At 40.2% G+C, this 72,089-nt stretch overlaps 1 protein-coding gene across 8 annotated transcripts; it reads left to right on the forward strand.

The window, feature by feature from the left end:
• The first annotated feature begins 50,081 nt into the window (after nucleotides 1–50,081).
• Nucleotides 50,082–53,987, forward strand: LOC131255461 (uncharacterized). 8 transcript variants are annotated; one of them, XR_009176055.1, is made up of 4 exons: nucleotides 50,082–50,198; nucleotides 52,394–52,432; nucleotides 52,558–52,884; nucleotides 53,211–53,987. XR_009176055.1 is itself a non-coding variant. In XM_058256190.1 (3 exons), exons 1-3 carry the CDS (start codon nucleotides 52,255–52,257, stop codon nucleotides 53,381–53,383), a joined length of 390 nt encoding a protein of 129 aa, XP_058112173.1. In that variant the 5' UTR covers nucleotides 51,725–52,254; the 3' UTR covers nucleotides 53,384–53,987. The 8 variants fall into 8 exon arrangements, 1 of the variants encoding a protein (XP_058112173.1); XR_009176060.1 differs by having other exon boundaries at nucleotides 52,781–52,884; XR_009176056.1 differs by lacking the exon at nucleotides 50,082–50,198 and having other exon boundaries at nucleotides 51,725–52,432; nucleotides 52,558–52,593; nucleotides 52,781–52,884.
• Nucleotides 53,988–72,089: the final 18,102 nt, after the last annotated feature.

Consider the following 72,089-nt stretch of genomic DNA (forward strand, 5'->3'; position numbering starts at 1 on the left):
TACATGTAAATAAATAAATTAAAAAAAACATATGATGAAATGAAAATAAAATTTTTAAAAAATTTGTACCTTATACTGTTTGTGTATGCATGGTTTATACTTGTTGTACCCATAGATGTAGGAATTAGAACATTTACTTAGCTGGATGTCATAATCAATTTTCTTATTATTCACCAAGAGTCCCAATCCCTCAATGGTAGTGCGGAATAGAATCCTTCCCTTATGATTTGGGAAGAGCTTAAAAGAATTTCTGACTCATGACTGCCTTCCTTGCATTGTTAAATTTTTGTGTGATCTTCCATGTACCTTTAAAAATAAATAAAAAATAAAAAAAAACCAATATTCCCCACAGCGTCCTTTCAGGTTTTTGTTACGTTCGGCTTGCCCGACATTTTTACTCGTGGCTCTCTTTCAGGTTTTCACCACGCCTTGGGTATTTGATCTTGCCTACCCCTTGACGGCTTTACTGTTTTTATCCTTAGTACCCTTTCGGGTTTTTACCAAGTCCATTGCGTGCCTGCTGTTTTTACTCGAAGTGCCCTTTTGGATTTTCACTTCGCCCAATTTTCGGCTTTACTGTACCTGCTGTTTTTATACTTTCTTCTTTCTTCTTTTTCTTTGATTTCTACAGCGATGGAGGGATCATAATTCTATCATTACCGATCAACCGGTAGCTCTTTCTTCCTTGTCTTGAGTCACGATGACCAAACCGTTGACTCAAGTTGAGATCATCCTGAGGGGATGTGAGTGGGGATGGGCTTCTTTGGTCAATTTTTTTTTCTTTTTCCATTTTCCATTTTTCTCTTTCTTGGACTACACTCTCTTATTTTATCTCCATTTTTTTTTGCTATCTTGAACTATGTGCTCATATTCTGGCCCTATTACTTCTTTTTCTCTTATCTCTTTTTTCCTTTTATTTTATTCTTTGACACTTCTTAATGAAGCACCTATTTAGGGACGAGAGGGAGTGATTCTCAGGATGACCAACTTTGGTTAGTTGACTTCAGCTTTGCTGTTGTAAATCTTAACATGCATGGTTAGATAAGCTTACCTGCTATCAGCGTTGATAGGCTCCGGATGGTTCTCACCCTAGGTTGGTTGTCGGAGGGCATCTTCCTGAAGAACTCTTTTGATCATTGGGCCATCTCATGTGATCTTTGAACTTGCCGCTTGAGTCTGATAGATGTCGCAATACTTATTGTAAACCGAATATGACTTTTCTTTCCTCGGCTTCAATCTTCATGAGATTTCAACTTGAACTTATAGGATTGCTTCTGTTTCCTAAGTTGGCTTATAAAGAGTTTCACCTATAGTTTTTGTATGAATGTCTAACTGGCCCAAAGTGAATATGAAAGCTGTTTACAACCCCAAGTGTTGGGTCCCGATATAGTAATAATCTTAGTGAGACTGAGGTTGAATCCACAGGGACTAATCTTGTACGTTTCTGAAAGTAACTAGAACTAGAACTAGAGAAAGATATAAACTATCTGAAATAAGGAAGAAATTGTGAATATTGTGATTAAACTATTAATTTAAAAGTGGGAACTAGGATGCCAAGGATCCACTTGTAGCAATTGAGATGCTACCTTGCTTGATTTAAGAGATTTAACTAGAATCAGAGTCCTATCTTATCCAGTTGGAGAAAGAGATGATCAAATATCTGAACTTCTCATTGATTTATTTTCAAAGGAGGAGAATTGTACGGATTTGGAAGGGATTTCGTCACCCAACCATGCCCCAGAGACAATGGCAAACAATAGGATTTACCAATCCCACAATCTCTATTAAGAAAAGAAGAATCTAAAGCTATTGTAGATCTATTATAATTTGAGTCATAACAAACCATTGAACACTAAAAATATTCCTTAAAATCAACAGAAATCAATGGAGATCAACATAAACATGAATCAAAGAAAAGTAAACATCTCAATCACGTTATAAGCTTCACCTCTTAGCCTTAGCTAAGAGGTTTAGCTAATCATAGACATGATTGAGCTAAGAAGTCTTAAACAAAAAGACTAACTAGAACCCGTAAGGAAATCAAAGTAGAAGAACGTTGTCGGCGCTCCGCCTTGGTTTTCTCTCCTTTTCCAAACCCTAAAAGATGCTTTGGAGCATTCCATAAACTCCTATTTATAGTTGGAGAACTCAAACTTTACATCGAGTTGGAAGAATCCGAAAACTGACTCAAATTTACGCAGTCTGCGCAGAATTTGTGTAACCTTAGGCTAGCCTAAGTAGAGCTTCGGTTAGCCGACCGACACTCAGGCTAGCTGAACCGACACTCGAGCTAGCCGAACTTCTGCAAGTTACAGAAGATCATGTCACTAGATTTTCAGCCGAACTTTCTCAGGCTGGCCAAATTCTTGGGCTAGCCGAACCAAAACTTAGGCTAGCCAATCGACACTTTAAATATTGGATTCTCGTCATTCCTCACTTGGTTTCCTTGGATCTTTGGCATGTGAATTCTTCAATCTTGGTCTCCTAAGATCCCTCCTTTGCCTTGGTATTCTTGAGCACTAAATCCATGCTTTTAGCATTCTTTTCAATCCAAACTCTCAGATACACCTTGCAACACAAACATGCATGAAGTATACCATTAAGTAGTATCATGTTCATAAAATCAAGATATAAATGTGGGAAAATATGCAATATTTGAGTCTCAACAAAAGCGACCCTACATCTTCTAATTTTCTCAAGGAACTTGTCCATCTTTAGATTCACGAAGGGCGTCCTATAGTCGATGATGATGACATGTAGGATATTGTAATGGCTGATGATGTTGTTCTTCACGAGTGTTATCATGTGCAATGCGGGATGCTACCTCCATTCACTTTTTTCAAAGTAATTTTCAAATTAATTAATCATCACGATTATGCACTCATGACCGTTAAATGCTGTCGGACTGACTTTTCTACTAATGTCGACATCCTGCATAGAGGATGTCTAGGACCTTGCAAGGTTGTTGTAACGCCCTGAAATTCGGGGGTCGAGCATAACTCAGCTCCCGAGTTCCAAAACATCACTTATGCAACATATTTAATGATGAATGTATGTTGACTGTATTAGTGCATAAAACATGGAATAGATTAAGCCAAAACACAGATATGCTTCAGGGACAAGTGAATAAAGCAAGCGGAAGACTTATAGTAAAATGTGTACAAGTGTAAGTCCCTGAAGTACATATACAAGCCAGGTCGAATGAAAGTGTTATTTAACAAAATTATAAGTATCAAATTACATCATTTCTATTCCCAAAAATAATCCCAAATATCCCACACATCAGACCGAGGCTCACTAGAACCCATCTGAAAACTGCATATAGGAGAAGGCAGCCTCGTCGTCATCCAGCTCCCGCTCTGCCTCAGACGTCGCATCCACATCTGCAACATCAGGGCCTAAGACAGAGTCTGGTGGGTGTGTAACACCGCCCTAGAAACGTGGGAGTGAGTGATCAACTCAGTGGAACAATAAGGCACTGGTTAACATGTTATCAGTTCAATCAAACAGTAATGATAAAGCAGGACAAGTAAATAAATCCTAAGTACTCTTGTTAATGCAAGTATGAATGCGGTATGATGCGTGCCCTCACGCGTACACCCTCAGCGTCTTCATCTTACGTTACGCATGACATCGCCTCAAAGTGCGCCACATCTACAAAGCACATGCAAATGCGGTGCATGGATATGATTACCAAGTTGTTATTAGTCCATTTCACACAACAGGATTGGGAAGCTAAGATACCTTCCTCATATCACCATCCAAACAATGATCCATACTAGGGTCGTCAATTCTAGATATTTCATACGATCATATAGTTGAGGTCGTAGCAAAGGGCTCGTCACCAATCAATGCACGCCTTTCATGCCCTTACTACCACAGATTGGCTCGTCACCTCCTTGCGGTATCCAGGTATGCTCGAGGTCACTACAAAGGGCTCGTCACCAATCAATGTAGGCCGACAACACGAATATAGTGTCCCATACCACCATAATCGGCTCACGAGTTTAGTTGCTCACTGGTCACTACGGGGAGGCTCGTCACCCCAGCGTAGGCCGACAGCTCGACCACGGTGTCCCATACCACCATGTCCGGCTCATGAGTCTTAGCGGATCAGGTACCATGGTTATTAGGATTTCACTGGTAAGTTCGGTACCCTAGATTCAAGCAGTAGCGTCCATACATGGTTAACATACATCAGACAATCGGGTTATTTGACGAACTCGACTAGCACGAGCGCACGTTGAATTGAACGACATAGAGTGCGTAAACACTCCGCGTGGCCAAACCACTGCCGCCAACTCTAATACGGCTCGGGTTCGTCTAATACGTCCTACGTGGCGAAAGCAATCTCAACCACGATTCATAGGGTCAATTACCGATTTCCTGGACTAAGGCATAGTCCCAAACATCCTACATTACGACAGATATTCATATGGAATGTAAAGCGGTAATAGATCAACAGCTCAAATCATGGTACATACACATCTGAAGAATATCAACTTAACATAAATGTAAGCATAGGAGATGCTTGAATTTAAATAACTTGAAAGGTAACTGCATAAAGGAAAACATGCGCATCAATAGGAGTATTGAGAATCACTTCTCAACGCCCACAATTAGTGTAATCAGTTACACTTAGATCATTCATGCATTTCTACAAACACTTAGCATACAAGGAACAACATACATAGCGTATGTTGGAATACATGCACTTAGACAATTCCTTTTTCCAAGGAGTTGTCATACATGCATCTAGCATACATACATGACAAATAATCATGGCAAACACAAGTGCGTATTTTATACGTATACGGTACTTTATAAATACACTTAGAATACACAAATCTCAATATAGCACATGCATATCAGGAAAGCGATGTAAACATAACATTTGACATGTGAAATCTCATCCATAACAAGAATAAATCACTAACTGGGATTGAAAGCCTTGAAAACCATAACCTATACACTTAAAGTCCGCACCTTAAGTGAAGAAAGAACCGTCGAGCTGATTTAGACGAGTTGTCTTCGTCAACGGCGCTAGAATACCCTAAAATAAGGATAGAAATGAGATACAACAACACCAAGTCTAATCTAAGCTCTAACACAGGTTAGGGTTAGGTTAACTTACCCCAAAAGAACTCAGAATCGTCAGAGGAACGATTCAAAGTAAAGGATCAAAGGTGAAGAAGAACAAGGAAGAATCAAGATGAATCACCAACCAATCTCTCTCACTAACTCTCTCTCTTCCACTCTCTTTCCAAGCTAGGGTTAGAGAAAATTCGTATGGAAATGAGAGCTAGGGTTTAAGGACTATATATAGGCCTTAAAATGATGGAAATAACCCCAGGGTCAAGGTATACTTAGGTTATAACCAAAGCACGCCTTTCTCGATCCAACGAAGCACTTCTGGTGGGCCTATAACCACGAAAGGTCGGACTTAAGCTCATTGACCATGGATCTAGGTCAGGCTGAGTTTTCGTACCGACCGGCTCTTCAGATCAGCCGTGGCGGACCACACTCAATTCAACGGTCACGGAAACTCGATCAGGTCCACAAGCACTAGGATATGCCTGGGCCAACTATCCTGATCAGAGGGTGAAATTGGGTCAGAATCCAACGGTCAGATTTCAATAAAGCTTAATAAATTCCAACCGTTCTCACACTCTTCACTCCGAGCTCAATCAAATCGACCCAGAACATCAGATCGACTTGATTTTCGAGGTGAAGATCAAGCCCAACTCGGTGACCGCAACAGCCTAAGATCATCGCTATCGGACTTTCGACGCGCGGTCCAGATCGGATCCAGATCTTCCAAAAATTCCTCAGAACAACTGGATTTAGCGATGGATCCCAGATTTCAGAGTAACGTAGCGCTCACTAATCTACACGATTAGAGCCATGCAGATACAATTTAAAGTGATTGATGCGAAATTCACAAGCAATCGAGTAAAGCGCTAATTACCCCAAAACAACTACTTAAGGAAAGATAAGCACAAAAATTCCAAGGTCGTTACAGTTGTAGAGTTTGGAAGCATACACATGAATCTAATACGCGCACTCCTGACACTTGAAGTACTTTCTAACATGGAATTTGAGCATGGTCTTCGTAGCTTCTACTTGATAGGCTTCATTTTAAGCTTTGTTGACAAGTTTTTGATAGAATCTGGACAAGTCTTCATAGGATGCAAGATTGGGCAGTCATGACTTCGAGAATCTGATCATTCTCTACTCATTTTCTGGGGACAAGGATTCACAATGCGCACTTCCTTAAGAGTTTCGGGAGATGCTAGGTTTACGATTTTGAAATTTTGGGGATGACATTATTAACTTTTGATTTTAAACTTTCTAAGGAGACCCTCTAGTTTAAGAGTCGATTCATCATCTTCCACGTTATCAACTTTGTACTAACCATTGAGTTTAATGTTCAACTCTACATGGAAATCATATAAGTTGGCTTCATTCTCAAGTTCTTTAGTAGAAAGACTTGTGCAAGTGTTTGTATTTGAAGCACACATGCAATTGTCAAATTTCATAGACAAAATGCTAGTTAGATCTCCATTGCCCTTTAGTCCTTTATGGCACTTTAGGAAGAATGGGTCAACATCATGAGACTAGAAGACTCGGTATGGTTACAAGTGAAATATATGAAAGATCATTGTGTCTGCCAACCATCAGATAAAATGACCCTAGAAAGGACCTTAGGTTAGAAGTTTTTAAACATGGCCTTATATTCTTAAATGTATAAAATTTACTATGTAAATTCTTTGATGTTCGGCCTGAAAGTACCATAGTTTGTCAACTTGCATGAGTGTTGAGATAACAAGACAAGTGAGCCTCATAGGAAGGTTGTTCAAGCGTCTGCCTCAATCAAATGTGGCTTCAGATCTCTATAAAGGTAAACTTAGCCTCACATCCCATGTCCCAAAACACCAGGTATATAAAACCCTTAAAAATGGTTAGAACAACATATGGTTTAAGGTGTGAAAAGTGTTTTGTAAAATCAGGTAATTCTCTGAGTTTTCAGCCTTTGTCGATTCATCGACAGTTCTTCGATGAAATCGGACTCTGTTATTGATGTCCTTGAAACGCTCTCGATGTTATCGAAATGAGGACTTCAGATGTCCAGCAACCAAAATGAATCTTAGGCTGAATTCTTGATGAATCGATGACAGGATCGATATCATCGACTTTCGAATCTCGAGTTCATCGAACCGGCTCGATAAAATCGACATCTGGTCAGTTTGTGTCCAGTAAGCAGTTAAGGAAAATCATGTTATTTTCGATGCCTCAAAGAGAGCCTCGATATCTTCAAATTTTAAATCTCGATGATATCGATGGACCTTCAATGATATCAAATTAAGACACAAATCTGTCCAGCAAGCTTTCAGGTAAATTCTTTTAAATGTTCTAGGTATCGAGAATCATTCGATGATATCGATATTCAAAGATTGATCATATCGAGACCAAGTTGATGTCATCGAATTGGGACACAAAACTGTCTAGCGAGTTTATAGAAAAATTCCTTGAAAAGATTGATGAATCGAAACTGGTATCGATATCATCGATATTCAAAACCAGATGATATCGAGGAATGCTCGATCATATCGATGCCCGTTCAGTTCTAAAGGCAAGTCTGCTCTTATGTTTTTAAATGTCGAGGAATCAAACCATGGGTCGATGAAATCAAAGTTTGAAATCTGATGACATCGAAGCATGTTCGATATCAGCGATCAGTTGGCAAAAATGTTCAAAAGCGTTTGACAGATTGAGTTTGTGTCAACGAGTGACCATTCGACATTTTTGAGAGTATATGCTCGATGATATCGAAGCCTGCTCGGTGATATCGAATTCTGTCAAAACTTATGACTGTTTTATTTCCGTTGGAACTTTTTGCCTATTTAATGAGAGCTTGCCTTAGGTTGTTCTGAGAGAAAATAGATAGAGCTTTTGAGTGCTTAATTCAGATCACCTACCCTAAGCCCTTTTCTCTCAAGGGAGTTCATTCCTCAATCCACCCTCATCATTGATATTCAATAGAGTGGATTGGTAAATGAACTTCTGCATTCAAGGATCCTTCAGCTACCACCTTAATGGAAAATCATTAAGTTGAGATTCTTTGAATGCATAGATCATGGTATTACTCTATCCCTCCAATGATTAATCATTTAATAGAGTAATTACCAACATAACCTTGACCCAACCCATCGCCTTACATTGGAGCATCATAAGTGTTGCGGATCAAGGGAGCTGAAGATTCTTCATCAAAAAAGGAGGAGATCTTCATTAACGTGCTTAATGGGGTTCATTTACTCATCTGTAAGTCATTAGAGTCCAGAGACCCCGCTAATCATTCTTTTGTGTAGGATTGAGTTACTGGTGATTCTCACCCCTTTCAAGTCCTCATAGGAGGCCTCCGACAGGAGAATATGTGTGGGTGTTGTGTGTTGACCCTTGCTCCTGGGGAGCATAAACTTAGGTCCTTAGTGTAGGTCCTTGGCCTGTGTGGCCTAAAACCTAGGCGTTGTGTGTTGACCTTTGCTCTTGTGTAGGGCATAAACTCTTAGGTTCCTTGTGTGGATCATTTGCTCTTGTGTAGGGCATAAAACTTGGGTGTTGTGTGTTGACTCGTGCTCCTGTGTGGGGCATAAACTTGTGTCTCGTGGAAACATGTTAGGTACCTTGTGTAGGTCCTAGAGTCAGCCTTGTGTAAGTTGTACTAGTTTAAGGTAAACCTGATTTGAAACCTCCATTAGTGAAATCCGGTACACTCAAGGGTTGAGTGCGTCCGCCGGGAGTGGAGTAGGCAAGTAGCCGAACCACTATAAATGACTGTGTTTGGGATTGCTATTTGTGTTTTACTTTTCTGTGTTTACTTTGAATGTTCACATGATGCATGCTGACATGATTATTTAGAACTGATAAGTATCACATTCCATACACAGTCACTCATTCAATCCATCTTAGACTAAGGTTATATAGATTGTTCAGATTCTGCTTAGTCTGGTGATTGGATCCTCTATTTGGCTTGGAAGCCATTAGAGTTAAGTTAAAGGTATCTTGATAAATTGTTATATTATATGAAGATAATGATGATAGGATTTTAAACTGTCATAAATTTTTATAAAGTCTTATTTACCCCCCTCTAGGACACTTTGACCTATTCCTACTTCTACTAGAGCGATCCTTACCGCAATTTCAATTGATATCAGAGAGGGTCTCTCTTAAGGGCTTCACCGCCTAAAGAGTAATCTTGACTAAAGTTGGAATCATGGCTAAAGGAGAGGGCTCATCTGTAACTAGACCTCCTATATTTGATGGATCAAATTATGCTTATTGGAAGGCTAGGATGCATTACTTTCTGAGGTATTTAGATCATGACGTTTGGGACATTGTTGAAAATGGATATGTGCCCCCAACTGATTAGGTAGTACGTGATGATGGCACAACTATATCTAAACCAAAATCTAAAGAGTTGTGGTCTACTTATGACAAAGAAAAACAGACTGCTAAGGCAAAAGCAATGAATGCTATTTACTGTGTTGTGTCCCAAGAAGTCTTTAATCAGATTATTATGTGTAGAACAGCTAAAGAAGCATGGGACTTGCTGGAAACAACTCATGAGGGAACAAGCACAGTAAAAAGATCCAAACTGCAAATCCTAACTTCACAGTTTGAAAGTCTTATAATGGAGGAGCATGAGACCTTTATGGAGTTCTTCACGAAACTGAATATCATCTGCAACTCCATGGGTGGATTAGGAGAGAAAGTTCCAGTTGCAAAACTCTATAGGAAAATTCTAAGATCCCTACCGGAACGGTTTAACTCAAATGTAACAACCATTGAAGAATGTAGGAACATGGACGAAATGAAAGTAGAAGAACTAGTAGGTTCCCTATAAACATTTGAACTACACTTCAAACAAACTCCCAAATCAAAAAATAATGCCCTTAAAACCTCAAAACATAATTCCACCAATGAGGAAGAGGAAAGTGAAAGGGAAAATGAAGATGAGGAAGTGGCCCTTTTGGCTCAATAGTTCAGAAAATTCTTCCATAAAAACCGTGGCCGACCATTTAAAGGAAAACAGTTGGACAACGAACATTATACAGGTAAACTTGGTAAAAAGTCCAAAGAGCCATAGTTTTACACTTGCCAAAAGTTTGGGCACCTATCCACTGAATGCCCCAGTAGCCAAGAGAAAGGACATGGCAGCCACATGGGATGATACTGAAGAGTCAAATTCAGAATGTAGTGACTCAGAGAGTGATGGAAACCAAAAATCCCTAAAAAATTTTATGGCCTCTACAGCCTCTAACATTCCCATAGAGACTGAGAAAATCAAAGAGCCTCAAGCCACATGATCATTTCCATCTGATGATGAGGAGACAGAGAAAGAAGAAGAAAAAGATAAATTACAAGATGCCTACAATCAACTTTATATCTATAGCATCAATATCCTTAAAAGACTTGAGATTAGTAAAAATAAAAATAAATTGGTGAAATGGATCTAGATAAAACTTCAGGAACTAATACACACTTGATCAATGATCTACAGCAATACCACTCTGAAAATGATAAGCTGGAAAGAATCAATCTGTCCCTCAAATCTGAATCATCAAAACTAACTAAACAGATTGAACTATTGAAAGATGAAAATGTGCATCTAAAGAATGAGAATCACACACTTAGGTTTGATGCAGAACAGTCTAGGAAGTCTGCTGAATTGAATTACAAATTCTCCCAGAGTAGTGAAAAATTAGAAAAACTCTTAGGGATGGGAAGACCTGGAAAAGATAAGAGTGGATTAGGATATGAAAAATTCAAACCAAGTTTCAAAAATGCAGCACCAACATTTGAGAAATTAACTGCATCAGGAAGTAAAACAAAAGCTACTTCTGTTTGTCATTCATGTGGAGACTCAGGCCATTTTAAATTTGAATGTATTACCTCTAGGTGGACTCAATCCAATTCCGGTCCAAATTAGATTGGTAAATACAGACCAACTGGAAAAGCAGTACAAAATGCCAAGAGTACACCAAACAAAATGGCAAGAGGTAAAACACATCCATCTCCACCCAGAATGTAAGGCCCGTGTCCTACACCGTACCATTCCATAGGCTTCCGCAGTCCTCTTGGTCGAATTTCGGCGACCCGCGATCTGTTGCTGGCATTTTACGCGTGATCCTGAGTCGTGTCCCGTATATCAGAATCGGCACGACCCGAGACTTGGACCAGTGCGACCGCGCCGTCGCCGGGGTTCTGATGTAGCGTCTTGCACGCCGATGCAGTACCCTGGCCAGGAGATGTGGGCCCGCGTTCAGTTTGAGGAAAACGCCGCTCGTTGCAAATCTCGAGAGAACCCATCACATCAATCCCATCAATCCCATCAATCAAAGTACACATCACACTCCATCACTCACCCATCCCCAAGTACAACCACCCCTCCCCTAAAGTCAACCTTCTCTTACACAAGTACACATCACTCACTCACACCCATCACACCCATCTCTCTCTTACACTTCTCTCTCATCTCTCTTTCTCATTCTCCAAGCAAGCATCCCACGTCCAAGCAAGCTTCCATGGGAGAGCTTTTGTGGCCCACTTTCCTACCTCCCATCTCCACCATCTAAAGATCATCCTGACCGTTGAAGTTGTGCCTATTGGAGCTCTATCATACATAGGCGGAAGAAGGAAGGAGGGATCTAAGGTGAGTGATTTTATTTACTTGATTTGTGATTTGAGGGCCCACATATGTGGGACCCATCTTGATGTATGCATGAGTATGGAGGAGCTCATAGTGGCGGAGCTCCTCCCATCTCCACCGTTTTTTTTTCTCTCTCTCCCTCTCTCTCCTTCCATCTCTTTGTGATGATGTGTGTGGCCCACCTGTGTTATGGTATGTGGATCTGACCATCCAGCAGGTGGGGTAGCCTTGCTGTCCACCCTGCTGGACTGTGGGTCCAGTTGGGCCATTTGGATGGTTGAAAAACACCAATATCGGCTTGATCTTTAATCGTGTAGACCCTGCTTAGATCCCACTGTGATGTATGCATTTGATCCGCGTTGTCCATCCTCCGGATCATGAGCCAGTGGGCCAGATGGACTGTGATCTGCTGCACCCGTTGCTGTCCAACAGTAGGCGTTGCTGCCAAATAAAAATACAAATAGCAGCTTGATCCTAATCGTTGTGGCCCATCCACATGGCACACGATGTATGAGTTTTATCCCACGCTGCCCGTCCGCCATGTGGGACCCACTCCACACGTATTGCACGTGTGGAGGTGGGGCCACCAGATGTATGCATTGCATGTCGTCCATCCAAACGTCCAGCGTCGTCTGGACGCTGGACTGGATTTAATGTATCTGTATATAATATATATAAAATATATTATATTATATATACGTGGTGGGTCCCATGTGGGACCCACGTTGATGTATTTATTATATAATATGTTTCATATAACATTATATATTAACACGTGATTTAATATATATATGGATATATTGTATATGTGTGGTGGGCCCCATGTGGGACCCACGTTGATGTACCTGCATCTGCACCGTCCCTCTGGACGGTGCTTGTGAACCCACCTTGATGTGTTATTCTATATCCACAGCCGTCCATCTGTTGGGTCCACCTGGGACCCACCTTGGTGTGAGTGTCTTATCTCCACACCGTCTATTTGTTTGGGTAGCAGCTACAGGTCTAATCACGAGGTACTATGATAATCCAGGCCGTCCGTCCATTTATTTTGGGTGGATCACACGTGTGGGCCCCACACCAGTAATAACAGTTGCTGTTGCGTCAGCAAGTTCTTTGGGTCCCACACGGTGTATGTGTCTCATCTATACCGTCCAAGCATTTGATCTGGACCACCATGACATGTGTTTTATATCCAGGCCGTGCCTCCTGGGGCCTGGACAGTAGCCTGATCATGAGGCGTGTGTAAAATCCACACCGTTCACCCGATTGGCAAGCCCGTCTTAAGGGCTGAGACTAAAACGAGGCGGATCTATTTGGTGGACCACACTGCAGAAAACAGTGGAGAGGTGAACATATGCCATTAAAATCCTTTTTCAACTACAGCAGTTTTAGATCAAAATAATATTTGTTTTCCTCTCAACAGGTCTTGATGACCTCATGAACAGACTTGATGGAAAATAAACGTGGTGGTGGGCCTTAGAATTCTCTTAAACGGTGAAAATCATTATTTCCACTATTATTTGCAGTATGGTCCAGATGATCATCAGTTATGATTCATTTGGGTCATACTCTAAAATTGATATCTAAAATAGATGAATGGTGCAGATGATGCGGCCCATTAATGCGGCCCACTCGTTGTATATGAGGCCCATTGGTGCGGCCATTGATGTGGCCCGCTTGATGTATATCGAGGCCTATAGGTTACGACCCATTATGATGTACATTGAAGCCCATGCGTCATAGCCCATTGTGATGTATTTGGGGCCCATGGGTCGTGGCCCATGATGATGTATATTAGGCCCTTATGAGCAGCCCATTGTGATATATTTTCGAGCCATGCTTGAGGACCATTGTGATGTATTTTCGGCCCATTTGATGTATATGAGGCCCATTGGTGCGACCCATTAATGCGGCCCACTTGACGTATATGAGGCCCATTGGTGTGGCCCATTGATGCAGTCCACTTGATGTATATTGAAGCCCATGGGTTGTAGCCCATTATGATGTATTTGAGGACCATGGGTTGTGGCCTATGGTGATGTATATTAGACCCTTGTATGAGGCCGTGGGCCCACTGTATGCTCGGCCCTATGTGGGCCACTCCTTGGGAGCAATGTTGGTTGAATGTCCACATTGATGGGCAATGATGGTTGGACGTCCACATTGTAACCTTCCCTTATGCCTTGTTAGGCCACTCTCATTAATGCCGATTATCGATTTCGATTGTCGTGACCGATTTGTCGATTTTGATTATCGATCGACCCGATTGTCGTAACCGATTTGCCGACTCTGATTATCGATCGATCTCGATTGTCGTGACCGATTTGTTGATTTTGATTATCGATCGATCTCGATTGTCGTGACCGATTTGTTGATTTTGATTATCGATCGATCTCGATTGTCGTGACCGATTTGTTGATTTTGATTATCGATCGACCCGATTGTCGTGACCGATTTACCGATTCTGATTATTGATCGATCCAATTGTCGTGACCGATTTGCCGACTCTGATTATCGATTGATCTCGATTGTCGTGACCGATTTGCGGACTCTGATTATCGATCAATCCCGATTTTCATGACCGATTTGCCGACTTTGATTATCAATTGATCCCAATTGTCGTGATCGATTTGTCGATTTTGATTATCGATCGACCCCATTGTCGTGACCGATTTGCCGATTTTGATTATCGATCGACCCGATTGACTTGACCGATTTGCCGACTTTGATTATCGATCGATCCTGATTGTCGTGATCTATTTGCCGATTCTGATTATCGATCGACCCGATTGTCGTGACCGATTTGCCGATTCTGATTATCGATCGATCCGACTGTCGTGACCGATTTACCGATTCTAATTATTGATCGACCCCGATTGTCATGACCGATTTGCCGATTCTGATTATCGATCGATCTGATTGTCGTGACCGATTTGTCGATTCTGATTATCGATCGATCCGATTATCGTGACCGATTTGCCGACTTTGATTATCGATCGATCCTGATTGTCATGATTTATTTGCCGATTCTGATTATCGATCGACCCGATTGTCGTGACCGATTTGCCGATTCTGATTATCGATCGATCCGACTGTCGTGACCGATTTACCGATTCTGATTATCGATCGACCCCGATTGTCGTGACCGATTTGCTGATTCTGATTATCGATCGATCTGATTGTCGTGACCGATTTGTCGATTCTGATTATCGATTGATCCGATTGTCGTGACCGATTTACTGATTCTGATTATCGATCGACCCCGATTGACGTGGCCGATTTGCCGATTCCAATTACCAAGGCCGATTATCGACCGATTATGATTTGTCGTGGCCGATTATGATTTATCGTGGCCGATTATCGATCGAGGTCAATTATCGATTCTGATTTATCGGGGCTGATTGCCGATTATCGACCGATTCCAATTATTGTGGCCGATTACCGATTATTGATCGAGGCCGATTACCGATTATGATGTGTCGTGACCGATTGCCGACTCCGATTGTCGGGGCCCAAAGTGATGTATATGCGACCCAACGCGATGTATATTCAGCCCATGTCTAGGGCCCAATGTGATGTAAATGAGGTCTATATGATGAGCCCATTGCGATGCATTTGAGGGTCAGGCAATGGAGCCCATTACGATATATGTTAGGCCCATGAGTAAGGCCCGCCTGTTGTGTATATGTGGCCCTTGAGTAAGGCCCACTGTGTTGTATATCAGGCCTTTGTGTGAGGCCGTGGGCCCATTATATGTTTGGCTCTATGTGGGCCATTCCTTGGGAGCAATGATGGTTAAATGTCCACATTGTCGAGCTCGATTGTCGATGCCGGTTGTTGATACCGATTATGAGTATGTGACAATTTAACATCATGATACATGACCATAAGCATCATCTGCATGTTTGTTATGAGATGTGGTTGATCATTGCATATGTCATTGAGCATGTTATTATGAGACTCCCTGATAGGCGGAGGTTATCTCACATGCGCATACGGTATGCGCAGGATTGATGCATGACTGGATTGTATGACTCATGCATCTCGCATTATGATTACCGTACGCCCTAGTGACATCAGGGTCGTAGCCTCCACAGGCATATCATGGATGGCTAGATGGGACACCGGAAATCTGTTCTACATGGGGTGCTATAGATATCCCTGGGTGAAAGTCCCTAAACCCTCTTGGTTCCAGAGGTTGCTCCAACGTCTAGACCGAGTGGATGCATGAGCGCATGAGGGCCGTATACCATTAGGCCGCGTCTCCCACTGTGTCGTGGTCGGTTGGAAAGGGGTACGGCCTTACCTGCCCAAGAGGAGGGGGCAATGCTAGGCTGAGTCTGACCAGCTCGAGGAATGGGTCCGCTATCGACGAGCCGGGCCCGATATTGGCAGGCGGATAGTGAGGTCTCTTCCACTCACCTTGTTGTGCGCGATGGGGCGGCAATCTGGTTTGGAGTGTAATAGACCCCGGTGATTTTCCAGAGAATAACCGTACTGATATGTGGACTTATTGAGCAAGAATTGCATATTCATTCATTCACTATCCACTCGGGTGGTGGTGCGTAACTATTTGTTACCTGTACCTTCGCATGGCGAGGATTTCGGTTGGGCGCGCGACTAACCTGAGATCAGGAGTTTACCACATTGAGTCTGACTATCCAAATTTAGGTATGGGACTGGTTTGGATAGAAGTCCCTGGTGGTGGACCCCATAGCCTGCGATACTACGTACTATCATCCCGACTTCACACTCCAGCATGGTCATTTCATTCGCACCGCATACCACATTACATCTGCAATACTTAGCATTTTAGATTGCTATGTTTTTGTATTATACGGCCTAGATACGACTGATGGTATTCGTGGACTCATCAGGATTTGTATATTGCATTGCATCAGCGGCATCTGATATTTGGCTTGTTGTCTCCACATTGCATAGTTGATCTACATTGCTTCATCAGTATATGATATTGTTTTTATTATATTTCTGCGTCGCATAGCCTGGATAAAACTGATGGTATTTATGGGCCTATCAGTATGTTTTCGAATTACTCTGATTTCGTATGATTTATGATCTTGCTAGTGTTTCTGATATTGTATGATTATGCATTTATCAGTATTTCCGCTTACTCTAATTACTCTGATATTGCTTACTTGGCACTTACCTTATGCACACATTTCATCACCCACTAAGCTTTCTATAAGCTTATGCACGATAGATGCGTGCAGGTGATGTTAGGTTGCAGCAGCATTGAGCCTGGAGCGTGCAGCGGTCTTCTGGAGCTTTGATTTATTTTATATATGTATTTCCCTTTCTGTATTGTACTCAAACGATTATATTAGTGGATATGTGATGATGATGTTGCCTTTATGATTTGGGTATACTTGTGGTTATGCTTATTACGAGATAAATCTAAAAAAAAAATCCTCCTTGTAGGATCCCAGGATCGGAATCTGGCGTATGGACGCTAGGAGCCGAGAATGGGGTACTACGGAGGCTGTCGGCACTAGATCGGCGATCGGGATTCCTGTGAATTCGATCTCCGGGTTTGGGGCGTGACACAGAATGACCAAGAGAATGGAGGAACTATTGAATCAAGTGGCTGAACTAAATCAGAAAACAAATGAATTTATAAAACAAGGAAATATGATTCAGTTGCCAACATGCTTACAAAAATTCTTAATGAAGCAAAAACTACCATAATAAGGAATCTTGTCACAAAATGGGTAGTGAAAGAACAGAAAAATTACCTTGTTACTCACTCGAATCATATAACAGGCAATAATGCTAAGTGGTACTTGGATAGAGGATGCTCTAGACATGTCACGGGTGACAAATCGCTTCTCTCAAATTATTCAAATCCTAATGATGGGATAGTCACTTATGGGGATGGAAGCATCGGTAACAATTGAGTATAGAAAACAAGTCTAGGTCATAACATCTAAACCTCGATGGATAGTTGAAGTGATGCATTTTTGATGATTTTATGATATATCTGAGGTCTCTACACCTCAAAAATTCTTTTTGCATATAAGCATGGTTGATGTTTATAAGTTTGATGTTACAACTTTTTGTAAAGATTTTGATTACATACTGAAGCTGATATGAAAATATTTGAAGATATACATATATGGAAGATTATAAAAAACTGGAGATAACATGTCCTATCCTTCTTCTTGATAAGTGAATCGTTGAATCGAACGAGTCGTCGATATCATCGAAACCGCATCCCATTGACGACCTCTCAAGAATTTGAAATGTCGGGTCGACTGGTTTTCCCTCGAACTCATCATCGATAACATCGATTAGGGTATATCGATATCATCGAAACCAAGTTTGATGATATCGAAGGTTATCGTCCAATAAAAGGCGAACGAGCGGGAAAATTCATTTCTTTACTCGATGCTTGTCCTTCTCTCTGTCGCTCGTCTTCCTCGGCCGTTTTACATGTCTTTTCATCTGTGAGCCTTCCAAGATCACCCAAATATGGTAATTCCTTGTCTATTCTCATGATTTCTCAAGATTATATCTTGTAACTTTGGGTATTTCTAGATTAGGGTGAGAAGTAGTCTAGAGAATCATCAATTCATGTCAAAATCCTTCAATCTTCTATCAGATTCTATTCTCCGTCACCCTATTCTGAGTTGTAAACGTTCAATGGGGAAGGACAAAGGAAAAACTCTTGTTATTGGGGAATTCTCAAGATCTTCTAGATAGAAAATCCTTACACCTAAAGAAAGGGCAAAGGCTTCTGATCAAGGGACCCCAACACGCCAGCGAAGCTCCAAACAAACATCGCGTGGTGGGTCTCAAAGTGCCGCACCTGTTCCTCCTACTGTAGTAAACCTATTCTGGAAAAATATATTAGAAGACAGTTAGTACATGAACGCAAAGTTGACAGGGATTGCCTAAAACCCTACAACTTGGAACCTTTGTTGGCTGTAATAGATTGGCTGCCTATGCTCAATTTTGGTGGCCCATGTCATTATGAAAGAACCTATAGATTCTTTGCTTCTAGCCATTCTCCTGTCGTAGAACCTCCTTCCATAACTATCTCTATTGCAAATATTTTTGGTCTCACTTAGTCTCCAGTCGGTCTCTTTGATCTGGATCTTAAAAATCTAATGACTCGATCTAAGATTACGTCGTTTCTATGCCAGGGTAGGGATATTCCTTGGTACCAGGGTAATGCATTAAAGGCAAAATATATGGATCCCAAATACCGAATTCTACATGGAATATTCGCCACAAACGTGTAACCTAGAGGAACAAACCGATCTAACCTTACAGGATTTATGGTCATGATCGTGTATTGTGTGGCAACTGGGATCAAGCTATGTCTTCCCACACTGATAATTCACCAGCTGGTGTATGCCATTCACACTTCAGTCATCCCAACTCTGGGTTCGACCGGCCAAACTTGGCTTAGGACAGCCTGGAGGTGTCTTGTGTCAAGTTTCCAACAATGAAAATTTTTAGATTTTAAGGGATTTGACCAGCCGACCCCTATATTTGGCTAATCAAATTTTTGATAAATCTTATCCCACGAACTCCAATAGCAATTGGAACAATATCGTTGCAATCCAGCTAGCCAAAGTTGTTCTTAGGTTGACCGAAGTTCCAAATCCTTTGGCTATAAATAGGGACCTTCTCTCATTGTTTCAATACGAAAAAGTGTGAAAATCATCCCTAAGAAAAGAGAGAAACTATGAGACCCGTATCCTAGCCCGTACCGTTCCGTAGGTTTCCGCGATCCTCCCAGTTGAATTTTGGTGACTCGCAACGCGTAGATTGCATTTGCGCGTAACCCTGAGTCATGTCCCATATTCTAGAGTCGGCTCGAACCGAGACTTCTACCATTGCAACCACACTGTCGCCGCGTATTACACACCATGGCGGTACCCAGGCTAGGAGATGTGGGCCTGCTTTCAGTTCGAGGAAACGCCATGCGTTTGCAATCCCAAGAGAATCTCTACAACATGTCCCATCAATTAATCCCATCAATCACCACTTCATGTCAAGTACAACACCATCCCCAAAGTCAACTCTCTCTCTTACACCCCCTTACATGTCAAGTACACATCACTCACTCCATCACCCATCCCCCTCTCTCTCTCTCTTCACATCACATCCTCTCTCTCTCTTCCCCATTTTCAAGGAGGCAACCCAATGAGAGGAGTAAACGTCCAAGCTCCATGAGAAAGCTAGGTGTGGCCCACCTTCCTACCACCCAATCCCACCATCCGAAACCAATCTCGACCGTTGAATCTCATCCATTGGAGCTCTATCATGCATTAGCAAAAGAAGGAAGAGGAGATCTAACGGTGGGTGTTTCTATAGGACTAGATTTCATTTTTTTATGGGCCAAGTGAGGCCTACTAATTGATGTTATGAATCTCACTTTAGACCTTAGATGTGGCCGATGGCCCACCTTGATTCTCATGATCATTCCATAATGGGGCCATTCTCCATGAACCCCATCATGATGTTTACTTTCTAGTTTGAAAGAGGTCATCTAGACCTTTCATTTTGATGGAGAAGGAATCTCTACCATTGATTTGATTTGGTGGGCCCACATGTATTGGGACCCACTTGATGTACGATTGAATACGTAAAAGGGAGGCCCATAGTGTAAGACTTGTGTCCTAGTCCGTACCGTTCCGTTGGCTTCCGCGGTCCTTCCGGTCGAATTTCGGCAACCTTCACACCGTGTCCAATGATTGCACGAAATCCTAAGCCAAGTCCTGCATACCGAAGACGGCTCGACCTGAAACTTGTATCTTAGCGATCGCACCGTCGTCGCGGTTCCAACGCTGCAACTCGCGCACCGAACCAATATCCAGGTCAGAAGATGTGGGCCTGCGTTTAATTTAAAGAAAATGCCATGCGTTGTGAATATCGAGGGAATCTCTACGATATGTCTCATCAATCAATGTCAAGTACAAGCCTTACCCAAAGTACAACAACCCATCCCCACCTTTTCAAAAGTCCACTCTCTCTCTCTCTCTCCACCTCACCATTCCCTTTTACAATTTTCAAACTCACTCATACCTCTTTTACAAATATTTCAAACTAAACCATACCCTCCCATCCCCTTCCTTACATCATCCCATCTATATCACTCCCATCATCTCATTCTCTCTCTCATTTCTCAAATCTCTCAAGCAACCCCAAAAATTTCATATGTCCAAACACTCTCTCCCAAGCCAAGTGTGGCCCACCCTTTCATCCCTCATCCTCACCATCAAAATTTCATCAACTTCCATCAAAGATGAAGGCAAGGAGCGTAGGAGCCTAAGAGAGCAAGAAGAAGGAAGAAAGGTGGGTGATCCATTGTTGATTTTAATTTTTGGGCCCACTTCTTGGTGGGACCCATTTTGATGAATGTAACATATCCATGGAGGGCCCATAGTGGCGGGGTCCCTCCCCTCCATCACCGTCTCTCTTGTCTCTCTCTCTCTCTCTCTCTCTCTCTCTCTCTCTTTCCATTGTGATGGTGTGGATCCCACCAAAATGCATTATATCTACCCCATCCATCAGCATCAGACGGTGTGGCCCACCCTATTGTAGGTGATGATCCACACCATCCACTGTTGAAATGGATCCAATGCCCTTCTCGTTATATATTATATTTTATATAATATATATGATATATTTTATATATATATATATATATATATAATATAAGATATATATTATATATGTATATAAGTGTAGGTGGGCCACGTACATGTGGGACCCACCATGATGCTGTGTCTATCCCAGCCGTCCAGCGTCTCTGGACACTGGACGTGAGGCAGGGGTAGCTAACATGGAGTGCATGTACTGACAGGGTGTGTACTTACAGGCGAACAAAAAAAAGAAGAGAAGAAAAGGTGCTTTTGGGGTGGGCCACTTATGCAAGCCCCACCTTGATGCATGTACTTAATCCAAGCCGTCCATCCTCTTCCTCAGATCATTTTAGGCGTTGAGCCGAACAATGAGACTGATTTGGTTTCCTGGTGGGCCATAGTATAGAAAACAGTGTTCCTACCATTGAAACACTCCTTGGTGTTTTTGTACATCAAAAATCATCCAATATTGGACTTGATAGGTTTGTATTGAGCCGCAGGGACTAATGGTCGGAGTAAATTTTGTTGATGTGGGCCCCACCTAAAAAAATATGTAGAAAAATGGATTTTTTTTTTTTAAAAAGAAAGCAGCAGCCGCTGCTACTGCAGAGCGCATGTAAGCGCTACCTGCACCTGGCGGACGGACGGGCTGGCCCTCACGGCCCAGCTGTGGGCCCCACCGTGATGCGTTTCGAACATCAACACCATTCATTTTAGGTGTCCCCTTTAAATTATGGGATATTCCAAAAATCAGCCGTATACGGAACTCAGGTGGGCCATGCCGTCTAAAATCATGTGAAGACATGCCTTAAACATATAAAATCACTTGGTGGGGCCTACCTGAAATTTGGATGCGGCTGAAACTTGGTCTGAACCCTCAGCCAAGTGGGATTACAGTGGGCCCCAGGCCCACCCCCAAGTCCACGTGACCTCATAAACAGGTTGAATGACAAGTAAATATTACGGTGGGCCCCCCCTAACCATGTGACCTTATAAACAGTTTGGGTGGCAAATGAACATTCCAGTGGGCCCCAGTTTCCCATGGTCCACATGACCTTATGAATAGATTGGATGATAAATAAATATTACAGTGGGCCCTACCCTGGTCCACGTGACCTTATGAACAGTTGGATTGCAAATAAACATTATGTTGGGCCCTAAGTTTGGTGGAAAATAAACATTATGTTAGGCCCTAGGTTGGGTGGAAAATAAACATTTTGTTGGGCCCTAGGTTGGGTGGAAAATAAACATTATGGTGGGTCCTACTTAGAACCCACTTATGTATGTATTGTGTCCACACCTTTCATCAGTGTGGACCTCCACCATGGAGTATGTGATTTATCTATGCCTTCCATCCCTATGGGACCTACCATGATGCATGAGTTTCATCCCAACTGTTCAACCATTTTGGAGATTATTTTAAGGCCATTGTTGAGGCCCATCTTAATGTGTTTGTGGCCTGCCCACTAAGGCCCACTTTGATATATATGAGACCATGGTTTGAGGCCCATTTGACGTATTGGAGGCCCATGGGTCGAGGCCCAATGGGATATACATAAGACCCATTATAATGTGTTTTCACCATGGTTCTTGTGATGATCTCGATGGAGAAAGCAATGTTGGTTTGACGTCCACATTGTAGGATGATGTTGGTTAAATATCCGCATTATCACTTGCCCTAAGGCCCATTGATAGGCCCATATGTGTAGTGAGTAGGCTGTCTAGGCCCATATCCGTTATGCACAAGCCCATCACCCTATGACATGTTTAGTATAGATTCATGATTCATGATCATACGCATCATATGTATGTTTGATATGACGAGTGACTGATCATAGCATATGCCTTCGGGCAGATTGTTTATGGGCTCCCTGATAGGCGGAGTTGCCTTACATGAGTGCGCGGCGCGCGCAAGATTGTTGCATGTTTGGTAGGGTGATTCATGCACTTGCATTTGTGTGATCATGATTATTGTATGCCCTAGCGACATCAGGGCCAAAGCCTCCACAGACACATCGTGGGTGGCTGGATTGGATACCGAAAATATTTGGTTCTAGCATATGGGCGCCATAGATGTCCCTGGGTGAAAATCCCTAAACTCGATGGTACCAGAGGATGACTCCAACGTCGAGACCGAGTGGATATATAAGCGCACGATGGCCGAATACCAGGAGGCCGTGTCTCCCACTTTGTCGTGATCAGTTGGAAAGGGGTGTGGCTTTACTCGCCCGAGGGTAGGGGCAATACTAGGCTGAGTTTGACCAGCTCATGAATGGGTCCGCTATTGACATGCCGGATAGGTATTGACAGACTATTGGCCAGGTGGATAGTGAGGTTTCTTACGCTCACTTGGATTGTGCGGCTAGGAGAGCGGTAGTGCCACTTGGAGTGTAACAAATCCCGGTGATTATCCAGAATGAGAACTGTACTGATATATGATGAGGATTGACATGCTTGAGTTGTATCTCGCATCGCATGACCTTGTTATGGCCGATAACATTCATATCTTGCACTATATAGCCTTGGTAAGGCTGATTGCATTCATGTATTTATCACTATGATTTCACATTACTCTAACCTTGCATTCTGAGCACGCTCATATTGCACACACACTTACACCACCCTCTAAGCTTTCTATAAGCTTATGCACCATTGATGCGTGCAGGTGACTCCAGGACGCAGTCATAGCATAGTAGCAGTGGGAGTGTACAGTCAAGCTTTTGGAGTTTCGGTTATTTACATTATTTTGTATTTCCTTTTAGACACATTGTACTTAAAAGTTTTTGATCATAGTGGATTTTGTGATAGTGTTTTTGTGGTTATTGTTCATGGGTTATGCTTATGGTTATGCTCATTCCAATTAAACTGATGATTTGAAATCCTTCTTGTAGCATCCCAGGATCAGAACCTGGTGTATAGGTGCCGAGAGCCGAGAATGGAGTTCTACGGAGGCTGTCGGCGTCGGATTCGGCGATCAAAAATTTTGTGAGCCCGGTTTCCGAGTTCGGGGCGTGACACATAGTGTCGGGGTCCCTCCATCACATGTGTCTCTCTCTCTCTCTCCCTCTCTCTTTCATATTTTTTTGGTGTGATGATGTGGCCGTGTGGCCCACCTGAATGTACCCCACCTTAATGTATGTCTTATCCACACCATCCTGCCATTTGGTGGCCCACCTGGTAACACGTCTATAGGTGGGCCCACCTTAAATAAGTGTTGCATTCAAACCTTCAGTGAAGTGTGAACTTACGCCGTGGTGTACTGACCACCAAACAACAAAAATATTAGCTTGCTTCAAAGCCTTAGGGTGGGCTGCTCATGCAAGCCCCACCTTGATGTATGAATATGATCCACGCTGTCCATCCTATTTATCAGCCCATTTTAGGTGTTGATCCGAAAAATGAAGCCCATCCGATAATCAAGCGGGCCATACCATAGAAAACTGTGATTTCTACTGTCCAAATCTATTAGGACTCACCTTGAGCCAAAACATGCTGAATATTGGGCTCATTTAGACTGTCTTAAGCCATGAAATCCAATGGATGGAGTGGATTCATCTGATGCGGGCCCCACCTAGGAAAAACCTAAAAAATTCATCTTTTTTTTAAAAAAATAATAACTAGTAGCAGACGTTGCTGTTGGACATCCAGCAGAGGACGCGCAGCAGGGTCCTGCTGCGCTGCGGATGAATGGGCAGGGACGTGGGTCCCAGTTGTAGTCCTCACCGTGATGTGTGAGAACATCAACACCATGCATTTGGTGGGCCCCCTTTTAGGTAGTAGGGTGCCCAAAAAAATCAGCCGTATGTGGGAGTCAGGTGGACCACACTACAAGGAAACAGTGAGTATTGAACGTCTGCCATTGAAGCCCTTAGGGTTTCACAGACGTTTTGGGATCGTTATGAAATTTGTTTTTCCTCTTTTTCAGGTCCGTGCGACCTTATCAACAGATTGGATGGAATGTTATGGTTGGCCCCACGTGGGACCCACTGATGTATGTATTGTATCCCACACCTCCCCACATATGGGGGGGGGGGGGGACGACTGGTGTACCTCACTCCAGCTACATAGCTGCTGTGGTGGCGTCACCAAGTTCCGTGGACCCCACCTGTTTCATCCACGCCATCCATTTATGGGACCTACCATGATGCATGTGTTGCATCCAAACCGTCCAACCATTTTGAAAGATAATTTTAAGGCTTGAGAACAAAAATGAGACAGATCTAGGATAAGGTGGACCACATTACCAAAAACAGTGGGTTTGAACATCCACCATCAAAACCCTTGGGTTACCAAGTTTGGACCAATATGATATTTGCTTTTCCTCTCAATCTAGGTCTTTGTGACCTTATGAATAGGCTGGATGGGAAATAAACCCTATGATGGGGCCCATTGGAATTTAACCTCGGAAATCATTATCAACACGGTTAAATATGGTATGGTCAAGTTGATCTTTTGATATGATTCATTTTTATATAAATATTGATATCTAAAAATACATGAATTGTGTTTAGCCCATTTGAATTGGCCCATTCAACTCGGCCCATTCGACTCGGTCCATTCGACTTGGCCCATTTGATTCGGCCCATTGATTCAGCCCATTTGATTAGGCCCGATGTGATACATGAGGCCTGTTGTTGAGGCTCACCTTGATGTGATGTATAAGGCCCATTGTGGAGGCCTACCTTGATATATATGAGGTCCATGTGATGCGACCTAATATGATATATTTTTGACTTATGGGCGAGGCCTAATATGATGTATATGTGGCCCATTTAGTGAGGCCCATGTGATGTATTTGAGGCCCATGTGCAGGGTCCACCTATCGTGTATTTAAGGCCCATGAGTTGAGGCCATAGTGAGGTATATGCAGCACAGATATGAGGCCCATTATGATGTATTTGTGGCCCATTTGGTGAGGCCCACATTGATGTATATATGGCCCACATGAGAAGGCCCACTGTGATGTGTTCGTGACCTTTGGCGAGGCTCGACGTGATGTATATGAGAGACTCATGTGATATATTTAAGGCCCAGGTGCAGGGCCCACCTGTTGTGTATTCTAGGCCCGATGTGATGTGTGATTTTGTCGTGATGTATGTAATGATGTTTATGTGGGCCACTCCTTGGGAGCAATATTGGTTAAATGGCCACATTGTTGGGCAATGATGGTTTAATGTCCACATGGTGACCTTCTCTTAGGCCTTGTTCGGCCAATTCTAATTGTTAAGGGTGATTATTGAGGCCAATTGTCGATTCTGATTGTCGTGGCCGATTGTCGATTAGCGATCGAGGCTGATTATCGTGACCGATTACCGATTTCGATTGTCATGGCCGATTGCCAATTTCGATTATCGAGGCCGATTATAAATCGATTCTGATTGTTGTGGCCGATTGCCGATTCTGATCATCGAGGCCGATTATCGATCGATTCTGATTGTCGTGGCCGATTACCGATTAGCGATCGAGGCTGATTATCGTGACCAATTGCCGATTTCGATTGTCATGGCCGATTGCTGATTCCGATTATCATGGCTGATTGCCGATGTCGATTGTTCTAGCCGATTGCCGATACCGATTATCGATCGATTTCGATTATTGTGGCCAATTGTTGATTTCGATCATCGAGGCCGATTATTGATCGATTCTGATTGTTGTGGCCAATTGCCAATTCTGATTATCGTAGCCGATTGTCGAAGTCCAATGTAATGTATATACGGCCCGTATTTAAGGCCCGTTGTGATATATATTCAGCTCGTGTTTAAGGCCCAATGCAATGTATATGAGGCCTATGTGATGAGGCCCATTGTGATGCATTGAGGGCTAGGCGATGGAGCCCATTGTAATGTATTTTAGGTCCATGTGAAGGCCCATCATGATGTGTATTAAGCTCTTGAGTGAAGCCCATGATGTTGTATATTTGGCCCTTGTGTGAGGCCATGGGCCCACTATATGTTAGGCTTTATGTGGGCCATTCTTTGGGGACAATGTTGGTTAAATGTCCACATTGTCGAGGACAATTTTCGATACTAGTTATTGATACCAGTTATGAGTATGTGATAGCATAGCAGCATGATACATACCCATACGTATTATCTGCATGTTTGTTATGAGATGCGGTTGACCACTGCATATGTCATTGGGCAGGTTGTTATGAGACTCCCTGACAGGCGGAGATTGTCTCACACGAGCACATGGTATACGCAGGATTGATGCATGACTGGATTGTATGACTCATGCATCTTACATTATGTGCCCTAGCAACATTAGGGCCATTGCCTCCACAGGCATATCGTGGATGGCCAGATGGGACATAGAAAATATGTTTTAGCATACGAGCACCATAGATGTCCCCAGGTGAAAATTCCTAAACATCCGTGGCCAGGAGACCCCCAACATCGAGACCAAGTGGATATATATGAGCGCATGAGGGCCGAATACCAGGAGGTCGCGTCTCTCACCTTGTCGTGGTCGGTTGGGAGGGGGTGTAGCCTTACCGGCCCGAGGGTAGGGGGCATAGCTAGGCTGAGTTTGAACAGCTCATGAATGGGTCTGCAATCGACGTGCCGGGTAGATATTGGCTGACTACTATCCAGGCGGATGGTGAGGTCTCTTCCACTTGCATGCTCGCACGTCAGTAGGTGGCGATTTGCATGTAGAGTGTACTAGACCCCGGTGATGATCTCAGAGAGAAACCGTACCGAAATGTGGACTTATTGAGTAGGACTTGCATATTCATTCATTCACTATCCACTTGCATTGGTGGTGCATAACTAATTACTGTGTACCTTCATAATGGCAATGATTTTGGTTGGGTGCGCGATTAACCTGAGCTCAGGAGTCTACTACCTTGTGATGGACCCCATAGCCTACGATACTACGTACTATCATCCCGACTTCACTCCAGCTTGGTCATTTCCTTTGTACCGTATATTGCATTGCATCATCAGCATCTGATATTTGGCTTACTGTCCCCGCATTGCATAGCTGATCTACATTGCTTCATCAGTATATGATATTGTATTTATTATATTTCTTTGCATTACATAGCTTGGATATGGATGATGGTATTTATGGGCCTATCAGCATGTTTTCGCATTACTTTGATATCGTATGATTTATGATCTTGCCAGTGTTTCTGATATCGTATGATTTATGGGCTTATCAGTATTTCTGTTTACTCTGATTACTCTGATATTGCTTAATCGGCACTTACCTTGTGCACACACTTTCATCACCCACTAAGCTTTCTATAAGCTTATGCACAATATATGCGTGTATGTGGTGTTAGGTTATAGCAGTGTTGAGCTTGGAGTGTACAGCTGTCTTCTGGAGCTTTAATTTTATTTTGACATATGTATTTCCCTTCCAATATTGTATTCAAAGTTTATATTAGTGGATATGAGATGATGATGTTGCTTTTGTGATTTGGGTAAACTTGTGGTTATGCTTCTTACGAGATAAATGTACGTTGAAAAATTTTTCTTGTAGGATCCCAGGATCGGAACCTGGCATATGGGCACTGGGAGCTGAGAATGGGGTACTACGGAGGCTATCGGCGCTGAATTTGGTGATCGGGATTCTTGTGAATCCGATTTTCAGGTTTGGAGCGTGACAGAAACTCAGCTCCTTCCAAAGTTAAGTGTGTTGTAAATCTAATTTTATTTTAGCTTATTCAATTCCCTTTCTCAAATTAGTTTTAAATGCAATTAAAGAGTAGTCTATACTCTACTCGAGATTAGAGAATTGAATTCGTAGTTGTTAGGGTTTTTTTTCTTTGAGAAACATTAGATCCCCATATCCTTTCTAGTTGAGCATACACTGCTTCATCGTCATCCAAGAAAGAAGATTGCTGCATTGATTGAAGCTCAACTTTATCAAGTATCTTCACATCGACATTTCATCATTTGAAGATAAGTATTATTACAGTTTTATTATTTTATTTGGGTTTGTTAAGATATCCCAGAAATCTCATTGGGTTGATTAGTGGTTAGCCCATGAAAATCACTAAGGAGGTTTTATTGTGGTGAGCCCGTGAAAATCGTAAGAACTGTAAGAGGTTGTTAAGGTGACCTGTGAAAACCTTAAAATAGTGAAAAGCCAAAATTACATGGGTAGTAATTTTGGGAGTGGAGTAGGTGTGTGTTAAACACTGAATCACTATAAGTCTTTGTGTATTTGTGGTTGTTGATGCAGTTTTCTGGTTCACCCTTGTCGGACCACTTGACGGTCGAATAACTGCACACAAAGAAGACAGAGGAGGCCCTGAATGTAGCAGGGGGACTTTCCGATGCCTAAGTTAGAACTAGGAAAGCTGAGTCTAGTTGATCTAGTTTAGGGTGCATTAGTTGTGTGTACCTTTCACCATCGGAGTGGCTCATATTTATAGCCTTCCAGAGTTAGTTACATAGAGAGAGGCATTTTTCAATCATGAGCGCAATAGTCGCGTATGTTTCTCAGTTGTTATGAGGGATTTCAGGCGGGGATGAAGTAATCGCGATTCTAAGTTATCTTAACATAAGGTCGTGGCCGAAGTCGATGAGCCGAGGTTGACAGGTCGAGCTAATCCTTACAACTAACTTGGAAAGAGCAGCCCTAGTTGGCCAAGTAGTTGTCTTAAAATAGGTCGACCCGTATCCGGGCACTAAGCATAGCATTGGGGCCTTTCTTGGTATGGAATTCATTTCCTCTTAACTTGTCATGCATGGTCGACCCCAAGCTAAGCAGTTTGGCGTACGATTCCTTGTCGATTCCTGGGGAGTTGTTACTAGGCTTGAAAGCTCCTTAGAAGAAACTAACATGAACCTTCTCTTTCGTTCTCTCATCCGCGCTTTCGGGCGTCCGAGCCAACCTCATATCTTAACGAGTCGACCTCATATCTAAACAGTTCATTTTCACCCCTAACAGTAGCCCCCCCACTTCCTAGTCAACGATGCGGGCTGAGGAAGTAAGGCGATGAAACGAGGTTGGGAGGTCGATCCGGTTGGTCTTAATGACCAGGGAGATAGTGGAGCAAAGATCAAGGGGTCTACGCAATGTTGGTTTGGTATGTTTGAGGCGCCGTACGCTGGCACGACAACCTTTTCGGCTTCTGTCCAGTAAAGCATGGGTGCGTGGTGTCGCTTGGGGACTCGAGTCGAGGCGTCGAGTGGAGAACCTCCATGTGGAAAGTAGTAGGCATCAGCACGACTCTTCGATTGTGACATTAAATGTGAGCTATCATTACCACGGCCGAGGAGGCTTATAAAAGGGGAAGTAGCTCCGGGCAGCTCGACTATTTGCATTTTCTCCTCTCATTGTTGCATTGGACTTCCCAGAGTAGGCAATTTTTGGAGAGTCCTTTTCCTCTCTACAGTCATCCTTCCCCTCCCTCCTGCCTCTTTCTCTTAATTTTTTCCTTTTCACTGCTCGACGTGTCCGATATGTCGGATGAAGGGTGTAAAGTCTACGCATTCGAGGGTGATTCGGATCGGGGAAGCTTTAATTCTAGATCCAGGGTTCCGTCTGAACCATCTTCTCCGGTGCCCTTGGGCCGCAGCCATGGGACAACTTTGGGCCCTTCCAAGAGAGCAGTTGCTGAGACCTCGGCTGAGCGGCCTGTTGATGTAGGTCCTGGGGGGTCGTTGTTGAGGGAGGCTGATATGGCCAAAATAAGATCTAAGTTTTGGATTTCGGACTTAGTAGGGCTTCGAGCCCCCGTGCCCAGCAAGGTCCCTGGGGATCTAGATGAAGGGAAAGTGACCATCTTCCTCATCGCCCTCCAATGCGGGCTTTGACAGTCATTCCGCCGATTTGTGTGAGCTGTGACCTCCAGTTTGGGGTTAGCCCCAGGTTAGCTCATTCTTGATGCATGGAGGGAGCTTCTGGTGACATACATCCTCTGATTATAGCTTAGTAACAATGAGCTGATGACCGAGGAGTTCATATACTTGTACCAGGCCAAGTGACACCCAAAACACCTAAGATGGTGCTATTTCTCGGCGTTGGCGAACAGAGGTCGTGCCCTCATCACTGGGCTTCCGTCCACTAACAAGGACTAGAAGAATAAATGATTTTGGGCATTAGCAGAGTGGGAAGCACCTGTTGTAGAGCTGACCTAGCTGCGTACACAGGTCCCAAACAAGTTCGCCACATCAGGTCAGATAATGCTGAGGAATCTAACTTAGATTCTCTCATATTTTATCTTATAATTCTTTACTTATGCTAGCCATTCTGCTTTTGTAGGCTTCCCGAAGAGTCGTCCTGACCCGTCTGATTCACTACATAGGCAAGTGGACAAGGCAAAGGTGAAGAGCAAAGAAGTCCGCTTCTAGGGGCGCTGATCACCTTGGAACTTCTTTTATGATCCGGGCTCGATCAACCCATTTCTTTTGCTGCCCCTTCCCTTCCTGCCCCTTCTAGTAAGTTGTGTACCGTAGGTTTGCTTGGGTTTGAGGGACTTTCGTTGATAGTGTGGGCAAGAGTTCAAAAGGTCCTTAAATCTCTCCCACCTTTGGAAGAAGGCCTCTTCCTCTTTTTGGGAGAAATTCATTATTGCTCTCCTCAGGTTGTTGGTCTTGTGAACCGGGAAGAACTTTTTAAGGAACCCCCGGGTCATCTCAACTCATGTCCCTATTGATATTTCTCGTAGTCATGACTTGGCCTTTTCCTTCAAAGAGAAATGAAATATTTATCATCAGTCACATTTAGAAAGTGCAAGGTTGTTATGATCTCATCAAATTCCTTGAGATCTAGATATGGACTTTCATGATCAAGTCCATGAAACTTCAGAAGTAGTTAGATCACTTCTGGTTTGAAGTCCACATTTCCTACATTATGTGGGAACATGATGTAGGAAGGTGTACTTGCCATCACTAGTTGAAGATAATCTCTCAGCATTCTTGGTTGAGGGACATTATGCACCTCATTCTCGTCTTAATGTTCCTCAACAAGATGATGTGGTTGATTTACAGCCATGATTTCTGTTGACTCAGGAGATCTCAAATGATGTCTAATCTGGTCATGGATATGCAATCCTTCAACCAATCCTCCTTCACTTAAGAGACAGAGTGTTGCTCTTAAGTTCTAAAACAAAAACTAAGAAGAAAGAGAAACAATAGAAATAAGAAATCTGGAAAGAGAGAAGGTTGGAAAGAAGTTACAAGATTGGAGTTGCTATGTCAGTTGCTACAAAATAAGAAAACTAGTTCCTAAAAATAAATTTAGAAACTCTAATCTAAGAAACATAGCAGGAAGTAATCCTAATCCTAAACTAATTCCAATATAAATCAATTTCAGAAAAACACAATCGAAGTCCCCGGCAACGGCGCCAAAAACTTGTTCACAGCCCTAAGTGCATGGCTACACTATAGTAATAATCTCGGTGAGACCGAGGTCGAATCCATAGGGATTTACTATACGTGTGCATTCTGTAAGTGCTATAATATTTAAAGCACATTTTACACCTTGTTTGTTAAATTTCATCTTGTTAAAACATCTTAACAAATGATCTTCAAGTTAGCTCAAGATCAAAGTTCTAGTCAAGCTCATGTTAAAATTCAAGTTAAGCTCAAGATAAGCTCAAGTTGAAAATCAAGCTCAAGCTTTACTTGAAGACTAAGCTCAATCTACTAAAGTTCTAATAGAAGATCAAGCTCCTTTGAGAAGTACAAGTTAGATCTTCGACTAGCTAAGTGGATTCCTCAACCAGTCGAAGGACCCTCTTTGACCAGTCGAGCGTTCCTCAACTTGAAGTCCAACAACTAAAACCGTTCAGATTTTGACATCCTTGACTAGTTGAATATCACCTTCAATTAGTCAAGCAGGGCCTTCGATCAGTCGAGTATGGCCTTCGACGAGTCGAAGATCTATTAGATCTTATCTTGCTCAAAATTAAAAATTTGTTGGAACTAAATCCGGTGCTTAGACGAATTGAAGCAACAATTTCTTTGCCTATAAATTGAGATTATTTCTCAATCTAAAAATACAATTCAAGTCTACCAAAATACTTTTACAAGAAATAGAGTGGCTTCAGTTATTGTCAAGCTATCAAGCGGTATTTATGAATTATTTTATAGCTTCTTTTGTTTAATTCTTTAATCTCTAATTCTATCATTTTGATTCTAAAAAGAGAGAGAATACTCTTCTTTTTGAGATTTAAAGGAATTAATACAAGTAGCTATTATTTTAAATCTAATTAAAATCAATAAAACCCTGGACCTTTTCTATCGGACTGAACATTGAACATTCGTCATTCAAGAAAAGTGATTCTACGGCTACAACTTCTTCTATAGGAAAGATAAGTAAACATTTACAATTTTGTATTTGGTTTTTCTAAGATAGCCAGAAAATCTCAGTGTTGATTTTTTTACGATAGCTAGAAAATCTCAGTGAGGGGTTTCTTTGTTTCTGATAGCCCGATAAAATCACAACTGTATTAGGTTTCCAGGTGACCCTGTGAAAACCTTATTCATAATAAAAGTCGAGATTACATGGTTAGTAATCTTGGGAGTGGAGTAAGTGTGGCTGTTTGAGAACAGTTGTTGACACACTGAACCACAATAATTCTTAGTGTTATGGTGAATGGTTTTATTATTTTTGTGGTGAATGGTTGTAATTTCTTTTATGCTAAAGTAGTGAATGTTTATAATAGATAGTTTTATTTACTCTTGCTTGGTTTGAAATTTTGATTCTTATCACATTCATGAAATAAGGTTGTCTTGCTTAAACTTGTTTAGGTGAAGGTTGTCTTATGAATCAGTTTAAATCAACGTTTTAATACTAGTGCAATTAAGATTTCTGATTTATTTACTTATTCAGCATTTTATTCGATTATTTGGTATAGTCCTATTCACTCCCCTCTAAGACTTCTTAAGCTCACCTTTTCAAGTGGTATCATAGCTAAGTTACTCTTCTTTTTTTTTTTTTTTTAAATTCCTTGAGTTAAAGATCCAGAGCTTTATTATGTTAAATTTTGATAGTTTATCTATTACTAGGCCACTACCTTTTAATAGCTCTAATTATTCATACTGGAAGGCCAAAACGAGGATTTTTCTAAAATCCTTACATGAAAGTGTGTGGCAAGCCATTGTGACTAAATGGAAACCTCCTATGATTGAAGTATTAGGCATTTATGGAACTAAACCTATGAGAGAAACTGCATTCTATTTATGGACTGCAGCTCAGAAAAGTGAAAGTAGTGCTAATGCTAAAGCCTTAAATGCTATAATTTGCGCTCTATCGCCTGATGAATTCAAAAGAATTATTTCTTATGATACAGCTAAGCAGGCATATGATATTCTCGAAATGACACATGAAGGAACGTCTATAGTCAAGAAAATAAAAGTTCCAATCCTCACTACCAGATTTGAGGAAATCCGTATGAAAGAAAATAAAACTTTCATGGACTTTTATATGAAACTAAATGACATAGTAATTTCATGTGGAGTCTAGGAGATGGAATCCCAGAAAGCAAGGTTTGCGCAAAAATACTGCGATCTCTTCCTGAGAGATTCAATTCAAAAGTTACTGTCATTCAGTAATTGAGAGATACTGATCTTATAAAGGTTGAAGAGTTAGTTAGCTCTCTATAAACATATGACTTGAATTTTAAAGCTCTTAAAACTAAGTTTATTGCTCTTAAATCTTTTAAATCTATTTCAAAAGAAAATAATTCTAATTCTGATATTGAAAATAAAGATGATATGACAATGTTAGCTAAGAAATTTTATAGAATTTTCAAAAATAAGAAAAGATCAGATTTTCAAAAATCAACTGATAAAAGAAAAGGAAAAATCTAATTCTTGGAAATCTAAAATGAATAACAGTCAATGTTTCAATTGTTATAAATATGGGTATTTGCCTAATAAATGTCCTAAAAAGGACAGGTAAAAAAGAAAGGGCATGATAACTACTTCGGATGAATCATCTGACTCTGAAAGTTATTTTGAGTCTGATGAATCAAAATAAGAGAATACAAACACAAATGATGTGAAAGCTCTTATGACTATAGCTAGAGTCACTTCCTCCGATAGTTGCAATATATCTGACGATGAAAATCTCAGGAGTGACCCTGAAAATGAAAATTAAAGATGACCTTCAAAATGCCTACAATGCCCAATACAGAGAAAGTTGTAAAATTGCTGTTAAATTAAAAATTCAAAAAGAAAAATATGCTAAACTAAAAGAAGAACTTAAAAACACAGTTTTAGAAAAATTTTATTTTTCAAATTGTCTTGAAAAAATAAAATTAGATTTGTGTTTTAATTCTTTTAAACTGAAAAAATTCAAAACAGAAAATGAGAAACTAAAACTTGAAGTTTCTTCCCTTTTGAGTTTTAAGGACACTTAAAAATATACCCATGGTGACCAAAAGCTTGAAAAATTATTAACCGCATCTAAAAAATGTGGTGACAAGACTGGTCTGGGTTATATTAAAGGTTATACCTCAAAATTCAAGGATTCTACTCCTACTTTTGTAAGAGGATAATCCTCGAACTTTAAAGGTAAGACTTTAAGAGATTTTAATCGTAATGATTTCAAAAATTCAAAACCCTTTCAAGTTCCTAAAAACAATAATACCATCAGCTATAAAAATCAAAGGAATAATAAATCTCCATTAGCTAAAAAAATAGTGGACCTGCTTAAAAAGCTTCTAAAATCTAATTCAAATGAATATAGAGTTTATAGAAAAAGGAGAAATCCTAACTCCCAAATGTAACAAAAATCAAGAGTCACTCCTTAACCTAAAACCGTTATGAAATGGGTTCAAAAGGTTAAGGGTCTTGTTGTCCACACAGCTTTTTAAGCTATTAGCCATTCAAAATGGTACCTAGATAGTGGATGCTCAAGACATATGACAGGTGACAAGGCGATATTCATGAATATCAAAGAAGTTAGTAGCGACTCAATTACTTTTGGTGATGGAAGTAACTACAAAATAATAGGCCAAGGTACTTTACAACATCCTAACCTACCTCTCTTTGATAATGTGCTTTATGTTGAAGGTTTAAAACATAACCTCTTAAGCATATCTCAAATCTGTGATAATAAACGTGGTGCGAAATTTTTTATTATCACGGATGTGAGATAATAGATAAAAAGGGTAATATAATATTAAATGGTCGCAGGACCTCTGAAAATTGTTATATTATCGATAACTCTTGCTCTTCTAACCATTCGTGTTGCATGGTCCAAACAAACGAAATTGAGCTATGACATAAACATTTTGGACATGTTAACTATAGAGATTTGTATAAATTGAACAAAAGAGATCACTTACATGGCTTACCCAAGTTAAAAAAGATAGAAAAAGTATGTGGCACATATCAAATTGGCAAATAGATTAGGAGTAGTCACAAGAAAGTGAACTCCTTAGCCACAGGTAAACCACTAGAACTACTCCACATGGATCTAGTATGACCAACTAGAACAAAGAGTAGAGGTAGAAAGAAGTATTTTCTGGTCATTATTGATGATTACACCAGATATACTTGGGTAACTTTTCTAAAAGAGAAATCAGATACTCTCGTTGAAGTCAGAAAATTTTTAAAGCGTATTCAGACTGAAAAAGAGATGTCTATGGTCAAAATTGAAAGTGATTATGACACTGAATTCGAGAATAATAATTTTGAGAAGTACTGTAATGATCATGGTATATCGCATGAGTTCTTTGCTCCCAAAACACCTTAACAAAATGGTATTGTTGAAAGGAAAATTAGAGTTTTACAGGATATGGCTATTGTAATGCTAAATAGCATGAAACTACCAAAAAATTTATGGGCTGAGGCTGTTAATACTGCTTGTTACATTATAAATCGTGTATACATTAGAAAAGTAAAAAATAAAACAGTTTATGAACATTGGTTTAATAAAAAGTCCACTGTTAAATATTTTTGAACTTTTGAAAGTAAATGTTTTATTTTACGTGACTGATAAAATCTGGAAAAGTTTGAAGTAAAGAGTGATGAAGGAATATTCCTAGGCTATGCCCTAACTAGTCGTGCTTACCGAATTCTTAATAAAAGAACTGGAGTGATTCATGAATTTATAAATGTAGTAATTGATGATCAACAAATCACACTCACACCTGATCAAGATGATGATGAAGTCAATATGATTGATATACCTGACTCTTCATCCAAATTAGTTGATACTGAATTGAGAACAGTCAAAGCGCATCCGACTAATCAAATACTTGGTAACCCTCATACTGGTATACAGATAAAAAGACAATTAGAAAATATCTGTAATTATATCTTTTTCACTTTTCAAATTGAATTGGCCAATGTAAATGAAGCACTTGCCGATGAAAGTTGGATAATTGCCATGCAAGAAGAACTAAATCAATTTGTCAGAAATGATGTGTGGTACTTGGTTTCTATACCTACTGATAAACATGTAACTGGAACTAAATGGATTTTTAAAAACAAAACTAATAAACTAGGTAATATTATTAGAAATGAGGCTCGACTGGTTATATAAGGGTACACTCAAATAGAAGGTATTAGTTATGATGAAACCTTTGTACCAATTGCACGCCTTGAATCCATAAGATTATTCATTGCAATTGCATGTCATAAGAAATTTAAAATATTTCAAATGGATGTTAAAAGTGCATTTCTAAACGGTGGCTTACATGAGGAAGTTTATGTTAAACAACCTAAGGATTTTGAGGTCTCCAAATCTTCAAATCATGTATACCGTCTTAAAAAATCACTTTATGGTTTGAAACAAGCTCCCAGGGCATAGTACGAAAAATTGACTAAATTTTTACTTAGTCATAACTTCATTATGAGTAGCATTCATAAAACTTTATTCGTCAAGAAATATAACAATCATATACTGATAGTTTAGATCTATGTTGACGATATAATTTATGGATCTATATGCACTAACTTATCTATTGAGTTTGTAGATTTGATGAAATCCAAATTTGAAATGAGTATGGTTGGTGAACTAAACTACTTTCTTGGATTACAAGTTAAGTAACATGAAGATGGTATATTCATCTCACAAACCAAATACACCTTAAACCTTGTAAAAAGGTTTGGGTTTGAGAATGGAAAGAAGTTTGATACTCCAATGAGTACAACTCTTAAACTCTCAAAAGATAAATCAGGTAAAAGTGTAGACTCCCGCCTATATCGAAGCATGAATGGTAGTCTCTTATACTCAACTACTAGTAAACCTGATATTGCTTTTAGTGTTAGAATATGTACTAGATATCAATCTAATCCTAAAGAATCACATCTAATTATTGTTAAACAGATAATCAGATATGTCGAACATTTTGCTAACTAAGGACTTTGGTATTACTACAACAAAAAGGGGATTAGTCAGCACTTTCGGAGTCGCATTGTACCGGTGCTAAGCAGAACAGGGCGCTACTAAATGAGGTGTATAAATACAAAAAAAATCCTATTTATTCCTATTCCAGCCCTCGACTCTCTCCTTCTCCTCGCCCTGACTCTCTCTCTCTCTCTCTCTCTCTCTCTCTCTCTCTCTCTCTCGCTCCCTTCTGTCAAGCAAGAGCTCTCTCTCAATCGGACGGCGAAGAAACCTCCATACGTGGCACACTCACTCTCGTTTCCCTCTCTTAGGTCTCTCTTTATCTCTCTCTATATGTCAATGTCGCCCTCAATATCTCTCTTGAGGTCCAGTATCTTCAATGTAGAAACCCTAATAAGATTTTACAATGGTGAATTCCTAATTAAGGATTTACAATGTTGAAACCCTAATTAGGGATTTACTATGTTGAAACCAAACATTTGAATCTTCATGCTATCATCTTGTGGGTACGAAACATTTGAATCTCCATGCATGTCATATGCCATATTTTATAGATCATATACCTTTCTTCTCTTTTCTTATTCTATATATACTCACCCTGATTTTGCCCATGTCAGTTAGTTCTCAAGTGCTCATGGATATATTCATTTAGCTAATGTTGTGTACATGATGTTTGAAACACTCTTGATTTGTGCATTGTCTCTTACCTGCTTGATCTTTACTCCTACATCAACTCTGATTTTGCAGCATTGATTCTAATTGGAAGTTTGTTAGTGGATTTTGGGAAGGAATTGGAATTTTGTAGAGATTATTGTAAGTGTTGTTTGTGTATATCTTGTTTTGGGCTGTTCTTGCTCCATTTTTTTCAAGATTACTTGGGTAATTTTTGCTGTGTGATTCTGTTATCTTGAGAAATCTAATATTTGAAGTAGGACTGAGTCTAAATTTTAGACATTTTTTAAAAAAATTCTTTGGTGGGTTTGAAAATTTTGAGAATGGCAACTAATTTTTGAACACAACCCGTTTGTTAGATGACTCCTTTATTTCTACTTCTGGTATTATGGTAGTATAGCTTTTTGTTGTTGTATTACTGAAACTCGGAAGGAAGGGTGCATCTATCTGTAAGGTGGTGTACATAGTGTAATTACATGTTTTGTATTAGTGTAAAGGGTGTCTGTAGTTTTTAGACCATTTTTTTGTTTTTGTTTTTGTTTTTTGTGTATGATTTGCAATAGAGGATTTCCAAGACTGTTTTCTCAAGTATAGATGGAAAGGAAATTTGTGGCACATGTGCCACCACCTGGATCAATAAAGAGGAATGACCCATGCGGGGCTAGCCACCAAACATGGAACATAATTAATAGCTTTGACCTACATTGGTTTAAAATGGGGTCACACCCACATTGGTACTTTTCTTCATTATAGGTGAGTTTGTGTGGTTAGTTACACTCTTTTCAGGTGATTACGCTATAGTATCAGGCACTAGAAATCCTCCTTGGATCCCGGCCTTACTCTACTCCTGTTGATGTGTGGTAAGTGGCACTACACCAAAATCATTTATTAGGAACAAGTACTATTTTTTTCTGCAGAACTGTGATTTATGTCAGTCCACTTCCTGCTTACAGAGTTTTCTATCTTTTTGTTGGTCTTTTCTTTCTTCCTTGAAGATATTAATCATGGCCTTTGTGTTTGGGCAGATAGAAAAGCGGGAAGCTACAAGGAGACTGCAAGATTTGTGGAATGGGATTGAAATACAGCCATAGTTATATGTATTGTCATCTAGAAAAAGAAAAAGATCAACAAAATGAGACTAGACCAAAATGAAACAAAAACAACTGGCCAAACACTTTACTGCACTTTTGTGTGGCCACTCTGAATCAGTGGGTCACCTAGTAGAGGCATTTGTACAATTATTCGTGACAGATCACTGTAGTTGGCTTGAAAGAAGCATTTGTTTGATTATGTTTTGTGGAGTTTCTTTTCTTTATGTCTTTTCTTTCCCCTGTTTTTTATAGACTCGTAGACAAGATTTGACTGGTGTTTTTATAAATAGAGGAGTCAATCTAGACCCATTAAGCAAGTGACCAAAGGTAAGAATTGCCTGATATTCATTTACTTATTCATTTGTTAGTTGTCACTACACATTGAGCATTTTAAGTAAAATATATAATCAATGGCAGGTTGGACTAGTTGTGTATGATTCACAAGTTCCAATTGGTGCCACTCTTGAATACATGGATGGGCACTACATGGTAAATCTCCTTCTATTAATATACATGCCAAGCTTTTATTTAGGGAAAAAGATATCTATAGCTTAGTGCATGCTTGGATTTTAATTCCAGCTTGGTAATGTTGAATCTATTTATATTTTATGCCTGTGAAATTTCTAGTTAAATGTGTTCACAGTTACAAAAGCGACAGGTCTTTCTTTCCTATTATGGTGCTTGTTCCTCAAGAGGAACGAATTGTGGATATGGCCCAAGTACTTTCAGGCTCTTGTAACTGAAAGCTCTATGACGCCCACTGTGATGTCCATATGACATCCACTCTGTCCCTCAGTTTTATTACATCCTTTTTTGACGTGAAACAAAAAGTGAGGCAGATAAAATACTCAAGTGGCTACACCACAAGAAATAGTATGGAATGCTAGCCCATATGGAAATGCTGGTTATTCCTGATGGGATTTCCTCCCAGGCCCAATCGATCGTGAGCCTCACTCGACCGGTCGAGGGTGGCGCTCGACCAGTCGAGCCTTGACTCGACTCAATGTCCAGTGACTTTGGGTTTATTTTTCCCGTGGTGCTCGACCAGTCGAGGACCCTGCTCGAACAGTCGAGGTTACGCAGATTCTAGTCCGATTTTGTGTGGGATTCAGAATTTTGAGGCGGTTTTCACACTCATGCGAAAGACAGTTACCTAAACTATAACCAGGGGTGCCTAAGGCTTTTCTAGGCAATGCAAGAGGGTTTTATAAAGCTTTACAAGGGTTTGCCAAAGGGTTTAGGGCTATTAAAGGTCAAAGAGAGAAAAAAAAGAGAGAGGAAGCTTGTGGAAGGGAGTCGACGTTTCAGTGCTTCTAAGTCCTCATGATCGGTGAGATCTCTCTATTTTCTTTTTATTCTCTTATTATTTATCCACTCCTGCATGAGTGAAGAAGGTTTGATCTAAGCGATGTGTGCTTGTGATCGGTTGTAACATTCTACTTGATAGTGGATTGTTGATCTGGACGAGGTCCCGTGGTTTTTACCTCTTTGAGGATTTTCCATGTAAAATCTCTTGTGTTGTGTGGTTGATGCTTTGATTTATTTCATTGCTTTATTATCCCATAATTTTGGTATTTTTTGGGAGGCTAGATCCTAAGGTTTTGTGCAAGGCCCCCAACAAAGTGGTATCAGAGATAGGTTCATTGAATGGAGTGAGATCGGTTCTGAATTATGGACGGTGGCTCATCAAGGATGATTAGCCTCAATAGTTCTAACTGGACCATATGAAAGGCTAAGATGGAGGACTTGCTTTATTGCAAGGACTTGTATTCTCCAATTCAAGGCATATCAACAAAGTCAAAGGATATGACAGATGATGATTGGAAGAAATTAGACCGAAAAGCGGTGGGATTTATTAGACAATGGTTGGACAATTTCGTTTTCCACCATGGGTCTACGGAGACCTCAGTCGCTAGCCTATGCCTGAAACTGCAAGAGCTGTATGAGAGAAAGAAAACCAGTAATAAAATCTTCCTGAGACTTGTGAATCTTAAGTTCAAAGATGGTGGTTCTGTGGCTGAGCAATGAATGAGGTTAGCAATATTTTGAACTAGCTCTCCACTATGAAGATGATCCTGGATGATGAATTACAAGCTTTGCTATTTCTTAGCTCATTGCTTGGCAGTTGGGAGACATTGGTGGTGTCTCTAAGTAACTTTACGCCAGACGGAAAGGTATCTATGGAACAGGTAACTAGCTGTCTCTTCAATTAGGAGACAAGGAGGAAGTCTCAGGGGTCTACTCAGTAAGAAGCCCTTGTGACACAAGAATGAGGGAGAGAAAAAAACAGAAAGGGCTGGAAAGCTCCAGATAAATCAAGAGGCAAGTTGAGTACCAGGAAGGATGTTGAATGCTTGAATTGTTGTAAGAAGGGCCACTATAAGCATGAATGTCGTAAGAATAAGAATGACAAGAAAGGAAAAGGAAAGGAGAAGGAAGATGAATCAGATTCCACTGCGATTACTTCAGATGGTGATGTTGTAGTTATTCTTTTTATAGATCATGATATTTATCTCACGGTTACGAGTCAGGGCACCGACTGGGTGATAGACTCGGGAACCTCATTTCATGCGACTCCATGCAGGGATTTCTTTACACGTTACAAGTCTAGTGACTTTGGGATCGTGAAGATGGGAAATTCTGGCATATCGAAGATCTTAGGGATCGGTGATATTTGTGTGAAGATCGATGTGGGTCGCACATTAGTTCTCATGGATGTGAGCCATTTTCCAGACCTTCACCTCAACTTGATGTCAACGGGAAGGTTGGATGATGATGGCTATGAAAGCCGATTTGTTGGTGGGCGTTGGAAGCTCATCAAGGGCTCATTGATCACAGCTAGAGGAAAGAAGTGTTGCACCCTTTACAAGACAAGTGTCAGTATGTGCAAGGGGGATTTGAAGCAGCGGAAGATTCAACTATTGACATGTGGCACAGGCGTCTAGGCCACATGAGTGAGAAAGGGCTTCAGGTACTAGCAAAGAAGTGGCTCCTTCCAGACGTGACAGGTATACCTCTCAAAACCTGTATTGATTATTATCAGGGAAACAACATAGAGTTTCATTTGTTAAATTTGTTTCTCATGTTAATAAAGTGCATGCATTAGATTTGGTTTATTCTGATGTTTGTGGTCCTATGAGGATAAAAATCCTGGGTGGGGCATTGTATTTTGTCACTTTTATAGAAGATGCATCTAGGAGGGTTTGGGTTTATGCTTTCAAATCCAAGGACGAGGTCTTTGGTATGTTTAAATTGTTTCATACTATGGTCGAGAGAGAGACATGTAGATCATTGAAGTGCATCTACACTGAAAATGTGGTGAATACATCGGTGACTTTTGCGAGTATTGTAAGTCCCTGGGTATATGGCATGAATAGACGATTCCCAAGACCCCCCAACATACTGGTGTAGCTGAGCGAATGAATCACATAATTGTAGAGAGAATCAAATGCATGTTATCTCATGCGAAGTTGCCCAAGATGTTCTATAGAGAAGTAATGCACACGGTAATGTATCTGATAAACAGGTCTTTATCAGCCCCGTTGAATGGAGAAGTACCTGAGAAGATGTGGACTGGACAAGATCCATCGTACAATCATCTCAGGGTGTTTGGATGCAGGGCATCTGTGCAATACCAAAGGACGAGAGGGCCGAGCTCGATATGAAGATCTGACAGTGTGTGTTCTTGGGGTATGGTGATGAAAAGTTCGGTTACATATTGTGGGATCCAACCGAGAAGAAGCTTGTCAGGAGCAGGGATGTGGTATTGTTTGAAGATCAGTGTATAAAGGACATTGGTAAGCCAGAGAAGAACCAGCCTAGTTCAGGTGAGCTAGAGGACATATATCTGGTTATTCCTCCCATGGTGCCTAATGACGGGGGAGTATAGAAAGGTGCAGAGGACGAGGGAGTTTCTATAGAAAATGGACCGGGGGAGCAGCCCCCACCTGATCCACCTGTTGAGCCACAGGTGAGGAGGTCATTTAGGGATAGATAGCCATCCAAGAGGTACTTGCCGCATGAGTACATTATGCTCACTAATGGGGGAGAGCCAGAAGATTATTCTAAGGCCCTAATCGATGATCATAAGGGGATGTGGTTAAAAGCTATGCAAGAGGAGATGAAATCCTTGCATAAGAACCACACATATGATATAGTGAAACTGCCTAAGGGCAAGAAAACTCTAAGCAATAAGTGGGTGTTTAGAAAAATATTGAACAGAAGAATTTACAGACGAGGTTCAAGGCCAGACTTGTAGTGAAAGGGTTCGGTCAGAGGAAAGGTATAGACTTCGAGGAGATATTCTCGCTAGTAGTGAAGATGACATCCATGCGGGTGTTGTTTGGGTTGGCAGCTAGCATGGATCTAGAGATAGAGTAGTTAGATGTTAACATGCCTTTCTCCATAGTAACCTAGAAGAAGAGATCTACATGCATCAACCAGAGGGGTTTGAAGTCAATGACAAGGAGCATATGGTGCGTACGTTGAGGAAGAGCTTGTATGGGCTGAAACAAGCTCCATGGCAATGGTACAAGAAGTTCGACTCATTTATGTTAAAGCATGGGTATGAAGAACGAAGTCGGACCACTATGTGTTCACACGCAAGTTCTCAGATGGTGATTTCTTAGTTCTGCTTTTATACGTTGATGACATGCTCATCATGGGAAAAGATATCAAGAAGATCGACAAGCTAAAATAGGAGTTGGGCAAGTTGTTTTCCATGAAAGACTTGGGCCTGGCTAAACAGATCCTACGAATGGAGATAACCCATGACAGAAGAAGTAGGAAGCTTTAGCTGTCATAAGAGCAGTATATTAAGAAAGTTCTAAAGCGGTTTAATATAAATGCAGCGAAGCCGGTCAGTACTCCACTGGATGGTCACTTCAAATTGAGCGACAGGCAGTGTCCCAAGACGAAGGCGGAGGTGGATGAGATGTAAAAGATACCCTACGCATCAGCAGTAGGAAGTTTGATGTATGCTATGGTGTATACACGCCCAGACATAGCATATGCGGTTAGTGTTGTCAGCCGGTATCTTACCAATCTTGGTAAAGAGCATTGAGCAGCGGTGAAATGGATACTGCAGTATCTAAGATGCTCATTCAGGTTGAGCCTATGCTATGGTGACGAAAAACCTGTGTTAGAGGGCTACATAGATACAAATATGATAGGTGACATAGACTTCAGGAAGTCTACATTGGGATTCATGTTCACGTTTGTAGGGGGAGCAGTCTCTTGGCAGAGCAAGCTACAGAGGTCGTAGCATTGTCGATGACAGAGGGCGAGTACATTGCAGTCACAGAGGCATGTAAAGAGGTGCTTTGGATGAAGAAGTTCCTATAAGAACTTAGCCTGAAGCAGGAGTAACATGTGGTTTATTGCGATAGTTAAAGTGTTATACACTTGAGCAAGAATCCAAGTCAAAGCACATAGCGATTTGGTATCACTGGATCAGGGATACTTTGGAACAGAAGGTGTTACAGCTGAGAAGGTCCACACGGATGATAATGGGTTAGACATGATGACCAAGGCTTTGCTCAAGGGAAAATTTGAGGTTTGTAGAAACTTTGTTGGCTTGAAGAAGGTGAATCCCTCCTTGGTCGGAAAGGGAGAGTTTTGATGGGATTTCCTCCCAGGCTCGACCGGTCATGAGCCTCACTCAACCAATCGAGGGTGGTGCTTGACTAGTCGACCCCTAACTCAACTCAAAGTCCAGCGACTTTGGGTTTATTTTTCCTGTGGTACTCGACCAGTCAAGTGAGGTGCTCGACCAGTCGAGTGGGTTGCTCGACCAGTCGAGGTTATGCAGATTCTAGTCCGATTTTGTGTGGGATTCAGAATTTTGATGTGGTTTTCGCACTCATGCGAAAGAGAGTTGCCTAAACTATAAATAGGGGTGCCGAGGGCTTTTCTAGGCAATACAAGAGGGTTTCCTAAAGCTTTCCAAGGGTTTGCCAAAGGGTTTAGGGCTATCAAAGGTGTGAGAGCGAAAGAGAGAGAGAGAGAAAAGAGAGAGAGGAAACTTGTGGAAGGGAGTCGATGTCTCAGTGCTTCTAAGTCCTCATGATCGGTGAGATCTTTCCATTTTCTTTTTATTCTCTTATTTTTTATCCACTCCTGCGTAAGTGAAGAAGGTTTGATCCAAGTGGTGTGTGCTTGTGATCAGTTGTAACGTTCTACTTGATAGTGGATTGTTGATTTGGATGAGGTCCCGTGGTTTTTACCTCTTTGAGGGTTTTCCACGTAAAATCTCTTGTGTTGTGTGGTTGGTGCTCAAATTTATTTTATTACTTTATTATTCCATAATTCTGGTGTTTTTTGGGAGGCTAGATCCTAAGGTTTTGTGCAAGGCCCCCAACAATTCTAGTGGAATTGTCTAATATCTCCTTGAATTTGTTTCTAATGGGTTTTTCTTTCACATTATAGAGAAAGATTCAAATTCAGGTTCTGACTTGTATTCGGATGAATCAAATATCCTAGAGCAATTGATAAGTGTTATGACCCTGAAAATTTTGTGCCAAGACCCGAGTACTACCTCTATTTTCCTCAGAAGCTTATTGGGGTAATTAGCGCTAAACTCGATTGCTTGTGAAATTTGCATCAATCACTTTAAATTTGATCTGCATGACTTAAAACCTGTAGAATCATTAGCGCTAGGTTACTCTGAAATCTGGGATTTATCGCTAAAGCCAGTTGCTCTTAGGAATTTTTGAAAGTTTTGGATCGGACCTGGACCGTATGTCGGAAGTCCGATGGCGATGATCTTAGGCTGTTGCGGTCACCATGTTGGACTTGGCCATCACCTCAAAAATCAAGTCCAGATGATGTTCTGGGTCAATTTGATCGAGTCCGGAGTGAAGAGTGTGAGAACGGTGAGAAATTAATGAGATTTTATGAAATCTGAGTCGTGTCGCTTGCGCGATGATTTTAAGCAATCTGACTGTTGGATTCTGACCCAATTTCACCCTCTGATCAGGAAAGGTGGCCCAGGCATGTCCTAGTGCTTGTGGTCCTGATCGAGATTCGGTGACCGTTGTTTTGAGTGTGGTCCGCCACGGCTGATCTGAAGATTCGATCGGTACGAAAACTCAGCTTGACCTAAATCCATGGTCAGTGAGCTTAAGTCCGACCTTTTGTGGTAATAGGCCCACCGGAAGTGCTCCGTTAGATCGAGAGAGGCCTGTTTTGGTTATAACCTAAGTATACCTTGGCCCTAGGGTTGTTTTCATCAATGTTAGGCCTATATATAGACCTTAAAACCCTAACTCTCTTTTCCATACGAATTTCCTAACCCTAGCTAAGAAAGAAAGAGGAAAAGAGAGAGAAAGTGAGAGAGAAGTTGGTGAATCATCTTAGATTCTTTCCTGTTCTTCTTCATCCTTAAACCTTCACTTTAGAATCGTTGTTCCGGCGATTTTGAGTTCATCTTTAGGTAAGTTAACCTAACCCTAATCTGTTTTAGAGCTTAGAATAGTTTTTGTGTTGTTGTAGCTCATTTCTATTCTTGCTTTAGGTTGTCTTGTCACCGTTGACGAAGACATATCGTCTGAATCAGTTCGGTGCTCCATTTCTGGTTTAAGGTGCGGACTTTAATCGTATAGGTTATGGTTTTCAAGGCTTTCAATGCCAGTGAATAGTTTATTCTTGCTATGGATGAGATTTCACATGCCAAATGTTATGTTTATTTTGCGTTCCTGATATGCATGTGTTACATTGAGATTTATGTATTCTATGTGTATGTATAAAGTACCGTATGCGCATAAAATATGAACATGTGGTTGCCATGATTATTTGTCGTGTACTTATGCTAATTGTATGTGCGGTAACTCCTTGGTAAAAGGAATTGTCCAAATGTGTGTATTTCAACATACGTCATGTATGTTGAACTATGTATTCTAAGTATTTGTAGAAATGCTTGAATGATCTAAAGTGTAATTTATTATGCTATTTTTGAGCGTTGAGAAGCGATTCTCAACTCTCCCACTAGTGTGTATAATTTCCTTCATGCAAGTTACATTCCTTGTTGTTTAACTTCAAGTCTTACTTGTGCTTAAATCCATGTTAAGTTGATATTCTTCAAATGCTTACATACCGCATGATTTGAGTTGTTGTTCCATTACTATCCTAAATTGTTGATATGACTGTCTGTTGTAGTGGAATGTGTTTGGGACTATGAATAGTCCAGGAAATCAGTAATCGGCCTTGAGATTGTGGCTGAGGCTGCTTTCGCCACAAAGGACGTGATTAGACGAACCTGAGTCGTATTAGAGTTGTCGGCAGTGGTCTGGCCACACGAAGTGTTTGCGCACTCTATGTCGTTCAACCCAACGTGCGCTTGTGCTAGTCGAGTTCGTCAAGTAACCCGATTGTCCGATGTATGTTCACTATGTATGGATGCTACTGTTTGAATCTAGGGTACCAAACTTACCGATGAAATCCTATTAACCATGGTACCTTGATCCGCTAAGACTCATAAGCTGGACATGGTGGTATGGGACACCGTGGTCGAGCTGTTGGCCTACGCTGGGGTGACAAGCCTCCCCGTAATGACCAGTGAGCAACTAAACTCGTGAGCCGATTATGGTGGTATGGGACACTATATTCATGCTGTCGGCCTACATTGATTGGTGACGAGCCCTTTGTAGTAACCTCGAGCATGCCTGGGTACCGCATTGAGGTGACGAGCCTTATTGTCGTAACGAAGGTATGATAGGCATGCATTGATTGGTGACGAGCCCTTTACAACGACCTGAAACCATATGATCGTATGAGATGTCTAGGACTGACGACCCTAGAATGGATCACTGTTTGGATGGTGATATGAGGAAGGTACCTTAGCTTCTCAATCTTGCTGTATGAAAAGGACTAATAACAACTTGGTAATCATGTTCATGCACCGCATTTGCATGTGCTTTGTAGACATGGCGCACTTTGAGGCGACATCATGCGTAACGTAAGATGAAGACGCTGAGGGTGTACGCACGAGGGCACGCATCATTCTTCATATATCCTTGCATTAACAAGAGTATTTAGGACATGTTTGATTGTTCTGCTTTATCATTACTGCTTGATTGAACTGATAACATGTTAACCTTTGCTTTATTGTTCCACTGAGTTGATCACTCACTCCCATGTTCTAGGGCGGTGTTAAACACCCACCAGACTCTGTCTTAGTTGCTGATGTTGCAGATGTTGATGCAACCGTTAAGGCAAGCCGGAGATCGAGGATGATGAGGCTGCATTTTCTTTCATGCAGTTTTCAGACGGGTTCTAGCGAGCCTTGTTCTGATGCGCGGGATTCTGGGATTACTTTTGGGATTAAATGATGTAATTTGATACTTGTAATTTTGATAGTAACACTTGTAATACGACCTGGTATGTATATGTATTTCAGGGATTTGCACATGTACATATATGATTTTATAAGTCTTCCGCTTGCGTTCTTCACTTATCCCTGAATTATATTTGCTATTTGGCTTAATCTAGTCCATGTTTTATGCACTAATACAGATAACATACATCCATCATTAAATATGTTGCATAAGTGATGTTTTGGAACTCGGGAGCTGAGTTATGCTCAACCCCCGAATTTCAGGGCGTTACAATAAGAAAAAGGCAAGAAAACTAAAAGATATAGAGGTAGAATTGCAGCTCAATATTAAAGAGAAATCAGATGAGTTTAAATTGCCTGCAAAAGAGGCAACTTCTCCATTAATTCTACTTCGAAGTTCTCCTGGTTCGTTTTGAATTTGGAAACTTGAGGCTCTTATGATTTTCCTTTAGGAGCTTCAAGAAGAGGCATAGTGACCACCAGATCTTCCAAAATCTTCAGTGCAGAATAAAAGAGTGTGCTATCTCTTTGTCAATCTTCTTCATTTTCTCCTCTCTCTCTCTCTCTAATTCTAATTTTTAGATTGATACCCTTTACTAATTATATCATTTTCAACATTGCTATGATATAATTTTATTTTATTTTTTCTTAAATTCAGATATTTCCAGTTGCAGAGCTTGCAGAACTTATTAAAGTGTTCGAAAATCCATGACCCACTTGCTTGGACAAACGCTCTAAAGGCAAAAAAAGACTGGCAGTCCAATCTTCTTAAGTCACATTGAAAAGATTGCACCATTTGATCACTACCGTTCAATCGTGGTTAAGATTGTTTTCTTGAGAACCATAAGCAATTCCAAGTGATGCCCACTAAAAATGATGGCTATGATTGATGATTGAACTCATTTTGTTGCCCTTATGGTTAAGATTATCCAATCATTGAGATATTTCATCATGGCCCATATGGAATGGACTATCTAGATTAATGCTAGGATGGTCCACATGCACAAATGTAAATTGCATTTTCATTTCCAATTTTGTAGGAATAATTCTAATCTTAGGAATAATTAATGGTCCACTAGTGCCATCCTTTCACATCTTCATCGTGGCAGAATCATAGTTTAGAATAATATTTAAAAGGAAAATATGTTAGCGATAGATAAAAAAATTCATATTCCTTATGCTCTTCTTTGTGACTGCAACTTAAAATACAAGATATCTATGGCTACTCCATTTGGATTTTAATTATATTCCATTTTGGTAGAATTGCAATATTTTTCTTACCATCACTGTCAACTAAAAACAAGTTCATATTAACTAAAATAAGATGAACCCATTTGTAAGCAGCGACCAAACAGGCCCTAACATAGCTCACTCGCATTTTAACGTTGGTTTATTGGAGTTTTTGGGTTGAGTTTCTACACTTCCCCAGAAAAAAATCCTATTCAGATAGTGTTTTATTGTGGATGAGATGAATGAATTGAATTGTAGATTTTGATGAAACAAACAGTCAAAAGTTTCGGACATTACTAGTATGTAGTAGATATTACTAGGTTAATTTATCAAAACAAAATTCGTTTCTTTAGTTTAAAATTCATTTTGTTATTATTTAGCTAGATGATGAATGTCAATTGCGATTGATTATGTAATTATTTAAGTATAGGCCAATCAGTTGTCCATTTGAGAATTTTTATGTGGCCAAGCATAGATATAGTGTGCTTTTGGAGGCATAAAAATTCTCAAATTGTCCCACGTTTGGACAATTCAAGGTTGGATATATTAGAATGATATATTAGAATGCTTTCAGTTCCCTGATTTAAATGCACATGCTAGTTCTGCGTTGTATTTGTCTTCTCTCTGGTTACATTTCTTATATTTATTTCTAATGTCAAATATCCTCACATTATGTGCATACTTGACATGGGAATCAAATGCAAGATCAATGTATCCAGACACGATACCTCAATTGGCAGTTACACGACTTCGAAATCTCCTCAATATCTACTTCTGTTTTTCTTTTTAAAATAGAGAGAAATGTAAAGAAAAACATGAGAGGTATATGCTGAACTTATTTATGTTCGGATCAACTCCTTAGATAACGGTACTAGTTATCTCAATTTACTTCCCTGAGATTTTAAGTGCTGCTGCTTGTTTCTGCATATCCATTTCATTATGTGGTTACGCTTTTTTCATTTTGATACTGATTACCTGCTTAGTATTGATTATTTCTAAAAGTTCGTGCTGGTATATTTGTTCCTTTTCCCAATGTAAGGAGTTGTTAAGTTCAGAGAGTGAGGACATGTGAAGTTGGTTACTTTTTTGTGATCTGCAATACGCCACATGATCTGTTGATGCTGCTATATTTCTGTTCTCAAAATGCAAATCCATCCAGTTTTTGGTTTTGTTGGGTTGGTTGTTTAGTGTCAAGCAGTTGCAGTTCCACTCATATTTGGCAATTGGAGACTTCATCCTTTTAAGCCCCTTAATATGTAATCAAAACAGGGGTGGTCTATAGAATTTAGAATTCTCACTTTGTGTGTCTCATGCCATGTCCATAAATCCATATCATATTCCATGTCCTGCCAATGCCAAGTATTTACAGTTCCTATTATCTATTGGTTCTGTAATAATTTGTCATGTAGTGAAGTCAATTTCCTTAATGAGATTTTCGTTATCTACCATCTCACAGAATTTGGCTATTGGATTCTTGCAGCTTTCCAATCATGGCTCTTCAGAACACTCAACAGTGAAGGTGGATCCTATGAGCAAAACTTTCTTGTTTGTGAACATGAATACTCCAATTGTATTGCTCACAGTTGTTATTCCTGCAGAAAAATCAAAGGTTTTTTTTTTTATTAATATATATGTTTTTCACAGGTACAAGTTGAAAGATCCATTGATTTAAGATCCTAAGTAAGAAGCACTTTTAGTTTTATTATTCTTGGTTGCTGATTTTCTATGAAAAAAATAATATATAAATATAAAAAAGGCGTGTTGCTGGCCGAAAATAATGTTGTAGTTATGAAAATTGAGGATCTTATGATGTATGTTTTTGGCAGGGGTTTAGGAAACAATTCAAGTGATTACATGAAAATGGCAGAGTCGTTAAAGAAGGAATATGGTGTCCCCGTGCTAGTTGGTAAAGTTTCTTGACTTGACTGGCTAAGGAATGTTGTTGGTTTGTCATTGCCTGTATTCGTGCAGGTAACACATACAGAAAAGACCTCTTACGTTTTCTTTTATTTTTGGAATTGGAATTTTAATCTGGCCTAAACATGGTATGCTTTATGTTCTAATCTTAATCAAAGGGCATTTAGGCCATCTTTTGGGATTTCTACTCTTCGTAGAATTTCCTAAATTTATTAAATGATATTCATGTGCATCTGAAAGACCTCCATTTCTCAAATTTGGAGATTCAAATAAGAATAGACTTTTTTCTCCATCCCTGAAATGGCAATGGATATTCTTCAGGATTTCTTACTTACATTTTATTTCTATTTTTCAGCAGTTTTACTTGTTTTGTTGTGTAGGTTACTCCAGAAATGCCCCTCCCAAGGACTACTCCTTGAAACCTAAGAAGTTGATACATATGTTTGATGCTTTCTCATCCATCTCCATACTTGCATCGCTTCTTGGGAATGGGATACTGCCCGAGATCCAGGTATTTTCATATCGAAAACCAAGGAATGGTTTTGGAGGATGATCCTGAATATCAGCTCATAGTTGATTGCAATGCTTTGTCAGTTTACATGGGTTTGGTTATACTTCTTCTTCTTCTTTTCCTTATTTCTTTTTTATTTTTGAATGGGTTTATATATATATATATATATATATACTATTGGGTTTGGTTATGATTTTTCTATTGGATGGTTGAGACATGGCTATCTTAGTAAAACAAAAGAAAGTGTCTAAAAGCTCAATGGTAAGAGTAAATTTATTACATGTTGAACATCAATTGATAGGGAGACCAAATGAATAATAAATGACTGTGACCATCACACTCATCGTCGTGGTAGTGGTTTTGCTCCTTCTCAAACTCACCAATATTATTCTTTTTCAAATGCCAAGTCAGGCTTAGAAATTTTATAAAAAAATGTAGGATGCGTTTCTGAATTTTTTATTGAATTGGTGTTTTCTTGCCTTGATAATTTTTCCCACAAAATTCTCTGTTTTCTACTATGAGATATTGAATTCCCCTGAGAGGTTAGACTTTCTTCGTTCTCATCCTGATGAAACTTGAGATTGTAGCCATAGAAGGACTTTCATTTCTCAGTTTTTTTTTTCCATTGAATTGATCTCCCTTAAACTTACTAAAAGTGCCCTGGTTTGTCAATTAACGTGAGTGTTGAGTCAGCAAGTCAAGTGAGCCCCATAGGAAGATCATTCAAGCGTTTGCCTCAACTAGATGTGTACTCTGAACTCATCAAAGGTAAACTTAGCCTCACATCCCATGTCCCAAAACACCTAAGTATATAAATTCCTTAAAAGTGGATAGAACAACATAGGGTTTAAAGTATGAAAACTATTTTGCAAATTAGGAAAATCTCTAAGTTTTCAGCTTTTATCGATATATCGAGATTACCTCGATGATATCGGACACCAGTTATCGATGTCCTCGGAATGCAATCGATATTATCGAATTGAGGACTACTTGTGTCCAGCAACCAACTTTATCTCTGGACAAAATTATCGATGAATCAATGGAACAATCGATATCATCGACATTCAAATCTGAGATCATCAAGACGGCTCGATATAATAGAATTCTAGTTTGTTTATGTCCAGCAAGCTTCTAAGGCAAATCATACATTTATCGATGACTTGAAGAGAGCCTCGATATCCTCGGACTTCAAACTCCGATGATATTGATGGATTTTCAATATAATCGAATTCGAACCAAACTGTCCAGCAAGCTTTTAGGAAAATCCTCTTTAAATGGTTCAAGGAATCGAGTCTCCCTCGATAAAATCGATATTCAAATATCGATCATATCAAATCTAGGTTGATATCATCGAATTCGGGCAATGAAATGTCCAACGAACTTATAGGAAAATCTTCTATAAAAGATCGATGAATCGAACTAGGTATCAATATCATCAACATTTTGAAATCCAATGACATTGTGGGAGGATCGATAATATCGAAGCCAGCTGTCTCATTCTTAGCTTGATCTCTTATTTTTCATTGTCGAGGAATTGAACCGTAGTTTGATGAAATCGGAGTTCAAAATCCGATGACATCGAAGCATCTTCAATATGATCGAGTTGTGTATAAGAAATTCAACTGTGATTGTCAGAAGAGTTCATATCGTCATCTATCCCTCAGTGTCTTCGAAAGTATACGTTCAATGATATCAAAGATGGCTCGATGATATTGAACTCTGTCAAGAATCTGATTATTTTATTATCGATAGTCTCTTTGCCTATTTAAGGAGAGCTTATTATTGGTTGCTGTAGTGAGAAAAATAGAGAGAGCCTTAAGAGAGTCTTTCATACTATTTGCCCTAAGCTCTTTTTCTCATGGGAGTTCATCCTCCAATCCACCCTCATCATTGATATTCAATAGAGTGGATTAGGGAATGAACTTTTGCATTCAAGGATCATCCAGCTACCACCTTAATGATAAATTATTGATCTGGAATACCTTGAATGCTTGGAATCACTCCGTCTCTAAAATAGGAAAACATTTAATAAAGTAAGATTCTAACATAACCTTGACCCAACCCGTCGCCATACATTAGAGCATCCTCAGTGTTGTGGATCAAGGAAACTGAAGACTCTTCGTCATCAAAGGAGGAGATCTTCATCAATGTGCTTAATGGGGCTCATCTACTTATCTGTAAGTCAATAAAGTCCAAAGACGTTGCTGATCATTCCTTTGTGTAGGATTAGGTCACAAGTGATTCTCACCCCTTTCAAGTCCTCATAAGAGGCATCCGATGGGACAATACGTGTGGGTGTTGTGTGTTAACCCTTACTCTTGGTGAGCATAAGCATAGGTCCTTAGTGTAGGTCCTTGGCCTGTGTGGCCTAAAACTTAGGTGATGTGTGTTGACCTTTGCTCTTGTGTAGGGCATAAACTCTAGGTTCCTTGTGTGGATCCTTAGATTGTGTGGCCTAAAACCCTAGGTTCCTTATGTGGATCCTTTGCTCGTGTGTAAAGCATAAAACCTAGGTGCTATGTATTGACCTTTGCTCTTATGTAGGGCATAAACTGTAGGTTCCCTTTGTAGATCCTTGGCCCATGGGCCTAAAACCCTAATTTCCTTATGTGGATCCTTTGCTTATGTGTAGAGCATAAAACTTGGGTTTTGTGTGTTAACCCTTACTCCTAATTTATCATTCTGATTCTAAAAAAAAAAAAAAAAAAGAATACACTTCTTTCTAAAATTTAAAGGAATTAATACAAGTAGTCATTGTTTTAAATCTAATTAAAATCAATAGAACCCTGGACCTTTTCTATCGGACTGAATATTCAACATTCGTCATTGAAGAAAAGTGGTTCTACGGTTACGACTTCTTCTACGGTGAAAATAAGTATACATTTAGATTTTTGTATTTGGTTTTTTTAAGATAGCCATAAAATCTCAGTGTTTGTTTTTCTAAGATAGTTAGAAAATCTCAGTGAGGGGTTTCTTTGTTTGTGATAGCTCGATAAAATTACAACTATATCAGGTTTTAAGGTGACCCTGTGAAAACTTTATTCATAGTGAAAGCCATGATTACGTAGTTAGTAATATTAGGAGTAGAGTATGTGTGGCTATTTGAGAACAGTTGTTGACACACCAAACCACTATAATTATTGGTGTTGTGGTGAATGCTTTTATTATTTTTGTGGTGAATGATTGTAATTTCTTTTATACTAAAGTGGTGAATGTTTGTAATAGATAGTTTTATTTACTCTTGCTTAGTTTAGAATTTTGATTCTTATCACATTCGTGAAATAAGGTTGTCCTGCCTGAACTTGTTTGGGTGAAGGTTATCATATAAATCAGTTTGAATCAACGTTTCAATACTAGTGCAATTGAGATTTCTGATTTATTTACTTATTTAGTATTTTATTCAATTATTTGGCATAATCCTATTCACCCCCCCCCCCCCCCCCTTTAGAACTTCTTAAGCTCGCCTTTTGACTTTCAGAAATAAATTAGAACTAGAACTAAAATCTAAAATCTGAAAATTTAGAGAGAAATTGTTATGAATTGAATCTATCAACATAATGAGAACCAAAGCGTCAATCATCCACTTATAGCCATGTTAATGCTACCTTACTTGATTCAATAATAACACAACTAGAATCGAAGTCTTATCCTATCCAGTCGGATGATGGAGCAGTTAAAACATAATGGGATTCTGAACTTTCATTGGTTTAATTCCCTCATCTAGCACCAATGAAATGATCGCGGGGAATTCAAGGTATCTATCATGCCTAGAGATAATGGTGGAACATGAAATTTTACAAATCACACAATTGCAAAACAGGTAAGAACATATCAAAAGCTTCCTAAGCATCAATTGTAACTGAAAATAAATCACAGTAAACTGAAAATATTCCTTTATTCAAACCAAAAAAATCAATAAAAGTTCAACATAAATTTGAATCAAAGTAAGATAAGCATTAAAATAAACTACAAGCTTCACCTCTTAGCTCTAGCTAAGATATTAAATAACCATAGACATAATTAAACTAAAACTCTTAAAGAAAAACATGAAAAACTAATTAGAAAAGAAAGAAAGAACTCCTCGGAGTAGCAGCGCTCCTTGCTCTACTCTTCCTACCATACCCTAATTCATACTTAAAAGAACTCAGAAAACCACTTTATATATCCTTTGTTCGGACCGACTTCAAAACCAACTTCAATTTATGCAGGTTATGCAGCTTCGATGGGATCAAAGATCCATATTTAAGTTCGATTCGAATTAAGAAACTGACAGCAATCATTTACATAAGTTTTTTGATGGCATTGAACTGGCTTCAATGTCATCGAACATGTGCTCGTTGGGAACGAGAAACATCTAAAAGAGTCCAACGAGGTCACCCCAAAATTCAACATAATTTTGATGTTACCAAACTGGCTTCGATGGCATCGAATGTGTCTTTAATGGGATCGAATGGGTCTTCGATGGGAATTGCACCCATATGTCCACTAACCAAACTTGATTTTTCTGATTTTCTGATGTGATGGAGCCTCCTTCGATGGCATCAAATACTTACTTCGACGACATTGAAGCTATGTTCAATGTCATCGAATACATGCTTTTAACATCCTTTTCACCTTAAGCTCTCAAAATCACCTTGCAATAGTAATCTTAGAGCATCAAATACATGCTTTTAACATCCTTTTCACCTTAAGCTCTCAAAATCACCTTGCAATACAAAACATGTAGAAACAAATCGATTAAACACTATTATGTTCATAAAACTAAGGAATAAATAGGAGAAAATAGGCAATATTTCACACTCAACAAGTGCAACAGGAATACTGGACAATCAATCTCCAGGATTCCCTTGAATGTTGTCTCATCACACCGGCGCACTCGATGTATGAAGACCCGAACCATCACTGTATGTCTAACCCGAAGATTGAATCAAATTCGTTGCAGAGATTCAAAGTAAGAGAGAGAAAGATGAAAGATTGAATCAACTATAAAATTCAGAACCAAAGAAGTCCATTATATAGACTTCAAAGGTTGCCTCGAATGGGTGTATATGCACTCCTACCAATAGACATGGATGGTAGGTTTTCTTCGAAGAAGAAACCTTTTCATTTTTTGAATTTTTTCAAAAATACAAAAGAAATAACTGTTGCAAATCGAAATTTTAAAAAGCAATAAAAACTTTTGGGCTTGCTAGTATACTTGTGCGCCCGCAAACCACACCGCACTGCACCACACTGTGCCACAGCACATCCACAACTATGGCCCGGCCCTACGCGCACGTGTGTGGTTCATGGTATAGATTGGGGCTAATGGCATAACCTGGTGAAAGATTAAAAGATGAAGAAATGATAGACTAGACTCCTCACTTTTCATATACATAATATATACATTTGCGAGAACCATCATCCTGACATGGAGATTGTCCACCGTCGACACCGTGTTGCTTTTCATTACCAACTCGAAGCCATGTTGTTTCCAACACATCATGGCTAGAGTATTTACTAGTTTCAACAACCTTAGGGTTATTTGGCATCGTAGATTTGTGGGGATTTGAGGATATTTCGAAGCCATTGGTCATTTGGTAGGGTGGGATTAGAGGGCATTCCAAATATAGGGGATTTCAAATCCTCACTTTTGATGAGTGTTGCAATCCTTTTCTTATGCTTCGATTACCAATCACTTCCTTTGTTGCACATTTTTAAAGGCAAGAGAGTCACATGTGTTTACTAGGCTACTAATCTATTATATACATGGCATACCGGTGATATCCCAAAACAATTAGATTATCAATTGCATCACTAAAATTACTTCAATGTAATGATCTGAGCAGTCCAAACACTGGCCATGTAAATCAACAGTTAAAAAATATTAGTTACTCATTCAATTGTGATCCTCTACTTGTGGCTTATTTGAGCCTTGGAGTTTCTTTTTTTTTTTTAAATCAAAGTATAGATTTCAATGGGCCTATTATAATCATTGTATCAAATATTACATTTGTACACTAACTAGGGATATTAAAGTTGATTTAATTAGTAATTATATTCAATTTCCTATAAATATACTACATAATAAGTGCATAATTATTTTTGAATTATTAGGGATTCTGAATATACAGTGCCAAACACAAACATGGAATTTTAAATCTAGAGGATTTTCAATCTATGTATTCCAAATCCACGTTGCCAAATGAAGCATAACATTTCTATTATTTTATTTAACCAGCCCCAATTTATATAAAATCTCAACATATCCTACAATGAAAATTATCCACCAATAACGCCTTGTTGCTTCTAACACATCTTTACCAACATCAATCCATCACTGTTTCCAACACATCATGGCCAGGGTATTTACCAGTTTCAACAACCTGAGGAGAGAATATCCTACAAAATCAGAACACAGGAGTACCTACAAAAGTTAAAAAGGTGAGGAGATTTATCTATATTACCCTAATAATCTCTACTATATATAACCAATTAATAATGCTTAATTTTACCCATACAATTAAAATAGGAATGAAATGCATTTAAACCCTAATAAATTTACATCATAAATTTCAACTGCTAAAAATAGGCAGTTGACAGACTAAATTTCACTGCTATTTCTCACTCATAATTTAAAAGTAGCCCCACGTTTTCTCGGCTACCACCTCTCTCTCTCTCTCTCTCTCTCTCTATCTTTTGCTTTCTCTCTTAAGTTCATCTCCTTTTCTCCATCCCCTCAGCACGTGCATTGTAATGATAAGGCCAACAACACAAAAAAATGAAGAAAAATAAATAAATAAAAAATCAACAACAATGAAAAAAATAAAAAATAAAAAATGAAAATAACAGGTTTGCTCAAATACATCCCACGCATAGCAATATCATACTGTCGGATTTTATCAATTAAAAGTTGGGCCTTTTCCAAATGAGAAAAACCATTTATATGATATGGCTCCTTGGATGGGGGATGAGTGAAAAATTTTTCAGGTGAGTATTTTGACCCTTCGATTACACAAAGGTTATTGTGACCGTTTATTTTCAAACCAAACAAGCCAAATTTCAAAGAGTTGAAGTAATGAAATTTTCGTTGTTGTTGTTGTTTTTTTTTTTTGTTATGCTGTCCATCCACCATATAAGTTGAGGCTGATTGAATGAACGGTTTGGATCATCAGGAGACAGCCTAGATTCAAATGATAAAGCCCTAATGGATCACGTTGCAAATTTGCAATACATCCACATGTATTCTAGAAAACCTCTGAAAAATAATTCATCCACACAAGTTCTAGAGATTGCCGCGCGTACAATCCATACCGTATGATGATTGAGAGCGTTGATCTTGGAGCGTGCAATCCATACCGTAGGATAAGCACTGTCTTCGGTAATTCAGTGTGTTAAGGCACCTTCTCGTACGATGATCGAGACCGTTGATCTGGGAGCTGCCACCGTGGACTCCACTATTAAAAATTGAAGAGCGGAGGATAGCATGCATGTCCTCAGGAATCATGTAATTCCTTCAATGACAATGACGCTGTACAGTACACCCATATGGCCCATGAAGTTTCTCCCCTCTCTGTGATCCATGACTATTAATTAAGAATTTAACATCAGGGAAGTAAGCTGCATCCGAAAGGGAAAAAAAAAATGTAAATGAACATTTGTAGGAGATCCGGACTTTTCATCTGGTGGGCCCCACTATAGATAGGCAACTGCCAAAAATCATTGGAGGATTGTATCCATTTTACTAGAGAGAGTGAGGACTGATCGTTGTTTAATAGGTAAGAGGCCCTGTCAGGTGAATCGGATCCTCCGATCCATACTATTATTCTATGAGCCGTACATCTGGTGTGCCAACCACTGATGGAACATGGTGAAATATTGGAACTCGGATTGCGTAGTGTAGCACACAGCACCGAGGTCCGTACTCTGTGCTACTGGAAAAGCTTTGTGAGCCCCACTATGATGTATGTGTTTTTATCCACACCATCCATCCATTTTTACACCTCATTGTAGAGCTTGATACAAAAGATGAGGTAGATCTACATCTAAGGTGGACCACACCATAGGAAACAGTGTTGATTGAACGCCCACCATTAAAAACTTCCCTGGCCTACAAAAGTTTTGGATCAAGATAATATCTAGAGTTGGTAAGGGTCGAGTCCACTCGTTCAGACCCGACTTGATCCAAACCGAGCGGGTGAGTCAATCCAAATCGAGTTGACTTCATCTGATCTGACCTGAAATCCAACTCGGCACAGACTCGACTTGATCCGAAGCTCAAGTCATACATATATAAATTTAAAAATAAAAAAATAATAATAGAAATAATTTTTTTTTAAAAAAAAACTAAGATATGATGCTTCGTGCCTAAGAGGTTTCAATTCTGGCAAGTACACCTAAGTTTTGAGTTGTGATTTCAGCCCTTGTATACCCATTGCACCCGACCTGACCAGGTAACTGTGACCGGGTCGGACTCATCTCGGATTAGTCCAGGCTAGACCTGGGCTCGGATCGCATGCCCGAGTCAGGTCAAGTTCGGGTCCTGTCCATTTCAAAACCAAATCGACTTAGGTCAGCCGTAACTTGGTCGGATTCAACTCGATGCCTAATATCTATGTTTCCCATCATCCAGTTTCATATGTGCGACCTAATCAACAGGTTGGATGGCAAATAAACATTAGAGTGGACCCTAGAAAGTTAAAATGGCAAGCGTCCACTCACGCAGTTTTCTATGGTGTGGTCCCTAGATTTGGATTCTGCCTTCTTCTTCTTCTTTTTTTCTTTTTCTCCTCTGTGTTCCTGCCCTGAGCTGGAAAATGTACGGACAGTGTAGATAAAACACATATATCTTGGTGGGCTCACAGAGCTTTTCCAGTAGCATGCGTCCTGCAATAGGCAATCCCGTCCAAAAATAGCCACACCATCCATCCATTTTCCCAGCTCATTTCAGTACGTGGTCTAAAAAATTAGGGAGATCCAAATCTCAGGTCCATCACACCACTAGAAATAGTGGTGAGTTACGAACCTTTTTGTGGGCCACAAAAGTTTTGGATCAAGCTGATCTTTGTATTTTCCCTTCATTCAGGTCCTCTTGACATGTCAATTTGTTGGATGGCAAATAAACATTACTGTAACATTAGGGTGGGTCCTGGGAAGTTTTTAATGGTAAGGCATTCAACCACCACTTTTCCAGTTGTGTGGTCCATCTGATATTTGGATTTTCTTAATTTTTGAGGCCAAGTTCTAAAATAAGCTGCTAAAACGGATGAACGGCGTGGATATACAGCACATCATCAAGGTGGCCCCACGGTTAGGGTAACGCCCACTAATTTGTAACCCGTGTGACACTTGGTCCGCCCCCGCAAAGATGATACACCCACATGCAGCATACTTGGAAACGTGGAAATTTTGCAGGGCATCTGAGCAGTGTATAAAGGTGGCCCACGCCAGATTGATGACCAAATGTCAAAGTCAGGCTGGCTTACTCATAACATGGTCCGCGCGATTTCATTGGATGTGGACCGTAGACAAGTTCTCTCCCTCTTAAATTCTTTTGGCATCTTTACTCTAATTAATTTAATAATAGCTTTTTAACTGAGAGCTATTCTAACAAGTTTTTTTTTTTTTTTTTAATTATTATTCTAACCGTTGTTTAAAATCAACTTGTTAAGTAAATTGACGTTTATATATATATATATATATATATGGGAAAAGGTACTATGCGCTTGACCTCACGATAAGCTCCCATGAGGTCTAGCTGTGTGGGCCCCACTGTGATGCGTGTCGACCATCAACACCATGCATTTGATGGGTCCCCTTTAAATTATGGGATATCCCAAAAATCAGCCGTATATGGAACTCAAGTGGGCCATACCATCTAAAATCATGTGAAGATACCTTTAAAAAAGCACATGGTGGGGCCCACCTGAAATTTGCATGCGTCTGAAACTTGGTCTGAACCCTCATCCAAGTGGGACACACATAATGGATGGGCTGGATTTTCAAACCACATCTCGGTGGGCCCAAAAAATGGTTATGAATGTTTTAATGGTGCACGGCCCCTCTCCACTTCTGTATGTGGTGTGGCCCACAAAAGTCACGGATTGACTTGATTTTTGAGACCTAGGCCCACGATGGAATGGTGCATCTGACTGATGGGGTAGATGTTCGAAACGCATCACGGTCGGGCCCACACAGCTCGACCTCATGGGACAGACTCGTGAGGTCGAGCACATAGTACCTTTTCCCTATATATATATATATATATATATATAATTTAAAACTACTTTTTGAAATAAGTACGTTTTAATCAAATAAGAGCTTTTTTTTAGGGATAGTTGATATCATTTTTAAAGATCGCAACAACTCTGTCATAAGAGTAATCCATAAGATTGTTTTGGTGGATTTCATTATAAATTGATCGCGGCCCAAATGGCAAAAGAATTGATGGCTAAAACCTTCATGTTTTAAGACATTTGGACCATCCATTATGTCGGCATTAGATGTGGATCCTCCATCAGATGGAGCTCACCTTTGATGTGAATCGTCTATCATGTGATCCAAACCTTCAAAGTGTACTATTCATCCTACGAAGCTTGTGATGGATGTGGACCATTCATGTAACACCCCTATCCCAACGGTAAGATATTGTCCGCTTTGGTTGGCACAATGTCCACCTTCACGGCTTTATTTTCACAGGTGGAAGCGGTTAGCGAACCACCTGCAAAACGCGTCTTACCCTTGAAGGCCGAAGCCCCACATATAGCCCAGATCTTTAAGCATTCCATTTCCGATGTAAGACAGGCGCACCACCTCCTTGACAGCTGGCAATGTATTTTCGAAGGCTCATCACCAACTCAACTGAGGACCACAGCCCAGCTGGGTAGGCACCCACCCCCCCTTGGGAGACAGAGCACCCTCGCTCTGATACCATTTGTAATACCCTAGTCTCAACGGTAAGATATTGTCCGCTTTTGCTAGCACAATGTCCACCTTCACGGCTTTATTTTTATTACCTGCCCAGCCGGGCTGTGGTCCTTAGTCAGAAAATAGACTGCCAGCTGTCAAGGAGGTGGTGCGCCTGTCCCACATCGGAAAGAGAATGCCTAAAGATCTGAGCTATATGTGGTGCTTCGGCCTTCAAGGGTAAGACGCGTTTTCCGGGTGGTTCGCTAACCGCTTCCACCTACGAAAACAAAGCCGTGAAGATGGACATTGTGTCAGCCAAAGCGGACAATATCTTACCGTTGGGACCGGCATGTTACAATTCATCATTAGGGGGTTGACCTTTGACGTGAACCATCCATTATATGGGGCCCACCTTGATGTAGGTTATCCATCATGTGAGGCCTACCATCAATGCTAATTGTCCTTTATGTCGAGGGCTCTCAATAACGGCTGCCCATCACGTGGAATCCACATTTGATGTATCTATTGTGTAGGCCCCACATTCAAAGTGGGTAGTCCATGCAGGGCGCACTTTTGATGTCCACCATCCATCATGTGAGGCACACCTATGTGGATCATCCATCCTGATGGGCCACTTTGGATACGGGCCGTCCATCATGTGAGACCTTGGATTTGGACCATCCATTAAGTGGGGCCCACTTATGTGGATGGTCCATCACAAGGGGCCACACTTTGATACAGGTTATCCATCATGTGAGGCCCATTCTATCCATTATGTGGGTCAATTTTATGTTGACCGTTCATTATGTGGAGCCTCACCTTCAGTACAGGTTGTTCATTATGTGGAGCCTCACCTTCAATACAGGTTGTTCATCATGTGGGCCCACCTTTGATGTCAACCATCCATCACATGGACCCATCTTTGATGTCCATCATTCATCATGTGGGTCCCACCTTTGATGTGGACCGTCCATCAAGAAGGGTCTACTTAATGTAGTCAATCCACATGCTAGGCCACACTTTGATGTGGGGCCATCCATCATGTGGGCCCACCTTTGATGTCCACCACTCATCATGTGGGTCCCACCTTCCCTTTGGACTGCCCAGCATGTGGGGCCCACTTGATGTGGCTAGTCCATTATGTAGGGCCACATTTTGATATGGGCCATCCATCATGTGGGACCCACTTTGACGCTCACCATCCATCATGTGGGTTCCAACTTTGTTATGGACCATCCATCATGTAGAGTCTGACCTTCAATATGGGTCGTTCATCATGTGGGCCCACCTTTGATGTCAACCTTCCATCATGTAGTCCCATCTTCAATGTCCACCATCCATTATGTGGGTTCCACCTTTGATGTGGGCCATCCATCATGTGTGGCTACACTTTGATGTGGGGCCCACCTTAATATAGACCACTCATCATGTAGAGGCCCACCTTCAATATGGGTTATTTATCATGTGGGTCCACCTTAGAGTGATTGAAAAGAGAAGATAAGAAAGTAAGATTGGAATTACTTGAAAAGTTTAAAGACAAGTTTATCTAATAAATAAATTTTTTTTTAAATGTCTACTTAAGTCAAAAGAGCTCTTAAAAAAAGTGACATCCTCTTCACTTATTTTTTAGGAGGTTTTTTGTTGGTTTCTAAACAAATAAGCTCTAAAATTAGAACTTTACCAAATAGTATATTTTCAAAATAAAAGTTTATTTTTTAGAATAAAAAAATAAGCTCTTATAAGTAGAGATGCCAAACTCTTCCTTCTTTTTTTTTTTTTCTAAACCGTTCATTCTTTTAATCAACACTGATTTCATGGGATCAAGTTCCCACGTGGTTCGGGTATGTGTGAGTGAGTGTGTGGTGTGAGTGTGTGGGGAAAAAAAAAAAAAAAAAAGAGTGGTTGTATCATTTTCACTACAAGGATTACATGCATCAATCCGACATCACACAGACTTTCCAAATTGGCACGTGTTCTACTATAAAGGTGGGTGTGGGGCTACCAAACCTCTACATGTAATATACATTATTGCTACAACATTTCCACGGAGAGTATGGCAGGTATATAGAGCAAGGAAGTACGCCAAGAGAGACAAGGAAAGAATAGCACACGTGGAGAGAAGATCAACGGAGTGGTTCGGTATTGGCATACAACCAATACTCACTTTCCTAATACAATGTCTTTACACTAGGCCTGGTGCACTCCACGTTGTCCGGTAAGAAGCTACCACATGGTGGCATGCTTGTATAAATTACCATTTAAGAAAAACATGCTCGCGCTAAGAGGAACTGCCAACACTTATTTGTCAAGAACACGTAGCCTATCAAAAGGAGACTCGTTCAAAGCCATATGCACGTTTGCACCAAAAAAGGCAGACATCATTCGCAGAACATGTGACTGACACATGACCGACACGTGTGGTCCTAGCATGCTAAGGAAGCTTCAAAAGACCCCTCAACGCCGAATTCTTCGTAATCCAACATATGCACAGTATGACCGTCCCATATCAAAGCAAAATGAAAATTTCCCAAATGACGTTCAATATTTCCACAGAGGCAATAAAGAATTAGGAGCAAACAATGTAAGCCCATCCAAAATGAGAAGCAAATCACACACAATGACATTAATCAACAAGGATTCCATATTCTACTGGGATACGATTGTTGCACAATCGAAGATTCACATGGAAACCATGATGCATCCATCACCTCTCAAAAGCCTTTAAAAGCAACACTTGAAGAAGAGCTTCAAGCCCTCTCTACAAACAATCAATATGTTGCTTATACTTAGTTTAACTTTTTGGCTTTAGTTACTCTACTTCTATCCAGCCATGCTACAACAAGCCAGGAGCCATTAGTTTTAGCTTATATCTATTATTGTTCAGTGCATCACTGTAGTACGCCTTAGGAGAATATTAAATATCCACAATCACCATCATTAGATCCCCCAGGTTATTGACTTCTTATTTGATACATCACCATTAACATCTTACTGACTCTTTCCCTCTACTTAGTTTATTTTTGATTCACCGATTGTAATGCTCTTACTCTTCGATCAATAAAATTAGTGATCCAACTTTATTTTTTATTATGTTAGACCCTTGTTACTTTATTGAAAAATCTGATACGCTATCACCATTAAAAGAAAATCCCTTGGTTTTAAGGCTAAAAGATCTCATTTCGAAGGACTAACCCTTAACTTCTAAAATCACTTGATCATTACAACAATTGGTGGTGGAACAATCAAGCCAACCTTCATAGGTATATTCTTAATCTGGCTAGTTTGGCGCATGAGTGTTAAGTGTGAAATAATACATATTTTCCCCCTATTATAAATTGTGAAATAATATAAAATCGTTTGATCATTACAACAATTGGTGGTGGAACAATCAAGCTAACCTTCATAAGTCTATTCTTAATCTGGCTAGTTTGGCGCATGAGTGTTAAGTGTGAAATAATGTATATTTTCCCCCTATTATAAATTGGTTTTATGAACATAGATGTGATTAATCGATTTAATTATGCATGTTTTCTCTTGTAATGTAATTTTGAGAGCTATGGTGAAAATGACAGTTAAAGTGATGATTTAATGCTTAAAAGAGTAACCAAGTAGAGGATTGGATTTATGGAGGTTATCATTGAAGAATTCAAATACCAAAGATCCAAGGAAATCAAGTGAGGAAAGAAGAAAATCGAAGAATTGAAGTGAAGAAATTAGAATGTGTAGTAAAGGATCTGTCCATGCCATCGAAGCAGACTTCGATCCCATCGAGAAAATCATTAAAAAAATTATTTTGTTGACGGACATATTCATGCACCCTTTGATTCCATCAAAGGAGCTTCGATGACATCGTGAAAATATTAGAATTTGAAAATCATTTGTTAGACAGTTTTTACTTCTGTTTAATTCCATCGCCAAAGCTTTGATTCCATCAAAGGCACTTCGATGGGAGCTCAATGCCATTGAAGGTGACATCGAAGATGTGATCAAGTGCGTAAACTCAAAGACGGTTTGAATTCAGTGCAAACTAAAGTTATATAAAGGGATGTTTGTCCCCTCTCTTATCCAAACCTTTAATTCTAGTTAGTTTTTATATTTATCTATTGAGTTTTATTTCAATCATGTCTTTGGTTGGCTAATCTCTTAGGTAAAGCTAAGAGGTGAAGTTTGTATTTTTTGTTAATATTTAGTTTACTTTGATTCAAGTTATTTGGTTTCTATTTTGAATAATTCATTGATATTTAGTTTGAATGAAGAAGTATTTTCAGTTTACTTTAATTCATTGTCAACTCCAGGTACTTTGGATGCTTATGAAGACTATGAATAGGTTCTTACATGATCTACAATAGATTGATCTGTAAAATCTATTGATCTATCGTTGACTGTAGGCACAATAGATGCTTTACATATACTAGAATCATATCGCTAATTATTTATGAAGGAACCGATTCAATGAAAGTTCAAATCTGTTCTGAATTTTATGGATGATGATTTAATTGCTCTATTATTCAGGTGGATAGGATAGGACTTCGATTCCAGTTGTGTAATCTAATTAAATCATGTAAATTAATATTAAGATGACTATAAATGGATCTTTAGAGCTCTAATATTTTAATTCTGATAGTTTCCTCCATGGTTACTCTTTAAAACCATATTTTAATAAATAGTTTAAATTCCAGTTTTAATTCTAATGTAGTTCAGAAACCTCACAAATTGCAAGTCCTTATGGGTACGACCTCGGTCTCACTGAATTATTACTACATTGTAGCCCTGCACTTGGGTTGTCGAACAAGTTTTTTGGTGCCATTGTCGGGGACTTTAGTTGCATTTTTCTTAAGTATATGGGTATTAGAATTAGGTTTAACTTTTTCTATATTTCTAAATTAAGTTATTCTAAATTATCAGATACTAACTTCGTTATTCTGTTTTGCATAATCTAACATCGAATCATCGATCTGGTAATATCTTTCGAACCCTTCTTACTATAATATTTCATATTTCATATTTTTCTGTAATTTTTATTTTTCTAAAGTAGGTTTCAATTTAAACTTAAGATTGAAGTGTTTCATGTCCAAGTGGGTTCATGACAACACTCTACGTCTGTTAAGTGAATGAGGATTAGCTGAAGGTTTGCCTATCCATCACCGGATTAGACACCACCTTAGAACTCCTGAGTTGACAGAAAGCATGGCTGACAATCAATCTTTTCAGCATACTGAGGAACAACAAGATGAAAATGATGTGCAAAATGTTAATATTCTTATAACGCTACGTGATTACTTACAACCAACGAGGATGAGTACACCTTCCTGCATAGTGTTTTCACACAATGCAGTAAATATAGATTTCAAGCCGAGATTGATCTAACTTGTCACACCCCGAACTCGAAAATCGAGCTCACAAAATTTTTGATCGCAGAATCCAGCGCCAACAGCCTCCGTAGTACCCCATTCTCGGCTCCCAGCACCCATACGCCAGGTTCCGATCATGGGATGCTACAAGGAGGATTTCTAATCATCAATTTAATTTGTAATAAGTATAACCATAAGCATAACCCACGAACAATAACCACAAGAACTCCATCACGAAATCTATTAAGATAAAAAAAACTTTTGAGTACAATGCGTATGAAGGGAAATACAAGATAATGATAATAACAGAAACTCCAAAAGCTCGGCTGCACACTCCAACTGCGATAAGCCTACAGCCGCGTCCTGGCGTCACCTGCATGCATCAATCGTGCATAAGCTTATAGAAATCTTAGAGGGTGGTATAAGTGTGTACGCAATATAAGCATGCTCAGAATGCAGGGTCAGAGAAATGTGGAATCATGCTGATGAGTACATGAATGCAATCAGCCATACCAAGGATATGCGGTGCAAGATATGAATGCTATCGGCCATGTCAAGACCATGCGATGCAAGATGCAGTTCAAGCATGCCAATCATCATCATATCTCAGTACAGTTCTTATTCTGGATAATCACCGGGGTTTAGTACACTCTAAATGGCACTGCCGCTCTCCTAGCCGCACAGTCCAAGTGAGCGTAAGAAACCTCACTATCCGCCTAGCCAATAGTCTGTCAATACCTATCCGGCACGTCGATAGCGGACCCATTCACGAGCTGGTTAAACTCAGCCTAGTATTGCCCCCTACTCTCGGGCGAGTAAGGCCACACCCTTTTTCAACCGACCACGACATAGTGGGCGACGCGGCCTCCTGGTATTCGGCCCTAGTGCCCTCATATATTCACTCAGTCTCGATGTTGGAGTCATCCTCGGTACCATCGAATTTAGAGATTTTCACCCAGGGACATCTGTGGCGCCCCGATGCTTAGTAACAATATTTTCGGTATCTAATCCAGCCACCCACGATGTGTCTGTGTAGGCTATGGCCCTGATGTCACTAGGGCATACAATAATCACAACCACACAATACAAGTGTATGAATCATACTATCAGACATGCAATAATCATGTGCATACCGAGCGCTCATGTGGGGCAACTTCACCTATCAAGGAGCCCATAAACAATCTGCCCGGAGGCATATGCTATAATCAGTCACTCCTTATATCACATATGATGCGTATGATCATGAATCATGGATCCATACTAAATAAGTTATGTGGTGATGGGGTCTGTCATAATGAAGATGGGTCTAGACGGCCTACGTGCTACAAGTATGGGCCTATCAATGAGCCCTAGGGAGAGTCATAATGCGGACATTTAACCAACATTATCCTTACAATGTGGACATCAAACCATCATTGCTCCCAAGGTATAGCCCGCTATAAAGGTCAACACATAAACCATGGTGGAATCATGTTATAATGGACCTCATGTACATCCCTCTGGGCCTCCATCCATAGGCCTTAGGTACATCAAATGGGCCTTGTAACATGGGTCTCGTATATATATTAAGGTGGGCCTCAACAACGGTCCACAAATACATCAAGTTAGGCATAATCACATGGGCCTTGCATACGTCACAATGGGCCTCATAACATGGGCCTAATCAAATGGGTCGAAACAATGGGCTGAGTCAAATGGGCCCCAAATACACCATACTGGGCTTCTCAACAAGTGGGTCGCACTACTCGGGCCGCACTATCCATCCATCTATAGAGATCATTTTAGAGTATTATCTAAAAAATGAACCAGATCATAAGATCATCTGGACCAAACCATAAACAACAGTGGTGATAATGATCTTCCACGATTAAATTCCAATGGGCCCACCATGGAATTTATTTTCCATCCAGTCCATGCATAATGTCACAAAGATCTGGATATAGAGAAAAACAAATATCATAATGGTTTAAAACTTTCATGACCAAAAAAGGTTTTTAATGGTAGGCGATCAACTCCACTATTTCTATAGTGTGGTCCACCTGATAACTCGATCTGTCTTATTTTTAGTTTCAAGCCTGGAGACAAGCTCGCCAAACGGATAGACAGTTGGATGCAACACATGCATCAGGGGGTGGAACCCACCATCCCAGCCCTTCGAACGGTGTGGATAAGACCCATACAGTGCGTGTGGTCCCCACGAAATTTGGATGGACGGTTTAGATGGATGAAATCCATCAGCGTGGGCCCACGTCAGATGAATGGATGGCATAAATAAAACACATGCATCATGGCTGGGACCAACGGTCCCAGACCTTCCTCCCCACAGCGCAGCCGGTGGTTGCTGCTGACGTCCTTAGCAGCAGCAGTTGCATGTTTTGTGATTTTTTTTTTTAAATTATGTTTTTCTGAGGTTTTCCTTAGGTGGGGCCCTCATCAGGGAAATCCAGCCCAGCCATTGGTCCCCATGGCTCAATACAAACCCATCAAGCCCAATATTGGATGGGTTTTGA

This window comes from Magnolia sinica, chromosome 9 (genome assembly GCF_029962835.1).
Source record: "Magnolia sinica isolate HGM2019 chromosome 9, MsV1, whole genome shotgun sequence".
NCBI classification, from domain to species: Eukaryota; Viridiplantae; Streptophyta; class Magnoliopsida; order Magnoliales; family Magnoliaceae; genus Magnolia; species Magnolia sinica.

Bases quoted from the DNA above. Each gene is read 5' to 3' on its own strand.
- LOC131255461 (XM_058256190.1), top strand. From the start codon at position 52,255: ATGTCCTGCCAATGCCAAGTATTTACAGTTCCTATTATCTATTGGTTC. The intron at 52,433-52,780 runs GTGGATCCTATG...TGAAAATGGCAG, and splicing joins CAGAACACTCAACAGTGAAG to AGTCGTTAAAGAAGGAATAT. The intron at 52,820-53,210 runs GTAAAGTTTCTT...TTTGTTGTGTAG, and splicing joins TGGTGTCCCCGTGCTAGTTG to GTTACTCCAGAAATGCCCCT.